General features: G+C 49.6%; 2 protein-coding genes across 2 annotated transcripts in view; one reads left to right on the top strand and one right to left on the bottom strand.

The window, feature by feature from the left end:
* Lgals9 (galectin 9) overlaps positions 1 to 8,713 on the top strand; it is a 22,795-nt gene extending 14,082 nt beyond the window's left edge. The window contains exons 5-10 of the mRNA XM_036197458.1: positions 1,056 to 1,091; positions 1,669 to 1,719; positions 2,274 to 2,315; positions 3,388 to 3,476; positions 3,627 to 3,789; positions 8,172 to 8,713. Of these exons, the coding sequence (XP_036053351.1) occupies positions 1,056 to 1,091; positions 1,669 to 1,719; positions 2,274 to 2,315; positions 3,388 to 3,476; positions 3,627 to 3,789; positions 8,172 to 8,318 (528 nt within the window). The 3' untranslated portion in view covers positions 8,319 to 8,713. The remainder of the gene's footprint in view (positions 1 to 1,055; positions 1,092 to 1,668; positions 1,720 to 2,273; positions 2,316 to 3,387; positions 3,477 to 3,626; positions 3,790 to 8,171) is intronic.
* A 2,067-nt stretch (positions 8,714 to 10,780) lies between these two features.
* Nos2 (nitric oxide synthase 2) lies at positions 10,781 to 48,550 on the bottom strand. Its single transcript, XM_036196514.1, has 26 exons — positions 48,436 to 48,550; positions 44,146 to 44,230; positions 43,240 to 43,362; positions 41,758 to 41,906; positions 37,379 to 37,541; positions 36,584 to 36,675; positions 35,118 to 35,259; positions 34,881 to 35,020; positions 32,084 to 32,258; positions 31,891 to 31,992; positions 27,374 to 27,568; positions 26,904 to 26,986; positions 26,432 to 26,576; positions 26,242 to 26,346; positions 24,848 to 24,897; positions 24,350 to 24,524; positions 23,514 to 23,646; positions 22,482 to 22,560; positions 21,609 to 21,790; positions 20,443 to 20,606; positions 18,530 to 18,737; positions 16,314 to 16,401; positions 15,788 to 15,909; positions 14,477 to 14,625; positions 13,490 to 13,684; positions 10,781 to 11,247 (listed from the first exon to the last, which is right to left on the bottom strand). Exons 1-26 carry the CDS (start codon positions 48,540 to 48,542, stop codon positions 11,149 to 11,151), a joined length of 3,450 nt encoding a protein of 1,149 aa, XP_036052407.1. The 5' UTR covers positions 48,543 to 48,550; the 3' UTR covers positions 10,781 to 11,148.
* Between the last annotated feature and the right edge of the window lie 22,333 nt (positions 48,551 to 70,883).

Raw genomic sequence — 70,883 nt, 5'->3', positions numbered from 1 at the left:
CTGTAGTTCTTTGTTTGAGTGGCACTCAAGAGTTCTCTCTGACCCACCCCGTGTCACTGTGGACGTCGTATCTGTTTGTGCTGGTCGGTCACAACATCCTTTGTTTGTCTGTCTGTCTGTCTGCGTCATGCCTTCCTCATGCCCAGGAGCCCTGACTGGCAGCATGGCTTGTTGGTTCATTAATGTGTTTCTAGCCCCTCACACAGTACTGGCATGCAGTGGGGCCTTTTGTTGTTGTTGTTTTGTGTTTTTGTTGTTGTTGTTGTTGTTTTGATTTGTTTTTTGTTTTTTTTGCATTGCCAAGGAGAATAGGAGGCAAAGGAGGGAAGGATCTGCTGGAGGGGTTAGGGGTGGGATGGGGGCAGGGAGGAAAGTCCACAGCTCTCTCTGTGGTTACTCAGGCAGTTGGGGTTAGGGGAAAGAGCGTCTCCTAGGTACTCGCCTCTCTGTGGGTCATGGTGGTCCGGGCAGGGACCCGTCTTCTGCCATACTAACTTTAGGCAGAGCACCTGGAGGCCATTGCAGGGCGGCCCAGTGTGGACCCTGGCCTGGGGAGAATACAGGATGTGGTGGATACAATATGACCCAGCTCGGGTCTGTTAGGAATCTTTTCACCTGCTTGCTACCTGGGCTAGCCTGGACAAGTTGCTTAACCTCTAAGAGCCTCAGGCCTCACCGGAGGGATGGGAGTCAGGGATGCTGCCCTCCGTGGAAAGCACTGAGGCTGTGTGCTGAGCGAGTACTAAATGCTCACTTTCACCTCTCAGGTGAAATGGGGAGCTGGGGGTGGTGCTCTTGTCTCTGGGGGCCCAGAGAAGCAACATGGTTGGCAGATTGATTCCTCAGGAAGCCAGGAGACAGTCTCTCTCCCTTAATCCTGACACCCCTGCGCACATGAGGGTGAGAATTTGGATGCAGCAGGCTCAGGAAGGCGGTGAGGTGTCTAGGAAGGTACAGCCGCCCTTAAGAAGCACACCTGGAGTTTGAAGTCACCTCTCACCCCATGTGACCCCTGAGATAACATCTCTCCTTTTTACCCCCTTGATCCTTCTCAGCCTCAGGGCATTCGGCCTTTCCACCAGCCGCCCATGGTAAGTCCCTTGATCTTTTTATGTTTTAGAACCTCTTCAGTAGGGCCCCTGTTGTGGGTTAAAAGGAGGAGCAGACTCAGCCTCCCCCATGAGGGCAGACAAAGCTACCCACACTCCCCACCCACCAGGCCTCAGCGATGTTGGTGGGAAGGGGTTGCAGGTGTGTTCAGCTGGCTCTAATCCAATAGAAAATGGGGCTGGGGGCTGAATTCTGTTGGTGGGGTGCTCCTCCATCCAGCGCTTGCAAAGGCCCAGCCTGATTCTCAGCATGCCACAAACAACGTGGTACACAGCCGTAATCCCAGCACAGGGTTTGTTTGCCCCAGAGGGAGCCACACATTCACCCCTCCCTCCTGCAAACCAAGGCTGGTGGGGTGGAACTCCACCATCTTCTCCAGTAGAGAAACGCCTCTCCCCAGCCCTAGTGTACATGGGTGTCTGGGGAGGGGTTCTGGTGAATGATGTCCCTAGTTCAAGGTTCAGGCTTAAGGGTGGGAATCATGTAGCGCCCTCTGGTGGCAGGTAGTAGTCTTCACAGTGGTGAGAGCGGGTTAAGACCCATTTCTTTTCCCCCCAGACTCAAACCGTCATCCATACAGTTCACAGTGCCTCTGGACAGATGTTTCGTGTAAGTCTAAACATTTTTGGTTATCTCACAGCACCACCACTTTCCTTTAAACAAAACCAGAGTTCCCCAGAGTCACAAAGGTGGAAGCAAAGTGCTTAGGAAAGAAGGTGGGGACAGCTGGGGACAGGCCCTGTGCTAGGAAGATGGCGCCTCTCAAACTCTCCTCCGGACAGCGGAGATTCAGAAACAGTCTTCAGAGGAGTGATGGATGGACACACTGGTCCTCCGGTTGCCCAGGCTGGAGCGTGGTGGCCCCAGCCTCTAGCTGGCTTACTAAGGTCAAGTCCGTGCCAAAGCACTACTGACCAGGCCAGTCTGATTCTCTTTCCCCAGAGCAGTGCGGGTGGGGGACCCCAAGATGGCGGGGCTGCAAGGGGCGTGCCTGAAGGGCAGGGGACCATAATGGGTCCAGGAAAACAGCAGGAAGTTTCAGAAATGCTGATGTGACAGAGAAGGGGAATGGGAGGTCTCAAGGGCTGGATATTGGGGTCTCCCTGACGTGTGGGCCACTATTTACCTTGTGTTTCTGTATGGAATCCTGATCTCTTTCGCAGACTCCTGGAATCCAGCCTGTGGTATACCCCAGCATGTCCTATGTAAGTGGTTTCCTGCAGAGGGCCTGAGCTTTAGCCAGTGTTAGGCAGGATGAGAGGTGAAAGGGCAGCTTTAGTGGGGGACAATCCTCTGACTTGCATGATCCTTGAAGGTTCCTGCATCCAGGCAAACAGTTAAAAATAGTCATGTAAATTAGCAGACAGTGGAATAGAGCTTTTAACTTTCAAATGGTGCCTTCAACATGAGCAAACTGTATACCTGCTTTAGTCACTTCTCTATTTTTTAACAATTTATTTATTCATTCATTCATTCATTCATTCATTCATTTATTTATTATGTACAGAAGAGGGTGCCAGATCTCATTACAGATGGTTGTGAGCCACCATGTGGTTGCTGGGAATTGAACTCATAACCTCTGGAAGAGCAGTCAGTGCTCTTAACCTCTGAGCCATCTCTCCAGCCCTGTCACTTCTCTATTGATGTGATAAACATCATAACCAAGGCAACTTGTAGGAGAAAGAGTTTAGTTTGGGGCTTAAGTGACCATGACCATCACGGCAGGAGCATGGCAGCAAACAGATAGATATAGTACTGGAGCTGGAGCTGGAAGCTTACATTTTGTAGGAGGGGAAGAGGGAGGGAGGGGGAGAGGGAGGGAGGGAAAGGGAGGAGAGAGAGAGAGAGAGAGAGAGAGAGAGAGAGAGAGAGAGAGAGACTGGGATTTGCACAGTCATTTGATTTCTCAAAGCGTATCCCCAGTGACACATTTTCTCCAACAAGGCCACACCTCCCAATCCTTCCCAAACAGTGCCACCAACTGGAGACCAAGCATTCAAACACATGAGCATCTGGGGGTGGGCATATTCTCATTCAAACCACACCACCCCAGCAAGCCGTTTGTGCCCCACCAGAGTGACTCCCATGATAGTTGAAATGTATTTTAGGAAACACTGGAAGGTTTTCTTTAGACATTTGATGAACCAAGTAAATAACCTGGGTCCCTTCCAGAAGATGCAGGACTCACAGGCATGACTTCAGAGTCCCCAGCCCCTTGTGCTGAGTCCCCACTACAGCTGTCTAGCTGCTGATGAGCTGTTTTCATCCCTCCAACAGCCTATGCCTTTGTTCACCTCCATCCCACATGGGCTTTACCCATCCAAGTCCATCATCATATCAGGCACGGTCCTGCCTGATGCTAAGAGGTAAGACAGGCCTCCAGGGCTCTTGGGAGACCAGAGGCTCCCAGTGTGGTTCTGGCCAGCCTCTGGCTCTGAGCCACCTGGGGCTGATGGGTAGGAAGTGGGCCCAGAGCTCAGTGGTCAGACAGGGTCTTTGTGAACTGCCTATTCCAGGTTCCACATCAACCTTCGTTCTGGGATGGACATCGCTTTTCACCTGAATCCCCGTTTTAATGAGAAGACTGTAGTCCGAAACACCCAGATTAACAACTCCTGGGGGCCTGAGGAGCGAAATCTGCCTGGGAATATGCCCTTCACTCGTGGCCAGAGCTTCTCAGTAAGATGCTGGGGTGCAAGAGGAGGGAGGGTGCACGGGTATGTGATGGGATGGGGGCAGATGTTTGGGATATGAGGGCTGCACCCCAAAGAAGGGAGAACGTTCTACAAATTGGTGTTTCATGACTACTGTCTCTGCTGAAGTAAGGGCTTGTATCTGTCAGGCCCCCTTCCCCCTGTTCTGGGACTGATCTACAGTCTTATGCATGCTAGGCAAGTACAATACCACTGAGCTGCATCTCCAGCCCTCCATTCTGTTTTGTTGTTTTGTTTTAGGAAGGGACTCACTTTAGCCCAGGCTTACCTACAACTCACTCTGTAGGATGACTGGCCTAGAGCTCAGGGGATCCATCTACCTCAGCTGGCCAAGAGCTGAGATTGCAGGCCTGAGCCGCCACATCCATTTCCCAGCCCTCCTTTAATTTCTTTGCCCTTCCTTCCTTCCTTCCTTCCTTCCTTCCTTCCTTCCTTCCTTCCTTCCTTCCTTCCCTCTCTCCACCCCTCCCTTCCCTCCCTCCCCCCTCCTTTCTTCTTTCCTTCTTTTCTTTCTTTCTGCTATTTTGAGACAGGGTCTTGAACCCAGCCAGGCCTCAAACTTCCAATGCTGCCTCAGCTCCTGAATAAGTCCGAGTACAGCCCCACACTCTGGGGCCTTGTTCTTCCTGCTTTCCACAGTAGGGCAAATAAACTCACAAGGATGGGTCACTTGCATGAGGTCACACCAGCCAGTTGGCACCAATCAAACCCAGGAGGGACATGCCATTCACTCATTTGCCTATGCCATTCTATCTCACCAAGGAGGGAGCACTCTGAGAGGAGGGAGCACTCTGGGAGGAGGGAGTACTCTGAGGGCTGTGTCAGTGCTGCAGCTGGAAGCTTGATACCCTGAGCAGGCCTTATCCACCCTGATTATGACGTCAAATCCCCCCCATGAGCTTAAAGAAGAAAAATCAACGCCTGGGCACATCCCAGGGCAATGTGCAGCCATCATTTGAAAATGTGATGGCAATATTCTCTGCCACAGGCTGAGAGTATAGGGCTCTGTGGGTTGAGAAAGGAGCTTGCATTTTGTTACTGTTGTTGAGACATGTAACCTAGGCTAGCCTCACGCTTGCTATGTTATCACTGTCTGGGGGTCCAACCTCGAACAGTACAGGGCTCAAAGGGAATCCACAGAGCTGGCATACTCCGTTTTGTTTTATATATATATATCTGAGGGGGTAAAGTGCTCATACTCTCTCCTGATGGTCTCCTTCTTCCTCTGAATTCTGACTGCATATTTTTCCTGGTAATTTCCTTCTCCTATTCTTGATGTTTTCCTTCTCCTCCTTTTAATGCTATCTTTATTCTTGATGTTTTCCTTCTAACTCATATTTTTTCCCTGACAGCTTGTATACCCCAGAAAAATCTTTCAAGCAGTATAAAAATTACACTGCAGTTACAATCTATTTTTCAAGTGAAGGATTACAATGAATACAAGTAAAAAAAACCAGCATGCTTCCCACATCCCTAACATGATTAAACATTTTACGTATTACAGATGAAAACAAATCCCAAGAACCCATGTACATTCATACCCAACCAACTTGTTATAGATTAACAGTGTAAGCAAGCATGGTATTCTTTTACTGGCAGGCTGCATTTTGCAGTTACAAAGAAAGGACCCATCCCTTTGTTACTTATCTTGAAAGGTAATCTTATAAGGAATCTTAAAGGAATCTCAAATCTAAACTTTTATGCATGAAAAACAGTCAGCTCTACTTTAAATCTTTAGGGTGTATACCTACTTGTTATTAGCTGTTTTATTACTCTTTACTCTTTTTGGGGCCCACCACCCAGCTTCCAAATAAATCACACATGGAGGCTTATTATTAATTATAAATGCCTGGCCTTAGCTTGAATTGTTTCTTGCCAGCTTTTCTTAACTTAAATATCCCATCTACCTTCTGCCTCTGGGCCTTGGGGGGGGGTTTCGAGACAGGGTTTCTCTGTGTAGTTTTGCGCCTTTCCTGGAACTCACTTGGTAGCCCAGGCTGTCCTCAAACTCACAGAGATCCGCCTGACTCTGCCTCCCGAGTGCTGGGATTAAAGGCGTGCACCACCACCACCACCCGGCTTTAAAAGGTTTATGTGTTATGTATATAGCATGTATGACTGCAAGCCAGAGGAGGGCACCAGATCTCATTACAGATCTGTGGTTGCTGGGAATTGAACTCAGGACCTCTGGAAGAATAGTCAGTGCTCTTAACCTCTAAGCCATCTCTCCAGCTCACTGCCTCTGGGCTTTTATCTTTCTCTATTTCTGTCTACCTTTCTTTTTTACTCTGACTTTGTGGCTGGCTGTGCAGCTGGGTGGCTGGCCCCCCAATGTCTTCCTCTCCTCCTCCTCTTGTTCCTTGACCCTCTCCTTCCCAGATTTCTCCTATCATGTATTCTCTCTGCCTGCCAGCCCTGCCTTTCCTCTCCTGCCAAGTTATTGGCCATTCAGCTCTTTATTAGCCCAATCAGATGTTTTAGACAGGGACAGTAACACAGGTTCACTGGGCGGTGGTGGCGCACACTTTTAATCCCAGCACCCAGGAGGCAGAGCCGGGCAGATCTCTGTGAGTTCAAGGCCAGCCTGGTCTACAGAGCGAGATCCGGGACAGGCACCAAAACTACACAGAGAAACCCTGTCTTGAAAAACAAACAAACAAACAAACAAACAAACAAAAATTAACATAGGTTTACAGAGTTAAACAAATGCAACATGAAAGAATGCAACATATCTTTGCATCATTAAACAAATGTTCTACAGCATAAACAAATGTAGCACGTCTTAAAATAATATTCTACAACATCCACTCATCAATAGTTTTGTCATACCAGGAGACTGAGGGCAGAAATGGGTATAAGGAATTAATCATCACCTTTGGTCATCAACCAATCCTAGCAAGAAAGGCACATCAGCAAATAATAATTGGGCTTCTTTGTTCTTGTTCCCTGACCTTAAAGTTTCTCACTCAACTATGTGCTTTTCTAAAACTTTGGATTGTCTTCTTGGGTTTTTCACCTCAAAGCTATTTGACAAAAACATCTTAGTCTAACTTTAAGTTATTTTCAGAGCTTTGTTTCAGCTGTAGGCACTCTGAAACCTGTGAACACCTCTCCCAACATTAAGATGAAAAGAATTTAAACTAGCTGGGCTACTGGGACTCAATTGTTTTCCTTAATCATTAACCTAAGCCCCAGTCTGTACAGCTCCTCAGTAGAAACTCTTGTGTTCTAGCTGTGTGACACTTCCTCAAATTTATTCAAATCTCTATTTAAACTAACATTATTATTATCATCAGTTAGACAGTACAGCTTAGGAAGAAATCATCTTCATAATAATCCACAGGTAAAAATGCCCAATAGAATGGGATTTTTCTTGAACTCCCAATTCTCCTGCCTCTCAAATGCTGGAATTAATTGCAGACATGCAGCAAGCCTGGCCTTTTTTGACTGCTAAGGTTATAGGCATGAGCTGCCATACCCTGCTGAGTTTTTGTGAGGTCTTTTGTTTGTTTTTAATGCATATGAATGTTTTTCTGTATGGATATATGTGCACCACGTGCACGCATGCCTGAGGCCCTCAGAAGTCAGAAGAAGGTATCAGATCCCTTGGAACTGGAATTTACAGACAGTTGTGAGCTTCCGTGTGGGAGCTGGGAAGTGAACCCAGTGCTCTTAACTGCTGAGCCATCTCTCCAACCCTTTGAGCTTGGTTTTTAACTTAGTGAGAACAAAGACCTAACAAGACTGAATCTCATAGAGCAGAAAGGATGGGACAGGCGAAGTCTGAAGCATACTCTGGATAGTGCCCACATACAGTGTGACATGAGTATTAGCCTGTTCCTTATACAATTCGGTATGAGTGTTAGCAGTGGCCATGGGTCACATGATCCTTTAACATTTGTGTCAATTGTCTCATTGAAAATGACTTAGAGGAGACCGGGCATGGAACACTGGAGACTCAGATAGCCTTAAGCAGCATTCCTGTTGCTAGTGGCTTAGGGTTCAGCTGGAGAGTGAGCATGGGGGTGAGGGATACGGTCTAGGTAGACAGTTGGCTGCAATAGGTGGGTTCAGGAGGTGAGAGGGGCATGGAAGCTCATTGCAAGAGATGGACCAGCACTTGTCCCTGTATGGAAGGTGTGGTGGGTGAGAATAGCATTCTAGGCTTGGGAACAGCCTACACTAATGTAGTAGGCAAAGAGAACACTCATGTTTGGTGAAAGGCAAACCATTCACATTGGCCAAGGGCCAGGTTTTAGGCTTGCTCCTGAGGAAGGGGAGGTGGGGGAGGGAGACACCAGCCTGGGTTCCCAAGCGCCCTGCAAATGTTGTGGTATCTCTCCCCAGTTGTGGATCCTATGTGAAGTTCAAAGCTTCAAGGTAGCCGTGAACGGGCAACACCTGTGTGAATACCACCACCGTCTGAAGAACTTGCCAGGCATCAACGGTCTAGAAGTGGCAGGTGACATCCTGCTGACTCACGTGCAGACATAGGCAAGGTCCCTGGCTAGAGATAAGGGCTGGGGCACCTTGTCTGTGTCTTGTCACTTCTTCTCTGTCTCAGCCCTGGCCTCCCCAAACCCACCATCAGAAGAGCACCTCTGACTGGAGTTCTGGGAAGGGGCAACTCCCAAGTTCACTGCCCTCTACAAAGGGGGTGCCCTGGTCTATGTGGCATCTCAGCCACAGTCCCATTGTTCTCAAGTGAGTTATACACTGAGAGACGTGACCTCCGTGGGTCTGCCCCTTTCTCTGATCTTTAACCTCTCGGGTCCTTTCCTTTACCCCACCTTCCCTTCATCCCTCCGCAGGAAGGCCACCCTGATGGCATCCCACTGGCTTCCAACTGACCAGAATGCCCTCATCGGTTCTTCCCCACTCTTTCCCAGTGCCCATAAAATAAAGAATAATACTTGTTTACACACCTATGTGAGACGCCTCCATTATTGAATGGGCCTAGAGACATTCTGGAACCTATTCAAGGGAGTGGGAGGAGACAGGCTGGTGCCCATATCTGCTCACAGGGGGGTTCCCCTCCCAAATCCTACAAGGTGTTGGAGTAAGTGGGCGGGGGCTGGGACCCAGGGTCTCTGACAGGAATGCTGGCCTCTGTGTAAACAACCTCAAACCCCTAGGTGGGGAGGGGCTGGGCAGAGGCTGTGCGAGTGTGGTAGCTTGTGCTGGGTGGGAGGGGAGGTAATGGGCTCAGAAGCTGATCTGCTGTGGGCTTCTCAGCAGAGGGGTTTGGCGGGGAGACCTGCCGTATGAGGGATCCCCCGCACCCTGCTAACTCATCAAGGTCCCCATCACTTTTGAGACCTCAGGTCAGCAACACCAGCAACAGCTGGGAGCTACTCACTTGGTAGGCTGAGGCAAGACCAGCTTGGGCTACATAGTGTGACCGTGTCTCACATAAAGACAAATGGAAGAAAAGAAAAAGCAGAGCCAGGCAGCGGTGGTGCACGCCTTTAATCCCAGCACTCATGAGGCAGAGGCAGGAGGAACTCTGTGAGTTCGAGGCCAGCCTGGTCTATAAGGCAAGTTCCAGGACAGGCACCAAAACTACACAAAGAAGCCCTGTCTCGAAACCCGCCCCCCCCAAAAAAAAAAAAAAAAGAAAGAAAGTAAAAAAGAAAAAAAGAAAAGAAAAAGAAAAAGCAGCATCGAGTCCTTCCCAGACCTACTGATACTGTGTGTGTGTGTGTGTGTGTGTGTGTGTGTGTGTGTGTGTGTGTGTGTGTGTGTTTCCATGTGCCTATGTGCATGCAAATGAGAATGTGTCTGCATGTGTATAGAGGCCCAGAGGCCAATTCTGAGTTTCTTCTCCTTCCTCCTCCTCCTCCTCCTCCTCCTCCTCCTCCTCCTCCTCCTTCTTCTTCTTCAAGAATGGGTTTCTCTTTGTAGACCTGGCTGCCCTGGAGCTCACTCTGTAGCCCAGGCTGGCCTTAAACTCACAGAGATCCGCCTGCCTCTGCCTCTCGAGTTCTGGGATTAAAGGTGTGCACCATCATGCCTGGCCTTAGTGTCTTCCTTAATCTCTGTCCACCTTATCTTATGAGACCAGGTCTCTCGCTGAACCCAAAATGCACTGATTATCTAGGCCTGTGGCCAGTGAGCTCCAGGGGTCTGCCTGTCTCTACTTTCCCAGGAGTGGGATGACAGGACCACACCTAGCTTAGTTTATGTGGGTGCTGGGGATCCAAACATATACCAAGTATTTTACCAACTGAGCCATCTCCCCATCCCCCAGTCTCCAGTCTGGAGCTCCCCAGTCTCCCGGGCAGGTGAGGATGGTGGTACCCTTCACATCGAGGCTTCACATGCAGAGAATTTCACCTGTCTTGGCAGGTGCTGGATCATGGCTGGCTAAACTCTCGTTAAATAGGTCATAGAGCACAACAAACACACTCTCTCATTCCTTTAGATGGTCTCAAAAACTTACAATCCTCCTGCCTCCACCTCCTAAGTGCTGGGGTTACAAGCGTGTGCCAAACCGCCCAAGGTTATCTGATAGTGGGGATCAAACCCACAGCTTTGTGTATGCTAGGTAAGCACTCTGCCAACTGAGCTACATCTACAGTCCCCAAGCACATCATTTTCTAAGATAGGGTGAAGGTCGTCAGGGTCTTCAGGAACTCCCCGCCGTTCTGAAGAGCCCCAGGGCTCACCATACCCTGCAGAAGGTACCTTGTGTGTGAAGCCCAGCTCCAGGCCCTGATCTCTGCTGCCTTGCCCTGACCAGAGAATTTCAGACAAGCACAAGCTTCATCTGCTGTCCCCGGGGCATCATTGTCCCGGCTGTGGTGTCTACCAAGCCTAACCCATGTATTACTTGAGAACACTTTCACTACAAAACTCAATCGAACACACAGGGTGATTAAAATACAATGCATTTCATATCAATATTTTCATCAAGAAATTATACAGGAAAGGCCCAAGAAGTCCTTGGGAGTAGACAAAGGTATTTGTTTTCTTAAATACAAAGTATAAATAACTGTACACAAAGCAGCTAAATAGTAGAGTGACGGCATGGCGCCTCCTGGTGGTCACCCAAAGAGCTTCCATCAGGAGAGTCATTTTTTTGCTGTTCTCAGCTTCAAGGTTCCAGGGAAGTATGTGAGGGGAAGAAAGGGAGGGGAGAAGAGGGAGGGAAGAAGAGGAAGAGATTCAAGTAGTCCACAACGCTACTTGGTAGTGCGTGGGGTGCGGGGTATGATGTGAGGGATTTGGAGAAAATCGCATTTCTGTCTCTCCAGGTCCCTGACCAGCCGGGGAGTTGAGTCCATCACTGAATTCTGGACCAGAAGCTCTAACTTCTGGGCTGTCAGAGCCTTGTACTTCTGGGCTGCTCCAGGGCACTGCGCTTTTTCGCCCCATAGGAGAAGACTGCACCGAAGATATCTTCATGATAACGTTTCTGGCTCTACAGAGGGAAGCAGAGGCCAAGGTATCAGCTCTGCTGGACCAGCCACCTCAGTTCCCATGTCTGGGCTGATAGAACCCTGGGGCTGCAGCAGCTTCCTGGTGACTCGGGCACTTCTAGCCCCGTGCCTTCCTGCTTGCTTGGCTTGCTGCCATCACACCTAGGTTCGGCTTCTCCTCGGCACTGCGAGTGGCCCACCTCAGCCTCCTCCCAAGCTTCACTATCTGTCTAGTGTTCATCCCACATGGCGCCGGCGGATGGGAGCTCTGAGATCAGCACGTGTGGGGCAGGCTGGGCGAGCCTTCCTTTCCCCAGGTCCTGAAGTCAGAGCACACAGCAGCAGGCTGAGAGCTCTGAGAAATCTTACAGTGAAGCCACCTGTTGGTGTTGCTCTTGGTGGACCTGGACACGTGTTCCAAACGATCTGACCTTGGAGGTTTTTTTTTCCCTTGGTGTTAGAGATCAAGTCTGGGGCCTCTCATGTACTAGGCAAGGACTGAGCTACACCTCCAGCTCTTGTTTTCTCTTTATTAATAAATAAATAAACAAATAAAAAATAAAAATAAAAACAAACAAACAAACAAACAAATAAATAAATAAATATTTCCTGCCTCTATTTCCTGAGTGCTGGAATTAAAGGTGTACATGTGCCACCATGTCTGACTACAATTGTGTGTGTGTGTGTGTGTGTGTGTGTGTGTGTGTGTGTGTGTGTGTGTGTGTGTGTGTGTGTGTGTGTGTGTGTGTGTGTACATGTATATGAGTGCCGTCAGAGGCCAGAAGAGGGTATCATATCCCCTGGAGCTGAAGTTACAGGCAGGTCATCCTCTCCAAGAACAGTATATGCTTTTAACTGCTGAGTCATCTCTGCAGCCCTAGATATCCCATACTGACTTACACTTATTCTCCTGCCTCAGCTTCCCCAAAGCCTTAGGATTTACAGGTATGCAGTGCCTCTGCCCGGCCTGCTTCTTATAACCCTTTTGATGACAAAAATCCATGAACACATCTGACACGCACACTAAATACATTTGGGGAAGTATCCATGATGTCCTTACTGGTCATCACACATGTCAAAATAATCTGTACCCCAGGACCTTTGTACATGCTGCTCCCCCCACACAGAATAGTCTAGACCTCTGTCCTGAGTATGCACAAGGCTTCTTCCTTACCTTCTTCAGGTATTTTTTCTCAAATGTCACCTCCCAGTAAACCCCTTCTGCAAATATCATCATTAAAATGATGCACACACCCCTCACACTCTGAGCTGCTGTTCTGCTTAATTCTCACCTGAACCAAAACACATTCTACGTGTTTTATTTCATCAACCCTGCCTGAGTGTAAGCTCCATTTAGGCTGGCTTTTTGCTTTTTTTTTTTTTTGTTGTTGTTGTTGTTGTTTTTGAGACAGGATCTCATGTAGCCCAGGCTGGCCTTGAACTGACTATGTAACCAAGGGATAATCTTGAACTCTGGATCCTCCTGACTCTGTTTCCCTAGTGCTGGGATTACAGGTGTGCACTATCATGCCCTAGGTCAATTTTTTTTTTAAATCTGTTTTGTTAACTGCTTTGCAGTCTCTTACACATAGTAGATACTTAATATAAACGTGGAGCATAAGTGTAAGCCTTAAGAACAGGACTGGGAAGCAGAGAGAAGGAAAGGGAGAGAGAGGCCATGTACCTGGGCTCTCACGTTCTGTAGTACCAGGACCCCTTCCCTCTACAAAATGGGCCAACAGTCACTCTTCCCTCATAACGCCCTTAGAAGGGCAGAAGGAAATGTCACAGTGTGGTCCTTGGTGAGCACCTGGAGCAAGGCAAGCCCTGCTACCAAGAGTCCTTCCTGAGAGACACGAGGGCAGCCAGCCAGCAGCCTGCTGTAATAACTATGTATGTTTCCCATGGCCACTAGGGGACAGGCCTCTCAGCTCTGGTGTCCACAACCCTGCTCTGCCCCATGAGTACTTTCTGCAGGGGTGTGGGGAGCAGAGCCGGCCACTCGGATTCCACAGCTGGAAAAAAGGAACACATTGACTGGACTTCTCAAGTAGCTGGCAGCCGGTGTGGAATGGGAAGCCCTACCTCCAGCAGTCCAGCCAGACAGGCCACCTCAGGTTTCTGCAGTGGTGCAGAGGGTCTCAGGGCACCCCCCACCCCCCGTTATGCTGTTCTGGTCTTGATTCCAATGGCATGTGACCCTCCCCTACACCCTTTTCTAGGGTCCCACCCCAACTTCCATACCTTGAGCTGGAAGAAATAGTCCTCAACCTGCTCCTCGCTCAAGTTCAGCTCGGTGGCCACCAGCTTCTTCAAGGTGGTAGCCACATCCCGAGCCATGCGCACATCTCCACACACATAGAGGTGGCCCTGCTCCCTATGGAGCACGCAGAGTACCTCGCTGGCCAGCTGCTTCTGCAGGATGTCTTGAACATAGACCTAAAAGCAAAGGACATGGTGGGACCATCCTTGGATGCTGAGGTCCCCGTGGTCAGGCACACATATGGTCAGGCCATGGGGAGGGGAGGAGGACCATTGAGGGCTTTAATCAGGACCTCAGCTCAGGATACACGAATCTCCTGTCCAATCCTGACCAACAGAACCCACAGATCTTCCCTGAGTTCACTTCAGAGATGCCCCATCAAGCTAATGGCTCTGCCCAGAGCTCTGAGATCCACCTGCCTATACCCCAGAAAGGGGCTTCCTAGCATGTATCAGTCCCAGCTCTGATTTAGGACTGGGGTGTAGGCTCCCAGGCTCCCCATTTATAAAGGAGGGCCCGGAGTTGGTCAGGAATCTGTCTTTTCCATATACGATGGCCAATGGTCCAGCAATTGGATCCAAGGGGATCCTCAGGGAACAAGGTTCCGAGCTGAGTCTATACTGACTGCTCATGCTCCCGGAGCACAGTGCCCATTTGAGGGCCCTGGTGGGATCAGCTCCACATTCCAGTCTCGCAGAGCTGAGCATAAAGCCAACCTACAGGACATCTCCCTGCACGGCCCTGCATCCCAGGGTCGCTGGGCTGCGTTGTGGAGATTGAGCTATAGTGTGATTTTCAAATCATTCTGGGCTTGGTCTTCTCATTATAGTGTTCTTCACATCACTTGAGGCTGTGCAACTGTCTCCACTTTGGAGAAGAGGAGACAAAGGCTCAGAGAGGGAGGGCTGTGTAGCCCGGGCAGTGGCCATCATGCACACTCTGTGGGCTTGCTGGGTGGCTGCACTTACCTTGGGCTTGCCTGGCAGCCGGGAGTAGGCTGTATGCACCTGGTGCAGCACTCCTTTGTGGGCCATCTCCTGCATCTCTTCCCGATAGAGGTGGTCCTCCTCTGGGTGCCGGCACCCAAACACCAAGGTCATGCGGCCTCCTTTGAGCCCTTTAGGACCCAGAAAGTTGCAGTTACCACAAATGGCCACCAGAGGGCAAACTATGACCACCAGGTGCCCAACATGGAAGTTTCTTATTTGGTATTATCCCATTTTCTAGTTAATGGAGGCACTCTTGAAGAACAAGGTTCAGTATCCGTTATGATTATGTCAACAGATCGATCTTTCTTTTGTTTGCCATATTGCATTTTAATTTTACTTTTTCCTTTAAAAATATCATTATGGCCAGTACTTGGGAGGCAGGGGCAGGAGGATTGCTTCAAATTCAAGGCCAACCTTGTCCATGCAGGGAGTTTTCAGTTCAGCCAGGGATATACTACCAAATCCTGTCTCAAATATATGTATATATTCGAATATATATATACAAGTAAATATATATTCATATATATGTAAATGTGTGCATGTGTGTGTGTGTGTGTGTGCGCGCGCGTGCACGCTAAGAGCATTCTTTTAATGAAATATCAGACATTCTGTGACTTCTTTTGTGAAAACCATCACTCCTGACACAGCTGCTACATCAAATGCACGTGGTGAGCCTCGGGTGTCCAGGACATCCCAAACAACCTCTTGATTGCTCTTGACCGTGCTGGACTTCACGTTCATGGTCTTAAATGCCAAACATTGCTAAAAGTTCTACAAAAGCCCCCTTCAGAGGATGCCAGGCACAGAGACGTCCTTTCCTTCAGGCTATTTCTCAGATGAAAGGACAACGTCTTTATCAAGGTCTATTGCTTTCATCTTAGCTTTGAGGACCTCTTCACAGGTTCACTCTATGGCTTACTCCATCGATGGCGCCAAAGACAGGGCCAAGCATTAAACAAACGAAAAATAACGAACCCAGCAAAACAGGCCAGTGAGATGGCTCAGCAGGGAGAGGACCTTGCCATTAAGCCTGACAAATTGAGTTTGACTCCTGGGACCTACATGGTGGGAGAAGAGAAGCAAGTTGACCTCTGACCTCTACGTGTGCATCTGGACACATGCACCCCTCAAAATACATTTAAAAAAGAATAAGGAAACATGGAGGAGACGTGAAGTGGGCAGGGCACAAATCCTCCAAATCTGTGTACCTACTCACGGGGTCCAGTGTAATACTTTGATGTGCACGTGTAATAATTGGATCATGGTGACTAGCATGCTCCCCTCCTGTACCTCTGTGCTGGGAGTCATGGAGCCGCTGTTGCCAGAAACTACGGAAGGGGGCGATGCCTGTGCCAGGCCCAATGAGGATGCAGGGCAGGGAGGGGTCCTCAGGGAGCTGGAAGCCACTGACACTACAAGGAGACAGAAATGGGGAGACCTTGGTCTTCAGACACCCCCAGCCAGAAGCACATGCACCGTAGAGCTGGGAGGTAAGTACCTGGTAGTACTGTCAGGGATGGAGAGAAACATTGATTCCCAAGCCCAGTGCAAAGCTTTATCCCCCTGCCCAGGCACGGCACCCCCCACACTCGAGTCTTTTCGTAAAAGGGACTCTGGACCCCACCACGATCATCACCATTGTCTTCCCCATTGACTCCACTACACCTTGTGGGCAGATGGTAAAATGAAGGGACCCAGAATTACCACCCTCCCAAAACCTTTATGGGCCAAGGGGAGCACTCAGTCCTAAATCCTTCCCTTGTAGTGCAGAATCCCCAAGTCCAGGGGTTCCAAAGGGCCCTGAGTGGGTGCTTACCTTCGCACAAAGCAGGGCACTGGGTCCTGGGGTTTCAGGCTACTGATCCAAGTGCTGCAGACACCGTGGTGCAGGGGACCCTGACCATCTGCAAGGACGGCACAGATCTAACCAACAATCCCCGTGGCCATCACGCAACCCAGCTGGGTGCTCTTCCTACACTGCCAGGCCCCCTTGGGTGCCTAGTTCCTGAATGATGAGTTATCTTCTCTCCCAGCTCTCCACACAGAGCAGGAAGGCTGCAAGGGACCTGAGCAATTGCCTCCTTTGCCATTGCAGACATGGGGTCCCAGAGCAGAAAAAGGAGCAGGTGACTAAAGTCCTAATGGACTCAGATCCCTCACTCTTAATCCAGAGCAGTAGTTCTCAACCTTGGGTTGTGATCCCTTCAAGGGTCAAATGACCCTTTCATAGGGGTTGCATATCAGATATTAACATTAAGATTCACAACAGCAGCAAAGTTACAGTTATGGAGTAACAGTGAAAATTATTTTGTGGTTGGGGGGGGGGTCATCACAACACGAGGAACTGTATTAAAGGGTCACAGCATTAGGAAGGTTGAGGACCATTGCTATAGAGTATCTCCCAAGTGTTTGTCTGTGGACCCTCTAGCACCCCCTGCCAAGGCTCTGCCTACAGCAGCCTGAAGTGATTCCCCAGGGCTGGCCACTGGAGTATCCTCATGAAGGAGGCCTTTGTCAGTAGGAGCCCTGGGTGAGGGATGTCTTCCACCCCAACCCCTGAGCCTCATCTCTTCTGGCATCTCAGTCTTCCCCGGCAGCCTTTCCTGGGCTTGCAGGTACCCCAGTTTCCTCGGGGTTACATTCACTTCCCCATGACCACACACGAAGGAGGCCTCCAGCAACTTGAGTCATCCTTTGGTTCTGTTCTGCGTATGTTGGCCTTCACAGGGCTCACATGCATCTCCTCTCTCACCCAGTGATGGGATCTGGTCAGTCTACATTCAGGCTCTGCCTAATATTTAGAAACTGTGCTCTTTGCCAAGAAGGGAGAGCTCTGAGGTGCAGCCCCTGCCCAGCCCTTGCAGCTCAGACAGAGCCCAGTTACAAATGTTAGAACAGGGAGCCAGTCCATCTAGCACAGGATCCAAGGCTGAGAGGACAGAACACAGGCCCTCCAAGTCTACCGTAGCCTCGCACACACCCCACTCCCTCCCTCAAGATACCCGTGGCTTATGGGCACCCCCTGCAGCCATATCTTTAAATATTGCTGTGCCTGAGCTCTTTACTGACTTTATGGCTACTCTGTGAGGGCAGGGTCTGCTGGCAGAGTTTCCACACCCAGTGTGGCCCCCAGCACGGAGGTGGGACATAGCCATCACAGAATGAGAGCATCGGGAGAGAGAACAATCCATACAAAATTTCCCCACACTGGGCTGCCTCATTAGGATGGCCAGGAAAAACTGGGTTCTCCGGTGTTCAAGGCCCTTCACATTTGAACCTATTCAGTAGTCAGAGGCTCTAACAAGGGTCCAGTACTTAGCTTCAGCACTTAAACTCCCTGTCTCTGCGTCTTCAGTTGTTAACAGGGTGACTTGGAACAAGTGGGCTGGCCACTCCTGCTTCTCTTTCCTCCCTTGTAAAATGCGCATGGGAGTCAGATCCTCCAGTAATGGATGGTAAACAAAGGGGTGAGCTTCATGCCTGCCTCACGACAATGTGCCCTACACAGCTGCTCACATTACTGATAACTCTGGCAGATGACCACCACTGCATTGTGTAGCCGATAGAGACCAAAGTGCCATTGAGGTGTTGAACTGCTGCCAGGGCAGTTAATCTTGGCCATCAACTTGACACACCCAGTAGGAGGGATTGCCAGTTGAAGAATTGCCAGACCTGGCCCATGGGCAGGACCGTGGGCCGTTTTCTTGACTGTTAATTGATTGGGGAAGAGTCTAGCCCACGGTGGGCAGTGCTGCCCCCGAATGGGTGGTCCTGAGTTGTATAAGGAAGGTAGTTGAGCGAGCCAGATGGAACAAGCCAGTAAGCAACATTCCTCCATGCTTCCTGCTTCAAGCTCCTGCCTTGGTTTCCCTCGATGGTAGACAGTAACCTGTAAGCTAAACAAACGCTTTCTTCTTCTAAACAGTAGTGGAGGTGGCCATGGTGTCTGTCTGTCACAGCTACAGAAAGCAATCTAGTACCGCTGCCCTAGAAGTAACAAGTGAAGATGACAGCAGATTCTGCCTGCCTCACCTCGGGTCCGGTAGGTGACCACGGCCACAGTGAGGTGGATCTCTGAGGGGGTGTGGTCCTGGGAGGAGCTGATAGAGTAGTAGCGGGGCTTCAGAAGGGGGAGCTGAGAGAGCAGGAAGGCAGCAGGCACACGCAGCGATGGGAACTCTTCCAGCACCTCCAGGAATGTGGGGCTGTTGCTGATCTTCCAATCATTGTACTCTGAGGGCTAAAAGCCAAGGGTAATGTGAGGGACTGGGGGGCTACCATGTGTGAGGAAGGAGCTGTCCCACCCAGTATTATCCATTCACTCCACAAACACAGGCAAGGACTGGTGCTGTCCAGGGTGCTGAGGCCAACTGTCTTGGAGGGGCAGTAAGGAGCAGGGGCAGCGGGTAGCATTTCTCGGTTGTGCCTAGAAATGCATTATGGGTAGGATTAAGGTGGCGGTGAGGCGGTATTGCAACCCCAGCTAGTCAGAAGGCTGAGGCAGGAGGGTTCCAAGTTCAAGGCCAGCAGGTTCTACAGACCAAATTGAAGACGAGCCTGGCTAACTTAGTGAGACCTTGCCTCAGAATAAAAAATAGTAGGAAAGACAAGAGTTTGTCTCAGCGGTAGAGCACCTGCCTGGCATGTGTGAGGGCCTGAGGGTAATCCCTAGGACCCACAAAACAAGGACAAAACCAAAACCAAGAGCAAGCAATAAAAATCAAAACATAAAACCCTCCCCTAATATTAACACCTCATGGGCAAGGCTCAATGCCCTTTCTTTGGGGAGGGGAGTGGAGACAGGATCTTGTTATATAACCCAGATTGGCCCTGAACTCTTTTGTTGGCTGAGGCTTGTCTCTAACTCACTATCCTCCTGCCTCAGCCTCCTGAGTGCTGGGAACACAAGCATGTACCACCATGCTCAGCTGGGCTCACTTTCTCTTTCTTTCTTTCTTTCTTTCTTTCTTTCTTTCTTTCTTTCTTTCTTTCTTTCTTTCTTTCTTTCTTCTCTCTCTCTCTCTCTCTCTCTCTCTCTCTCTCTCTCTCTCTCTTTCTTTTTCTGGAGCTGAGGACCGAACCCAGGGCCTTACCACTGAGCTAAATCCCTAACCCTCACTTTCTTATTATACTATAATTTGGAACCAGTTGGATCTGGGTTCAAATCGTGGCTAGATGTCCTTCCTAGCTTAGCCTTAGTCCTTGTGGAGTGAGGCAGATAGAGCTTTTCACACAGGGAGCTTGAGGAGGTGGTAGTGTGTCCAGCACCCTTTACAAAGACAACTCTACCACTAACTCATTACCCCAGTCCCCACCTGCCATTACATCCAGTCACCCTCCACTGAGTTTGAGCCACCTATGGGAAGACAAAGGCCATCCAAGGAGGCTGCCCCTCCATGGGCACACTGGAGGAAGTGTACTTTGGCTATGTGATGACTACTCTTTGCTGTGATCCTACTGGATTTAGGATCACCATGGAAACACACCTCTGTGCCGGTGTTTCTAGAGGTTTAACCGTGGAGGACCCACCCTGGATTCCCATGGGTTGAGGTTCCAGACTAAACAAAAAGAAGAAAGTGAGCGGAACATCCGCATCCACCTTTCTCGGCTGCCTCACCCCGGAAGTGAAGTGACCGGCCACCCATACTCCTGCTGTCATGACTCCGCCTTGACCGACTGGACCCTCCTTTCCTTCCGTCATGTATTTTGTCACAGAAACTGGGCAAGTCATGAATACAGGCACATCATACCAACTCTCAGAGAAATTCCTTTACTCAGTACTGCTGTGTACTAAAGATAGGGCAGCAAAGGATGCCCAGCCCCCACCAGACACAGACAAGTTAACACCTAAGGGACTCGGGCGGATGGTCTCCGAGGTCGAACTCAGCTCTGGACTTTGGTTCTCTCTACTCTGTGAAATGCTCCTGCCTCACCCACCACCTCACCTGACACAGGGCCTCCAGCCTCTGCCTTTCAGCCTCATCTGTGGCCAGGTGGGCCAGCTTGTGGAGCTGCAGCTGGGTGGGAGGGGTAGTGATGTCCAGGAAGTAGGTGAGGGCTTGGCTGATTGAGCATGGGGGCAGCCTCTTGTCCTTGACCCAGTAGCCACCTGAATGGAAGGAAGGGAGGCGTCAGGATAGGGAAAGGCCCAATGGGGTCTCTCAGAAGACTCCTACCCTCTAGCTATGAGGAAGGGAAGACTGTATCTTGGCCCCAGACAGAGCAAAGATCAGGCATTGGTGCTGAGGCAGGGCTGCCAGGGCAGGCTGACTGTTCGCTCCCACATGGGCACCCATATTGTCATTGTCCTGACAAATTAACCATATCCTTCTGTGACCCCTGCATGTGTCTGATACCTTCAAGTGAATCACAAACTCATAGTGACTGAGTCCACTGGAGATTGATGTACATCCCAGGGGCTAGTCACTCATTTAGAGAAAGATTTGTGGCTGTAGTCCCCTGGGATACTAAGTCAAGAGGCTCCAGGTGGACAGAACAGTATAAATTGAGGTGGCCAGGCTTCAGGGGTCCCACAAGACAGCATTCAGAAAAGTCACAGAACGATCTGGGGCCAGCAGACCCAGGTTCAAACTGGCTCCTCACTTCCCAGTTGAGTGTCTGGACCCTGTGGCTTCTAGCTGCTTCCTTGAGTAACGGATGAGATAACACAGGCTGGTCTGGCACCGGCAATGAGGAAAACTACATTTGGGAAGTGGTTGGCACAGTGCCTGGTCCACAGGTGTTTACTACATGTCAGCACATTTCTTTTATTACTCTCCCCTCCCCTTCCCTTCCTTCCTTCCTTCTAGAGAAAAGGGTTGTATTATCAATGGCATCTCATCTGGACCACTTCTGTATCCTTACAGCCCCAAGGATGCCTTAAGCCCCTTGTCTCTGAGGTTCAGGCTGACTCGTTTTCTCCCTGGTGGTGGTAGACACTGCCAGGTTTTGCTTTTCTGATGCCTCCTCTGAGGCTGGAGGACACACTCATGGAGTCATCACTACGAGTTTCTCCCATGAGCTGGGACTGGAGCACACCAGGACAGACACAGCCCCAGTCCTCAGGGATGGGGGTGAGGGGAGTAGGTTTTTCTGGGGGCCCAGGGCTTACCACTTTCATCCAGCACCTCCAGGCACATGGTTTGGTGGGGCGAAGGACAATCCACAACTCGCTCCAAGATTCCCTGGACCAGGGCTGTCTGGTTGCCTGGGAAAATCCCCAGGTGTTCCCCAGGCAGGTAGCTGGGACCTCGGCTGCCCTCAGAGAAGAGTTGGACAAGGAGGGTGGTACGGCTAGAGAAGGAAAAGGGGGTCCTGGGTAACTGCCGGCCTCCCTAGCATAAGCTCTCCTACCACCTTCCTACAGCTCCCTCCAGCCTTGGCCATCAAAGTGTGTAGCAGGACCTCCCTTCAGCTGGGGACCCTCAGAGCTCCACAGTTTTCCAGAGGAGTTTGGCCACAGCTCTCCCTAGCAGGGCACAGAGCCCCAGAGGACTTGGCCACAACTCTGCCACAAGAAGCATCTTCCCAGGGTGTGTGGGCACTGGAAGTAGTTTTCCTGTCTCCAGAACCAATTCTGTTCTATTGGGACCGAGGTGAGTTTCCTCGGTGGAGAGGGGTACTGAAGAGGAAAGATGACACAGATTCAGTCTACAGGTCACCCATGACCCTCGACTCCCTGGCTGGGAGATTTCCATCCTTATCAAAGAGTCTCACAAATGTCTGAAGACTCAGATGGTCTGAGTATCCCCCGGTCACAGCTTTTAGCGAGAATTCAGAGAGGAGGAAGAGCCTGTGAAGCAGACACCTGATTCCCAAATTGGGCAAAGGCAAGGGTGCCAAGGACTAGCAGAGGAGCTGGTCCTGAAGGTGGCATCCTCGGCAGGCATGTCTCCCCTCCCCATGGACAGACTGACTTGCTCTGGTCATTTGTTCATCCCAGAGCAGTCTTGGAACACCGGCCAGGCATCCCTGCCGTCCTTACCTGGACTTCTCACTCTGCAGATTCTGCTGGGATTTCAGCCTCATGGTGAACACATTCTTGGCGTGCATACTGCTGAGGGCTGAGGGAACAGAGGCTGAGATGGCACAGGGGCTCCTGGGCTGCTGTGGGGGAGCCCCTGTGCTGAGGTGGGGGAAACCCCATATGCTGAGTTGATTATCCCTGCAGGCTGTCCTCGCTCTTGCTGTTCTGAGGCAGGATCGGTTAGGTTTTCCTCCCCCACTATTTGTGAGTCACAAGTAAAGAAAGACCCTGGGCCTGACTGGATGTGGTGACCCAAGTCTGTAATGCCAGCACTTGGAGGTGGAGGGAGGAAGATTAGGAGTTCGAGGCCATTCTTGACCATTTAGCGAGTTTGCCACCAGTCTAGGCCACAGGAGACCCTGTCTCAGCTACCTGCCTCCACATACACACAGAGGGGAAAAGCCGTAACTAAAACTAGACAAGCAAAAAGATCCTGATGGACAGTGGCTTTGCGGTTGGGAAGTACCAGGAGATTCAGAGTGGACGTTAAAGCACCCGGAGTCTCCGGACACCTATGTGACTTAGGGATTTGGGACTCACAGAGCACAGCAGAGATACAGCGAGGCACATCCTAATGTGCAGACACCTTTGTGACATCTGGACTCAGGGAACCAAGTGTGTCACCCAGGATGGGCAGAGCTGAGCCACTGACTGCTGCCCTGAATTGTCCAGAAGCCTTCTTCATGGCCTGTGGCTCCCTTTGGAAGACTGACTCCAACCCCCTTTCCCCCCACATGCTACCACTCACTTCCTTTCCTTGAGCTGTAACTTCCTGCTCTCACTACCTCTCTCTCAGGGCTTCCTTCTGACATGCTTTTCCTCTGAGCCTGAAGCCCTGTACCACAAGCCCTGTAACCAGGGAGATAGATACCTGGCCATCCCAGCTGACTGCACTTAGAAGAACATGGTAGTTTCCTTGAGTACTGGTTCAGGGCTCAGATAGCCTCAACCCAGGCAGGAAAGACCAGTAGGGTGCGGAGGGGCTGGTACCTTTGTTGAGGTCTAAAGGCTCTGGGCTCTGGGTGAGCCTGTATTGGTGTGGCTCCCATATTGCGTTGGAAATGTAGCGTTTCGGGATCTGGATGTGATGTTTGCTTCGAACATCAAACGTCTCACAGGCCGCCTGGAAAGTTAGGCAGAGTGGCATTGAGTATCACCATCACCACCCTTCATCATGGGTCAAATACTGAATGGATGCATCCCCAAACTCGTAGGTGTGTCATCTGATAGGGACTGAAGGGGCTCAGAAAAGCCCAGGCATGGTACACAGTGGCCATTGATATTATATGTAATGAATATTAAAGCTGCCATCATATACTTATCCTCTCCCCACATAGTGAGGGAGGGCTGGGGCTTCCCCATCCTAATAGAAAACCTCATGGAGGAGGCCCGAGTCTTGGGACCAAGTCTGCTGGGCTTTCACTTCAGAGACATGTGCCCTCCACCAGCAGGGCAGAATCCAAAAAGTAAAGATTTGAGGAGAAAACAGCCAGGTCATAAGAGGTCAGCAGTGTGGTCCCTGTCCCCACCTCTGTAGAGCTGGGAGACTGAAGCTAGGCGCCACTGTTATGAGGTAGCCAAGGCTACCCATAGGAAAGGCCTTAAGCCCTGTTCAGGACAGGGAGCTGATCAGCCACCTCCTCCCACTCACAGCAATACACCTGAGGGACACTCTTCTTGGGGTGGGAGTTGGGGAGAGCTGCTTTGACCTGAGACATCAGGCCCATAGCCCTGGCTTACACCTGGCGGAGGTCATGAGCCCCGGGACACTAGGCTCAAATGTGTTTGATATGAACACATTATATGCTGGCTGGCTGGGAACTAACCCGGAAGGTTTGCACAGCCCAGCTGCGGAAGGCGTCCTCTTGACCGCTGAGTTCGTCCCCTTCTCCTGTCAGGGCAAGCTGAGAGGCTCCCAGGTGGGAGAGTTTCTGGTCGATGTCATGAGCAAAGGCACAGAACTGAGGGTACATGCTGGAGCCAAGGCCAAACACGGCATACCTGCCCAGGAGGAAGACACACTCAGAGACTTCAGGACGCACGGCAGCAGTAGCCACGGTCTGCAGGGACAGCCCTGCTCTCGCGTGCTCACTGCGTCACGTCACAATCTGGCCTTCCTGAGTCATGCGACCAATGCACTCTTGGCACGCAGACCTGCAAGAGGAACTTGGTTTCTGTGTCTTGATCCTCAACCCAGTTAGAAGACAAACCTCAGACCAGGGACTCTGCCCTTGGACGTCTCTAAGAAGACGTCCTGTGTACATCCAGTACCATGGTCTGATCCCAAACTGCCCAGGAGGCAGGACTGTGGGAAGGTGCCTCACCTGAAGGTGTTGGTGAGTTCTCTCAGCATGAACAGAGCTTTCTTCAGAGTCTACAAAGACAAGGAACCAGAGTTCTCAGGCCCAGATCCACAAAACTGCTGCTTACCTTTCCCACTGTGGTTCATTTAAACCTTGGCCACACCGAGCAGGCCAAGAATCCAGATCCGTGGGACAAGCCACTGGACAAGTCCAGCTGAACCAGCTCACCTGGGCCCTGCCCCTCAGTGAGAGACCCAGAAGTCCGTGGTATCCATCCTCATTTAGTCCTGGAAGAACACAGGCTCCCTCAAAAAGAATATGAACCTCGCTTCTTGCTTGGAACTCGGTAGGGACAACATATTCTCTAAAATAACTTTGATTTTCCAGGGAACTGTTTTAGGCAACATTTTAGGAACCCATCATATTGTGGGGAGCTATGACTTCTGTAATCTTTTCTCATGCGGTTTCTTTTCATCCCTCCAAGCACTGGAGAGACAAGCTGAAATTGGTGCTAAACAAGCCTTCACATCTCGCTCATCCTTGCCTCTACTCAAAACACAAGGGCAAGCAGGCCTGGGTGAGGCCGGCTAGACAAAATTCATACTTCTGGCCCATTTTCCCTTTGTGAGAATGAAACATTTTCTTTGAATAGGAATTCTTTTTTAAGAAAGATTTGCATCTGAGAGTATGTCTGTGTATGTGAGTGAGGGTGCCCAGGGGGGCCAGAAGTCAGCTCTGGGTCCCCTGGAGCTGAAGTCACAGGAGGTAGTGAGCCACCAGATGTGAGTGCTGGGAATGAAGTATGGACCTTTGGACAGGCAGTAAGTGCTCTGAACTGCTGAGCCATCTCTCCAGCCCCTAACTATGAATTCTTGTTGAAGGGGAACTTGAGACAGGATTTCCTATAAAGTCCAAGCTGGGCCCAAATTTGTGATTCTCCTGCCTCTGCCTCCCAAGTACTGGGATTATAAGTATGCATCACTGTGCCCACTTAAATAAGAACTTTTGAATTTTAAAAGAAGGTGGGTTGTGGCTGCTGAGATAGCTCAGCAGATAAAAGTGGCCCGAGGGACACACAGCGTGGAAGCTGAGAACTGCCTCCCACAAGTCCCTCCATATGTGAGCTGTGGCACTTGCACATGTACACGTGTGTGTACACACAAACAAACAATGAAAGAAAGAAATGTAATGAAGATTATCCCCTCAGATAATCTAAAAATAGAAATAAAGGCTGGCCAGTTCACGAGAAGGCATCGTGTGCCATTGGGAAAGTGACAGAGGAGGACTCAGAGTGGCCTGAGCACTCACTTCCAATGCCAATGCCCTTTTCAGGTCATTCTGTGTCCCCTGGACCCTTCTCTTGATCCCCCCCAAGTCCCACTTCCCCCTGATGACCAGGACGCTGGGCCACCCACCTGCCCATTGCTGGGGCAGTCTCCATTCCCAAATGTGCTTGTCACCACCAGAAGTAACTGCTCCTCTTCCAAGGTGCTTGCCTTGTACTGGTTCATGCAGACAACCTGCGTGGCACACAGGCGATGTCAGCCCTCAGCTCCCAGGAGGCCCTCTGCACTCACCCCAGATGCCGGCCATCTAAGTGTGTACCTTGGTGTTGAAGGCATGGCTGAACAAGGCTGCCAGGTCCTGGGCTAGCGCTTCAGACTTCCCTGTCTCAGTAGCAAAGAGGACTGTGGCTCTGACTCGGGAAGCCATGGCCTTTCGCATCAACATGGAAGCAAAGAACACCACTCTGTGGGGACGGACGGACAGACAGACAGACAGATGCTGTGCTGAGTCAGCTTCCAGAAGGGAATAGAGAAGGACAGCATCAGGGATGGTACGAGGAAGCACCCTCCACTTCTCATTGACTGGTGGCTCCTGTACATCCTGACTCAGGCCCTTTGGGAAGTTTGGGATGCCAGAAGTGAATGAGTCTCAGAACTGGTGTCTAGAGTTTTAGGAGCCAACACCATAAAGAACATCCTCCATTATGCTCTGCCCTTCATGGCGGGCACAGGGAGGCTGCCTCTGTGAAAGGGACACCATGTGGGCAGCAATCCTGTCCCCTTCCACGTACTTCACCAAGACTCTGAACCGGATCTCTCTCCTCCTGGGCCTCAGCTTCCCATCCTGCCATATGTGAGTCTTCCAGGGCTCGATCTGCAGGAAAGAAAGGAGATGTGATGGTGGAGGATGGCTGGACTCAGGCTGGGGGGATGCTAGAGAGGCAAAGGACCCTCGATAGAACTCATGGAAGCCCACCACACCCACATCACCAAACCTCAGCAAAGTGGCCCCTTCCAGGCCCCACATGGAGCCACACAGCAGTGGGCACTTGGGATTCTTTGTTAATGTCCCAGAAGGTAGAGGCCCAGCTGCTTTTTATCCTCCCTTTATTGGGTACACTAGATAATGTATAACCTAATCTGGGGACCTTGGAGAGGACAAGGTGGCCCTCAGCTGGCATGTGCTACCCTAGGCAGTCACACACATAGTCCCTGCAGCTGAGCTGCTGCAAGGTGGGGAAGATGGGGAGGTTCTCCTGACCTGATAGTAGTAGAATGGGGATAGGACGTAGTTCAGCATCTCCTGGTGGAACACAGGAGTGATGCTCCCGGACATTGGAGGGACCAGCCAAATCCAGTCTGCAGGGCAGCCTCCTCGGGCCCGGTACTCATTCTTCATGTGCTTCATGAAGGACTCTGAGGCTGTGTGGTGATCCATGATGGTCACATTCTGCTTCTGATGGAGAAGAAGATGGAGTGGGCTGAGATAAGGGCAGGAGAGGAGAGTGGGCAAGCGGCTGCACCGGAAGGTGGGGGATCTATGCAGTGGCTCTGCCTCTGTTCCTGGTCCTCTGCTGATTGCTGCAGAAATACACACAGGTCCAAGTCCACAGACTTAGAGACCTAGGCTGTCATCACAGTACTCACATGGCTGCCAGCCCTCAGTCACATGATAGCTTTCCCTCAGACCCTCTAGGAGCATCTAGAAACTCATATGCACAGGTCTCCACGCATCACCAGCAAACAGCAAGCCTCAGATGTGGGCCACTCACACAGCACCACCTTATTTCAGGTAAAGAAGAGATGAACTCAAAAGCAGCTCACTTGATGGAGTGCTTGCCTGGCATGCATGAGGCCCTAGGTGTCTGTAATCTCAGCATGGGTGGTACAGGCAGAGGCTCAGGAATTCAAGGTCATCCGCAGCTACATAGGGAGTTCCAGGCCAGCCTGGGCTACCAGAGATTCTGTCTCCAAAACAAGCAAACACAAAACCATACTAGTCACCTGTGGGGCCAGGGAGGACCAGTGTGTAGGGGAAACAAGCCATGACATCTTAAAATTAGAGGACATGAAGTCTGAACTAGCCTGGAATGATCCAGTATAAGCAGCTGCACCCCCAAAGTCTGGAGATCCATTCAACCAAGAGAAATTTGTACACGGCTGAGGAGATGGCTAAGTGGGTAAGGATGTTTGTCACCAAGTCCTGAGTTCCTTCCCAGGAACCCACACAGCAGAAGGAGAGAACCAACCCCTGAAAGTTGTTCTCCAACCTTCTCACTAAGTAAAGAAATGTTTAAAAAAATTTTTTTTCATAGAGATGTTATGTTTAACATGGTGGTCAAAACTCTGTCCCCTCGTTAGCCATGTGACTTTGAGCTACGAGTTCCTTAACCTTGACAAGCCTCAGTTTACTCATCTGTAAAATGGAAGGCAGCGGTTCCTGTATGAGTTCCTACACCATGAGGTTGAAGCATCCTATGCTCTCTGTGGGTTTTATCTGCTCCCGTCCATCTGCCAAGGACTGTGAAAGGCCTCAGGCAAAGGAGAGATGGCGCAGATCTCCACACACTGCCAGCAAACAGCCAGCCTCTCCAGGAAGCTGAAGGACGTCAGCCATCTTCATCAGGCCCGGTAGGATTTGTGAGGGAGGCGAACAAAGACTTCTTGGGAGCGATAGCGGAGAAAGCCTAATGTCAAGGATAGACCAGGGGAGACATGGGAGTCTCTTGAGAGAAATGAGTTCAAGTTGGCCAAGGGAGGAGCATTCCTGGGGGGGGATGCTGTGGGAGCCAAGGTTGGCAGGTATCAACTGATACTCGGCTCTTGAGTCTAGCCACACTTAAAACTCACATACAGCTGCTGCTAGACTCGTGGTAGGGCTCCATGCTGGTGGGGCCGTCATAAGATGAAAATATCCTCAGTCAAGAAAACACAGAATTAGCCGGGCAGTGGTGGCATGCGCCTTTAATCCCAGCACTCCAGAGGCAGAGACAAGTGGATCTCTGTGAGTTCGAGGCCAGCCTGGGTTACAGAGCGAGTTCCAGGACAGGCTCCAAAGCTACACAGAGAAAAAAAAAAAAAAAGAATACACAGAATGGGCACTGGGGTGTAGCTCAGCTGCAGGGTGCCGGCCTAGCATGCACCTAAGCCCCGGGTTCAATCCCTAGTACCACATTAAAAACAACTCAGATGTGGCAGCTCACACCTGTAATCCCAGCATTCTGGGGGTAGATGCAAGGATCAGAAGTTACATGGTGAGTTTCAGGCCAGCCTGGGGTGCATGAGACTCCATCTCAAATCTTTTTTAAAAAGCACCTTGTCTTCCAACCATCTTAGTTTAACTACCCAGCACACTATAGTGTCAGCTGCTAGCCCTTGCAGCTGCCACAGATGGTTGAAGTGTGACTTGCTTCTGCTGCCCAGCTTCAAAACAGTACCCAGCCACCACCATTCGTTAGTCTAGGGAAAACCAAAATTCAAAATTCTTATACAGTTATCTGTACATGCCTGTAAACACAGATAACCTGGAGGCTGATGCAAGTTCAAAGCCTGCCTAGACAAGAGTGATTCGAGGCTAGCCTGGGTAACCTTGTCTCAGAATAAAAACTAAAAACGGGGCTGGAGAGAAGTCAAGATCCCAGTACTGCAAAATCAAACAACAACAGACCCAATAGGGGGCTGGAGAGGTGCCTCTGAGGTTAAGAGCACTGGCTACTCTTCCAGACTACCCGGGTTCGATTCTCAGCACCCACATGGCAGCTTACAACTAGCTGGGACTCCAGCCCCAGAGGATCTGATGCCCTCTTCTGGCCAGGCACTGCACAACCGTGTATACACGCAGGCAAAACACCCATACACATAAAATAAAATGAAAAAAGATACATATGATAGTAAAAGATTAAAAAAAGATTTTTGAAAACCCCAAGTAAAGTTGCTCTGGATTCTCAGTGCCTTCACACCCTTGTAAAGTGAAAAGTCTCCCCAAGTAGAGCCATAGTGAGCCAGGGACCATCTGTGCACATATACAGTGCCTTCGGATGTCTGAACAGGTCCCATGGAGCAGTTGATGGCTCTGACAAGCATAGACACACCACCCAGGTATGCCGAGTGCCCTCTGGGGGCCAAGAGAGCTGTCAAATGTGTCTTATAAATTGTCAGTTAATTTAGCAAGGATTTGGAGAGGGGAATACTATCCCTACTTTTTGCTTTGTTTTGTTTTGCTCTTTGAGAAATAACTCATGGAGTTGCCCAGGCTGGCCTTGAACTCACCATCCCTCTGCATCATCCTCCTGAATGCTGGACTTACAGGCATGTTCTATCAGCTCACAAGAAGCATGAGTAGCCGCTGCTCATGTGGATGGGGGCTCACCTCCATCCCTCCAGCCACTCCATAACTTCCCATCCTCTGCCATGGGCTAGACTAGCGGTGTAGCTGTGGGCTCAGTCAAGATCCCAGCCCCATGGAGCACCCAGCAGCTGACATTTCCAGCGGAGGAAAGAAACATCCAAGAAAGATAGAGGTTGACCTGTGACCTGATGCCGGAAACTACCCCAACAAAACTACGTTAAAGGAAGTAGAAGGAAAAGTGGAGGAAGGGCTGCAGGGGGGAGCAGTGTCCAAGGAGGGGGCTCTTCAAGGAAACGGGTGGCTGAAACCTAGAAGCAGGGGAGGAGCTGGCCATGGGATGATTTATAGGAAGAAGGAAAAGCAAGGAAGCCATCGAGATGGCTCAGGGGACAGAGGTGCCTCCTGCCAAGCTGAGTTCGAATCCTAGGACCCATAGAGTGAAAATAGAAAACAGATGCCTATTAGTTCTTCTCTGACCTTCACACACACCATGGCATGGACTTGGAAGTGCTACGGTCCTGTGGGAGGATCCTTTTTTTGCTGAGTGTTTAAATCCTGCAAGGATTTCAGATGATGCAGAGAGACAGAAGCCAGGCTGGAGTGGCTGAGGAAGAGGCAGTATGAAGAGATGGGACTGGTTGGCTGTAACAGGAGCAGGAGAAGGAGAGGGATTCCAGGGGCTGGTAGGAACTGTTGGCTAACTGTTCATTTCTGTCCTGCAGCGCACAGCTGAAACAGACTATTTGTGCTCTGTGGGACTGATGGGGCAGGGAGGGAGGCCGCCAGGAGGGACAGTCGCTAAGTGACATCCTTGAACAATGGAAGCAGAGCCACATACAGTGCTCAAGGGCAGGGACAGGCTGGCTTGGGAGGAAGGGAGTTGCCAGTGCTAGAGCCACACAAATGCAGGATGCTGTGGGATGTCTTTCTGTATGCTGTGAATATGTGTGGCTCTGATTGGTTGATAAATAAAGCTGCATTGGCCTATGGCAGGGCAGGATAAAGTTAGGCAGTACATTCAAACTAAAGACGAGAGGAAGAAGGGAGGAGTCAGAAGAGACGCCAGCCTGCCACCCAAGGAGCAACATGCCAGCAGACTGGTAACGCCATGGCCACGTAGCAATACATAGATTAATAGAAATAGGTTCATTTAAGATGAAAGAGCTAGCGAGCAAGAAGCCTGCCATAGGCCATACAGTTTGTAAATAATATTAAGCTCCTGAATGATTATTTTATAAGTGGCTGCAAGACTGCAGGGCCCAGCAGGATGGGAGAAACGTACCACTACAGCAAAAAGCATGAATGCATGCATGCATGCATGTGTGAATGAACGATGCTGTAAGGGGATAGCAAGAACCAGATAAGTAGCTGGATCAAGCCACCTTCTTACCAAAGCCTCTACCCACCCACAAGATGCCTGCCTGGTGTACCTGGAAACTATGGAGCACAGCCAAGTTGATCTCCGTGATGGCTCGGTCTTTCCAGAGGGAGGCCAGTGTGTGGGTCTCCAGGCCCATCCTTCTGCCCACTTCCTACAGAAGCCGAGTGACAAGAGTGAGGCCGTTGTGGGGACCCGCCTACCAGCCTGCTCCTCTAGCTGGCCCAACTGGGTAGCCTTGTCACCTCCAGGATGTTGTAGCGCTGTGTGTCACAGAAGTCTCGAACTCCAATCTCCGTGCCCATGTACCAACCATTGAAGGGGCAGGCTGGGAATTCAAGGCCACCCACCTCCAGCAGCATGTTGGCTACGGCAGGTAGGGCATACCACTTCAGCCCAAGCTCCTGGAACCACTCGTACCTGGCCAAGGGGAGGGGAGAGCCAGCTGCCGTTAGGGTCTTCTTTGCCTGCTCCCCTCAATCAAAACAATAATTACCTTCAGTGAAAGAGTCAACCCAAGAAATTCCTTCTCTCTCTTTGTTTTTTTTTTGAGACACGGTCTCATATCCCTGGCCTTGATTTTATGTAGCTAAGGGTGGCCTTGAACTTGTGATTCTCCTGACTCCTATCTCCCAGATGTTGGAATTACAGGCATGTATCATCAAACTCATGCAGGGTTTGGGGATCAAAGCTCGGGCTTTGAGCAGGCTAAGCAAGCATGGTCAACTGAGCCATATTCCCAGTACTAGAAAAGTCCTCTTTAAGAGTTGATCTCAGTCACCCAACTGGGAGAGATAACAGGGCACACTAGGGGTCATTCATTAAATAAGACATCTCTTTATTCAGTCATTCATGCAAATGCATCAGGTATATGCCAGACTAAACGCTGAGACTCCAACAGAAGGCAGTGACTGGCTAAGGACTCTGGCATCAGACAGCTGGGGCTCTAATTCTGCCTCTGCACTGACTAGGGTGCTTTTAGCCTCTTTGAGCCTTGGTATCTCCATCATTAACATAAAGTCAATAGCATCAAATTCATGGGATTATTACAAACATAGTATCCTTCATTGGATAGTTAGTCATTCCATAAATATCTATAACTAAGCACCTGCTATATGCCTTGCGCCTTGTAGACAGTGGGGATATACTGATGAAAGCAAGATTCTAGTCTCAAAGAAGTTATAGCCCAGTGTCTAGACTATAGACCACAAAGAGGTATACTAGAACACCAGTAAGAACATGAGAAACAAAGTGTGATGTTAAATTAAAGGTGGGCGGTCAGGAAAAGCTTCTCAGGGGCCGTGTTGACGTCACAGGGAACACCTTTGGGTGAGAAGACTTGAGCCTTGCAAATTTCCGAGGAAAGGGCATATCAGGTAGAGGAAGCAGTGCAGAGGTCCTGAGGCAGGCCGAGTTCAGGGTATTCAAAGGTGAAGACAGTTAGCCCAGGGCCAGCTGTTAGTAAGTCTCCATATATGGAGGTACTTTGCAGAGGTTCAATCAGTTATGCTCTTAAGGGCCGTGTGGCCCTACACTTCCTCTATCTGGGAGGTGTGTCCTCTTCTAAGAAAGCTGGGAGGCCGCTGAGATGGCTCAGCAGGAAAGGCCACTAGCCACCAAACCTGATGAGCTGACTTCAATTCCCAGGACCCATATGGTAGGAGAGAATCAGCCGACTCCTGCAATTGACCTCTGACCACACACACGACATACACAAAACAACATAAACACACACATACACACCACATAGACCACATATACTATACACTCAGTACACATATCACATATACAACACACACACTATACACAACCACACATATATCACACAACAAATATGCAAGCACATCACGCCACACATACACACATAAAACATAAACACATACCACATACACCACATGTACCACACACACCTTACACGCACACCCATACACACAAACAACATACACACATAAATATAAACACACCACACATACCACACACACACAAACATATCACACACACAAAGCACACATACAATCACACACACCACACACTACACATACAAACATACACACATACACCATATACAATCACACACTCACACACACTCACATACACACCTCTTCACATGCACTAAATAGATGTAAGAAATTTTTTTTAAAGTGGTGAGAGAGCCAGGCGGTGGTGGCACACTCCTTTAATCCCAGCACTTGGGAGGCAGAGGCAGGAGAATCTCTCTGAGTTCGAGGCCAGCCTGGTCTACAGCAAGAGTTCCAGGACAGGCTCCAAAGCTACACAGAGAAACCCTGTCTCAAAAAAGATAGATAGATAGATAGATAGATAGATAGATAATAGATGATAGATAGATAGACAATAGATGATAGATAGATAATAGATGATAGATAGATGATAGATAGATAGAATGATGATTGATAGATAGATAGAAAGATAGATAATAGATGATAGATAGATGATAGATAGATAGATAATATATGATAGATAGATAATAGATGATAGATAGATGATAGATAGATAGAATGATGATTGATAGATAGATAGAAAGATAGATAATAGATGATAGATAGATAATAGATGATAGATAGATAGATAATAGATGATAGATAGATAGATAATAGATGATAGATAGATAGATAATAGATGATAGATAGATAGATAATAGATGATAGATAGATAGATAATAGATGATAGATGATAGATAGATAATAGATGATAGATAGATGATAGATAGATAGATAGATGATAGATAGATAGATGATAGATAAAAATAAAGTGTTGAGAAGAGTACCAAAGACCCGGCTGCTCAGACAGAAGCTGAAGAACGTTCCCGAAGGCACTGCCTCCTAGGCTCCCAGGACCTTGCCAGCTAGGCGGCCGCTCCCCTCAGTCATTCCTCATAAAGCTGAGGCTGGAGAGGAAAGGGCACAGTGGCTGCCGAGGGCAAACTGGCCTTGCAACACGGAGGACTAAGCTGGGCTTTGGAGGAGGATAAGCATCTCCCTGAGGAAGGATGCATACACATAACCTGTGCCCTTGGTGGCTTACTTGGGATGCTCCATGGTCACCTCCAACACCAGGTCAGGAGGGATTTCAAAGACCTCTGGATCTTGGCCATCAGCCTGCAGGATCAGAGGCAGCACATCGAAGCGGCCGTAGCGTGGCTTCCAGCCCAGGTCGATGCACAACTAGGGGAGAGAAAGGCCCATGAAGTCTGCAGCTCCGGGGCACTGTATCTGTTCTGGGTTCCTGCCCAGTGGGACCCATCAAAGGCTAGACAGGTACCTGGGTGAACTCCAAGCTGGCAGGGTCCCCTCTGATGGTGCCATCGGGCATCTGGTAGCCAGCATACCTGATGAGCTGCGAATTCCAGATCCGGAAGTCATGCTTCCCATCGCTCCGCTGGGGGAACACAGTGATGGCCGACCTTCCCCAGGACAGAGATATTGCAATTTATCAACTGTCCCTAGCTGGGAGGTGGGGTGGGGCAGGGGCTCCCAGACAGCCTCCTCCACTCTTCCCACTGTACAGTGCCTGCACCCCCATCAGACTGAGATTACCCTCTGACAGCATCCTCTCCTGCCGGTCCCTCCCTATCCTTCAGGACCTACAAGGGAACCACCGCTCTAGGGCGTCTTCTGTCCCTTCCACACCCCGGCTTCCACTGCTTCTCTTCTCACAGTGGGTGGCTGTTCAGCTGTCATGGGTTTGCAGTTGTCTGGAGTTGCATTCTGGGGTCTCAGTCTCCTCTGCATCTCACCCTCCCATCTCCTTTTCCCTGACCCCTGGTTTAGTCCTCTGCTGAGTCCCCATGAGGTGTGCACCAAATGTTTGTTAGACAGAAAACTGAATGAATGACAGATTGAGTGCACTGTTCAGTCCTATCAGTGGTGTGTGTGTGTGTGTGTGTGTGTGAGTGAGAGAGAGAGAGAGAGAGAGAGAGAGAGAGAGAGAGAGAGAAGGAATATACAGTGTCAAGCAGTGACTCTCACATCTAAAAAAAATACCACAGCAAAGACACAGCCAGAAAATCAGTGTCTCCTTCCCAAACAGAGCAGAAGGATCTTTTATTTTGTTAGTTTTGTTTTCGAGACTATGTAGCCCTGGCTGCCCTGGAACTTACTATGTAGACTAGACTAGCCTGAACTCACAGAGATTCCCGCTGCCTCTGCCTCCTGAGTGGGCTTTTTTAAAAAAAAGACAAGGTCTGTCTATGTGGCCCATACTGGTCTGGAACTCATAGCAATCCTCCTGCCTCAGCCTACCCACTGCTGAGATTATAGATATGTATCACCATGCCTTGCTAAGAAGTTTTTTTGTTTTGTTTTGTTTCTGAGGCAGGAGCACACAGAGCCTAGGCTAGCCTTGAGCATGCCATGTAGCTAAGGATGTCTTTGAACTCTTGATCCTCCTGCCTCCACTTTTCCAAGTGCTTGGGTAACAGGCATGTGTCACCATGGCCTGTTAGAAGTGGCTTAGGCACAAAGTTACACAGAGAAACCCTGTCTCGGAAAAAAAAAAAAAAAAAAAAAGTAACTGCCTCGTGGTTCTAAGTTAGAGGGGAAAAAATAGCTGGACCTATGACAGAGGCTAATGGTGAAGAGGCCACTGTCACTGTTCCAGGGCTAAGCCTTGCTCTTTTGTCTTTACCTAGTTCCTCCTGGAGCCAGAGGCCCCTCCCCTAAGCCCTCTAGCCTCTTCTGCCTGAGGCTGGCAGGGTGGGCCCAGCCCAACCGGGAAACTCGCCTCACCTGATGTTGCCGTTGTTGGTGGCATACAGCACATGTCTGCAAATATGCTGGAACATGTCCTGGGCAGTGCTACAGCTCCGGGCATCGAAGACCTGTGTACAGTCCACCAAGACCACACCATAGAAGACTCTGAGCCTTGGGGCTGGTTCAAAGTCCCCAGGGAAAGAGGGCAGCCTGCACGCCACTGCCCAGCAAACAGACCATCACATCCTCGCCTCTGCATCGGCAGTGCCCATCTCTAAGCTGCCCTACACGCCACTGCTCTTGAGATGGGGCACAGAGACTCCCACTCAGAAGGCCCCAGCAAAACCAAATCCCCAAGAGTGTCTCTCTTTAAGACACCAAAGGTCCCCACAGCCCCACCCAGGATCTTTGCCGTGGGAGTCTGTTTGAGTCTCCTGGATTTTTCTCAATCCAAGTGCACTCAAAGGGACCCAACAAAAAATGACCCTCCAAGGAGATGATTGGCCTGGGAGGCTAGGATAAATAAAGTGTTCTCTAGAAGCCAAGAACGTAAACACTGGGGGCAAACACTTGCGGTGCCAAGGCCTTGGGAATAAGACATCCAAGGTTGCTATTTGTTTCAGAGTGGCATGAGGTCTCCCAAGGTTAACATGAGAGTGGGTCCTCTAGAGACCCTGGTGCTAAAATAAGATCCCAGGCTTCTGGATGGGGGGGGGGACCTGAGATACCCTGTCTTAGGGTTCAGATGCAGTCTCCAGAGCCCTGGCCACTTGCTCCATCTCAGGACCTGCCCGTCCTGTTTCCTTCTTCTGTTCTGCCCATAAGACTCACCTGCAGGTTGGCCCACTGGATCCTGCCGATGCATCGAGGGGCATTCCGCCAGGCCTGCTTGGTGGCAAAGATGAGCTCATCCTGTGTCAGCTGGTAGGTTCCTGTTGTTTCTATGTCTTTTGTTACGGCTTCCACCCTGGCCAGATGTTCCTCTATTTTTGCCCTGGGGGACAGGAAGCCGTCAGGAAGATCGACAATAGCAGGACCTTACTACATAGGGATTAATTCAATCCCCAGAGATCAGGAACTGAATTCAGACACCAGAAGAGCCAACTGTCCCCCTTGGGACACTGTCCCCTGTATGGCTGGCTTTGTGATCCACAGTTAGCCTACTAGGGGCCAGTTTTTAATACTCTGCCACGTTGAAGTTCTGTTGGAACAAAATCACACTTCCACTTCTACACTGGACCCTGCAAGTTGTCATCACCATCCTCATCATCACCATCAACTCATCATCACCATCATTATTATCACCACCACCATCATCATCATCACCATCACCATCACCTTGAGACAAAGTCTTGTTATGTAGCCCAGGCCAGCCTAGAACTTGTGATTCTCTTTCCTCTACTTCCCAAATACCTGGGATTGCAGATGCATGCCACCACAAGCAAGTTAGTAGCAACTGCAGTGTTTACTTTGCAATCAAAAGTCTTAAAGCTGTGGAGTGGGAAGTGCTAGGCCCAAGAACACAAGCATGGTAACAGAGAAATGAGGACGCAGACCCAGGCGGTCTCGCTGCCAACGCCAGGCTCCTAACTGTCTGTGGTGGACAGGACCTTCTACTTTCTACCCATGGGAAAACGCAGCCTTGAGTGTTCCTCAGAGAACCAGACAGGCCCAGACAAGACCTGAGGTCTGGACTCAGCCTGAAGGACCCTAGAGCCCACCCAAAGGAACCACACTCAGTGATTTAAGCGTACTTCAAAATTATGCCAAGGGAGAGGAACTTGGTCACAACAACTTAGAAACACACGCACACCACAGCAACCTTGAGATCTCTGACAGACACCACCAAAGGCTTTCAAAATGGCAACAAACAAAATTATTTAAAGAATGAGCTTGTGATGGAGGGCAGCGGAGGACTTGGAATGAAGCAGCCTTTGGGGCAGGTGGAGGGTCTTGGCGACTCCTTTCTGATTACAGAAGAAAGACTCAGAGACTCACTGACGTTTGTCCTCAGTGATCCCTGTATGGGGGAACTTCTGGGTGAGGTCAGTGTCCCTCCTCATCAGAGGAAGATTCTAGAAATACCCCTACTCTGTACCCATGGTATGGCGATACTGTGTAGAAGGAGAAAGTGAACTCTTGGTGGTGTTTATCCAAGAGTGGGCCTGGTTCCTTTGGAAGAGTTTTGGCCTCTTCTATCTGTAATCTTAGGAGAGGCCAGGTCCTGAGCAAAGCCATTCTCTCCATGTAATGAAGAGTGTAGCAACTCTGCTGGCAAGAAGGAATGGGGAGCCTTTGTCTACATCAACCTTTTACAGGACTCTCAAGAGAGACAATTGTTTTCTGGCCTTCCTGACTCAGAACAGCTCATGAAACCACAGTCAGATTTTTATCCCTCTATACCCACGTGTAACTTCTAGAATATTTTGTGCCTGAAAGGGAAGGCATGGCTCTCACACAATTATAAATGATCTCAAAGTACATTGTTAACTCCATTACAGGGTGGATGAAAGTTTGACTTGTAAAGGCAGACTGAAAAACCCACTCCCACACACAGTAACACCGAAGCTTCCAACATCCATGAGACTATAGCACGTGGGAACACAGAAGAAAGATGACTTTTAAAAGAATATTTTAAACTTACTTTTTGTGTGTGTTTTTTAAGGTGGATTTTTGTTTTTGTTTGAGTCAGGGACTCACTCTTAAAATTATTTTTCATGTTTTCTCCCAATTCCCTCAGATTTTTTCATGGTTTTGAGACCGAGTCTCACTAGGTAACCATGTCTGGCTTAGAGTTTACTATATAGAACAGGGTGGCCTCAAACTCACAGGGATCCTCTTGCCTCTGTCTTTTGAGTGCTGGGATTAAAGACATGTATCACCATACCTAGTGAATTTTATTTTTAGCATTTCTTTTTACCACTTTTTCCCCTCTGTTCTTTCTTGAGTGTGGCACCAGGGTCTGAACCTAACCAAACTAGGCTTATTCTACCCCTGACCTACATCCTCAGCCCCTGCACTTATTTTTTTAACCTTTTATTTTGAGACAGGTTCTCACTACATCTATCACCTAGGCAGTCCTTGAACTTGGAATCCTCCTGCAAGGACCTCAGTCTCCAGGGTAACTGGAATTACAGGCCTGCATCACCAGGCCCACATTACACATTGTGCGGTTTCTCATGGCCATATTTCAGTCACCAGGAACGCTGTGGTGTCTCTTACTTCTGAAAAGGATTGGATGGTTACTCTCAGGAAGTCAGGAGCTGAAAAAGTCATGACATCCTGCGTGTACAGATGTCTAGTCTACTCTGCTGGAAGCCTTCAGCTGCTGCTGTCCCTGCACCCTGGGGACAGGCTCTTGTTCATCACTCCTGGGGACCAAGATATGGACTTGTGACTGTCAAAAATGAGAAGTAAAGGCATTTGCCCAGGCACTGAGCTGAGCCCTGTAGCCTCCCTGGGCTTCCTAAGACCCAACCCACTGTGTTTGGAATGCCAGCTGGGTATCCCAGCTCCAAAAGGATTCAGGATACTGAACGGCCAAAGGGCTACATGCTAGGGTGCTGAGACTAACAGCCAGGATCCCAGCACAAGCATCCCAGGCTCCTAATGTGCATCTTCAAGCAAGTCCTACCCCCTCCCCAGACTGCTGCCCTTCGTCCAGGGGGCCAGGCATCTGGGTTGGGAAGCATTGCTACAGAAGATGGGGGCCTCTTGTCAAGCACTCTCCCAGCTCTAGCACTCAACAGACAGGTGAAGCAGGTATCCCCAAGAACAGCAATTTCTGCTCTGGGTCCCAGATATCCTTCTGTGTCTCATGTGCCCAGGTGGAACTGCTATGTGTGGCTGGACCACAAAATGACACTGCCACACTGTATCCAGCTGCAGAGCAGACATTCATTATCTTGGTCAGTCATTCTTACAACAACTTTGTGCATTTTGGTTAGAACGTTTTAGAGAGGCTTAATTACTTAGTTATATCGGGACAATAACAATGCTCTGTATTCAGGCATTAGCATTCCGACCTGTCATCCCAGCACTCAAAACAATCATGGGCAGAAGCCAACCTCCACTATTTCATGAGATGCTGTCTCAAAAACACACATCGAGGGACCAGAGAGATGTCTCAGTGGGTAAAGACACTTGTCACTATGCCTGATTATCTCAGTTCAAACCCAGGAATCCACATTGTGGAAGGAGATGCCCGGCTCTCACAGGCCATTCTCTGACTTTCATACACTTGCTATGGCTCAGGTTGCCTGTTCTCCAACAAATAAACAAATGCTTAAAGATTAAATATGTGCATACAATGATAACTAAGACTTCAGTTGCATTCATTACAGATCAGCACAGTCCTTAGCTCTCTATAGCCTCTAATTCATTTAACCTTCCTACAAACTCCTACAAGGTGTGCATATTATATTAGATATTTTCAGGTAAGAAAAATGGGCACACAGAGAGGAAGAAACTCGCCTACGTTTGAACCTGGGTAGGTGGCCGATTGGACCCCAACTCTTAATCATGTCACAGGCTTCTCCTTGATCACAATTGTATGTATTGACAACAAAATTGGCAACTGTCAATGAAAAAATGTTTGTATTCCAGGCTAGACCATGCTATACAAACTCTATATAAACACGTGTTTGGTTATATAGTGACTGACTGACTTAAGAATGATGGAGGCTGGGCCCTGGACTCATTGAAGCCTCGTGGGTAAGAAGATGAAAACACTCCAGGGATACAGCACCCCACCAAGTCAGGCATCCTGGACTCTAGCTTGACTAGAATGATGTCAGGGGTGTCTCTGGGACTCTTGCTCACATCTGTAGGAGGAGAGGCCTGACCACATAGTCTCTAAGCTTCCTACTACTTGAGGATAAAACATCCATTCTGAGTCACTGTTCCACAGTCCCTAGGCTAGGACACTGTTCTAAACTTGCACAAATCTCATGGCTGTCTAATAGGCCATTTTACAGATAAGGAAGTTGAGGCCCAGTGAATTTCTCCAGGACTCAGGAGTGGCTGTGGTGGAGCCAGAACCCCCTGTCAGACATTATTGCAGTGCCTAAGCCTCCTCCAGGGTCTGCTCTAGGCCTAGGACTGTGGCAAGTCTGGAAATTGCAGAGTTCAGGGGTCAGCATGGGACAGTTGGAGACAGGACAGCCCCAGGGAGGAGGGGGAAATGTCACTCTGACAAAAGCCAGACTTACTCTGTGAAGGAGCCATAATACTGGTTGATGAACTCAATGGCTTGAGGCAGAAGCTCCTCCAGAGAGGTGGGCTTGTCTCTGGGTCCTCTGGTCAAATTCTTGGGGTTCATGATGGACCCCATGCAAGATTTGGACCTACAGGTAAACTCCTAGAAAGAGAGACAGGGGGTGAGTAGGCCTCCCAGTCCCCTCCTCCTCCCCCTCCCCCAAACCAGTTGCCTGGCCTTCCTTTGACTGCTATGCTCACAGTGACTCCATGTAGGCACCCTCTCCTTGGGGTCTACCAAGATTTCTCCTAGCCTAGCTCCCCTTTCCTTTCCTGAGACCCAGTGGGTATGAGCTGGTTCTCTCTGTCCCTGCTCTCTAGTCAGCTAAAGACCCAGCACCAGCCTCAGAGAAAACCCCACAGCTTGCTTGTAGGGGACTTCTTGTCTGTTTTCCTTTCTAAAGAGCCCCAGCTGGCTCCTGTGGGAACACGGGTCCAGTGTCAGCCTAGAGAAAATGGATGAGCAGCTGAACATTCCAAAGTCAGGGAGGCATGGGAAGAAATGCCAGAAAAATGGGTGCCCAGATGTTAACTGTGGCTTTTCTCTGTTTTGCTTTGTTTTGGGGAGTTTGGTATTGTTTTTGAGACAAGATCTTACATGGCCCAGGATGACCTCAAACTCACTACATAGCAGGTCACCTTGAACTCTGAATCCCCCTGCCTCTGTCTCCCAAGTGCTGAGATTACAGACGCAGTTCCTGAGGGGCTCAGGAAATCATCCTGCCTTCATAAGCTTTTCGGTTCTTTCCCACTTTATAATCACAGCATGAATTATTTCTTTTTCCTCTCTCTCTCTCTCTTGTTTGTTGTTGTTTTTTCTTTCTCTCTCTTTTGTTTTGTTGTTGTTGTTTTGAGACAGGGTCTCACTGTGTAGCTCTGGCTGTCCCAGAACTCACTATGTAGACCTGGCTGGCCTTGAACTCACAGACTTCTGCTTGCTTCTTCCAAGTGCCGGAATAAAAGGCATGCGCCCCCACACTTGGCCTCATAGCCTGAATTCTGGAGTCAGAGTAAGGAACCTTAAAAGACAATCAGTTCCCGTCCACTGGCTGTTTGGGCCACTGTTACCTTCCTATCAAGCAGCGCTTGAATCCTTCCAGTCACAGGAAACCCATTGCTTCCTCCATCGGTTCAGTCCCGCTTTGGACAATTCTAATAGGAAACTCTCAGATACTTCTGAAATCTAAGAAAATATGAACTGACCCCTATAGCCTCTTCTGATGCCCTAGGTCTATCTGCTGCCCAATCAGGTGGTTGACAGGAAACTGGATTGATTTACTGCCGACTATAATTTATGAAAACTGAGTTCCCTGCATCTTTTGTCTGAGAAGATGGCTGTCTACTAAGTCCAGGGGATATGTGGTGGACCCACAAAGGGCCCTTATGGTACTCTAGCTAGGACAAAGGTGGTCCTCCCCAGTCCCCAGATTTCTCACCGACATGGCCTTGTGGTGAAGGGTGTCTTGCAAAATCTCCCCACTGCCCCAGTTCTTGATCTTCACGTGCTGTGGGCAGGTTGATTGAGGCACAGGCAGCTTGTCCAGGGATTCCGGACCATGCTAAGATAGGTAAACATCCAGGGTTTTCCAAATGCCTGAAACCCCAGCAACCCATACAAGTGTCCCCTGTACCTCTATACTCTGCTTTTGTGAGGGATGGAGCTTTGTTGGACACACAAGGCCGGGCACACACACACAGGGCCATGCCAGTCCTCCACCCTTCCCAGAAGTTGAGCCAGAGCCAGCTGAGCACTGCAGGTGGCTGGGCCAGAGCCATGCTTCTGTCCTTACCAAGGCCCAGGCAGTGCTGGCTCATAAGGGGAATTCACGTTAGATGGGAAGGCCGCTGCTGTAGCTGGGCTTGCCAAGGACAGAGCTGGGAGCTGCGAAGTTAACAGATACTCACTCCACTGTCTTGCTTCCCCAGAGATACCTTTCCCCTTCTCCACCTCTCTACAGTCCTTAGGATGGAAAAGGCTTCAGGAAGATGAGATCCATGACCAGCCAGGGATTGAGTCTAAAGGCTAAGTCTGAGATCACTCTAGAATGTCCCACCCATAATCCGGGAATGGTCTTAAATTGAGGACATCTATACTATCAACCACCAAGCAAATTATCTGGGTGCCAGTGCACCCTGGGGACCTCCTTTTTCGGTCATCAAGACTGTCCTATTATTCAGCGCCTCCTTGGCTCCCTCTGTACCCCAGGCCTAGGTGGCTCCACTTGCTCCCCAGACCTTGGCTTCCTGTGCTTTCCTTCCCAGCCTCCAAAGGGCTGTGCAGCCTGGATCTCCAAAGGAGAAGGAAAAAGGACCTTCCTATACACCATGACCAAACCACTGACCTGCATTGTCCCATCGAGGGGCTGGGGGGAACCATTTTGGTGCTTGGCAGGTCCGTGAGCCTTAGGGTCATCCTGTGTTGTTGGGCTGTGAAGAGAAGGTTATGGTGAGATGGAATCTGGGAGTGGAGAGGGTCTTGGGAGGAGGCCTCTGTGAATCCCTATCTGGCAGATGGGGCACTGGGGGCTAGAGGTGGGAATGACCTGTCGCTGGCTTCCCATCAAGGAAGGGAGCCCGTCTCGGAGAATCTTGTCACCACCTTCTCGCTTCATCTTTACTTTGACCACCCAAAGCTAAGATGATAGAAGGGGAGCAAGCCAAAGCTGTTCAGACAGGAACACACAGAAGCTCTGGGGAAATGCCCTTCTCAGAAAGCCAAGTGCAAATGTCCCGACAGTCCAGTCCTCCCAGGCCTTAGTTTAAGCTGGGCATGGTAGCATATGACTGGAATCCCAGCCTCTGGAAGGTGGTGGCAGAAGGATCAGGGGTCAATGCCAGCCTCAACTACACAGAAAGTTCAAAGCTAGTCCAGGCTATATGAGAACCTATCTACAAAGCACATAAACAACCTCATAACACTCAATTTGACTTATTTACTCTGTATATCACACTGGCTTCCAACTCATGGCAATCCATCTGTGAACCTCCTGAGTGCTGTGATTACAGGTACAAGCCACAGTGCCTGGTACTCCAAGTATTTATCTTGTGAAAAGCAAAAGGAACAAAAGCCAGGCATGGATGGCACACACTTGTGATCCCAATACTTAGAAAGTAGAGGCAGGAGGATCAGGAGGTCAAGGTCATCCTCAGCTACATAGGGAATTCAAAGTTAGCCTGTATGACATGATGCTTATTTTAAACAATAAGATAAAAATAAAATAAAAATAGGCTAGGCAGTGGTGGCGGACACCTTTAATCCCAGCACTTGGGAGGCAGAAGCAAGAGGATTCTTGTGAGTTCAAGGCCAGCCTGGTCTACAGAGTGAGTTCCAGGACAGACACCAAAACTACACGGAGAAACCCTGTCTTGAAAAACCAAAACCAACCAACCAAACAAACAAACAAACAAATAAATAAATAAAATAAGAATAACTAGTTGGAAAAAAATGTAAAGAAAAAAAGAAAGAAAGAAAGAAAGAAAGAAAGAAAGAAAGAAAGAAAGAAAGAAAGAAAAAGAAAGAGCCAGACATGTACATGTAGAGCACACCTTCAATCCCAGCACTCAGTAGGCAGGCCTCGGAGTTCGAGGCCAACCTGGTGCACAAAGTTAGTTCTAGGACAGCCATGGCTACACAGAGAAACCCTGTCTGGAAAAACATAAATAAATAATTAAAGAAAAAAGGAAGGGAGGGAGGGAGGGAGGGAGGGAGGGAGGGAGGGAGGGAGGATGGAGAAGCCACACGTCTGCTGGTGAAGAAGTTGCACCACATTTCTAGCAGAGTTGAAGATGAACTCCTGGCACCAGAAAAGAAAAAAAATGAAACAAACAAACAAATAAATAAACAAAGAACCAAACAACTATTGATATAGTCACTGCCTCAACTATGCACACCCCATAATTTTTACTACAGTGCACTGTTATAATGGTTCTGTGTTTTTTGTAGCTATTGTTGGGAATATCCTACTTTACCCAACTTGTATTTTAAACTCCATCATTGGTAAGTATGGGTAGGACAGAAAGTGTACATGCAGGATTCATTACTGTTGTGGCTTCAGACGTCCCCTGTGGTCCTAGAGTGTGCAAAGCACAGCTGCAGGCATCACAAAGCAATTTACATCTGAACCAAGTTATACACCAACCTGAGAAGTGTCCTGGAGATGAGCCATAAAAAAGATTGGCTTGGTAACACCTTGACCTAGGCCCATTTGTGTGCAGCCTTGTAAAGTCCAGATTTAGCTGAGTGTGGTAGCACATACCTGTGATCCCAGAACCAAGGAGGCAGAGGGATTTTCCATGAGTTTCAAGCCAGGCTGGGCTACATAGTAAGACCCTGTCTCAAAAACAAACAAAATCGGGGGTCTGAGAGATGGCTCGGTGTTTACAAGCACTTTTTTCTCTTGCAGAAGACCTAAGGTTTGATTTCCAGCACCCACAAGGTGGCTCACAACCATCTCTAACTTTAGTTCCAGGAGATCTGAAACCCTCTTCTGACATACATGAGTACCAGGTGTGTATGTGGTACACAAACATACCTGCAGGCAAAACATCCATACACATAAAACAAATAAATCTAAAGTAAAATGAAGCAAAAACCCCAAACTCCAGTTTTAGTTTCCTTCCTGCTTAGTCATTTAGTAATAACTCACTCCCTGGTCCCTCATCCCTGAGCGAGCTGTCACTGTCCAGGTCTACCTTCCGCAGGAATCTGGTTGGGTCAGTTCAGCGAGAATCTGCTTATCTTTGGCTGCAACTTGCCCTTGCTCTGCTGTGTTTGTGTGGACCCCGTCTCTCCCTCCCCGTCAAGATTGCTGTGGTCCCTGAACCCACCTGAGCGACTGTCTTCAGTAAAGTCTTCCTTGTCATGAGTCAGCAAGTATCACTAAAATGGAGCATGCTGACTGGTGTCCGGAAGAACCCCAGCACTCAAGGTGAGGTGGGAGCATTGTTTAGCCTGAGCTATATAGTGAGAGGCTATCTCAACAACCTCCTCTACCTCCCCACCCCACCCCCCAAAAATAATAACCCAAACAAACAAAATCATGGAGCATTTCTTGCTTGCTTGCTTGTGAGACAGGGTTTCATGTATCTACGGCTACCCTTGAACTCACTATTTAGCTGATGACGTCCTTGAACTCTCGCCTCTACCTCCTGAGTGCTGGGATTGCAGGCATGTGATGCCACACCCAGCTGGATAATTTTTCTTTAATCTGCTCCTCTGGTCTGGACTGGTATGCTTCACCAGAAAGAAAAAAAGGAAGCCAAGATTTGTGTTCTCACCATCCTCTTGACCCATCCTTCACATCTAGGATGTAGGGAATAGAATTAGATCAGAAACATCCCCTAGGCTACAGTAATAGACTTAAAGACAATGTCACTGTCTACTGAAGTGCTTCTCCTAAACATCAAACTGTTTTAAATGCTATCTGAAATCCACTGTTGAGATGAGCCACAGTTAGCCTGGCCCCAGGGTCCACAGCTGCATGCTCAGGTTGTGCCTATTGCCTCAGACTGGATACCTGCTGATCCTCTCGGTGACAGCCTGAGTGCATGCATACAGTGTGTGTGTGTGTGTGTGTGTGTGTGTGTGTGTGTGTGTGTGTGTGTGAATGAATGCCAGCTCCAGCCGGCCTGAAAGCACCCGGGGGAAATGCCAGTAAAGGTTCACAATGATTAGCATAATTGATAAGTCATGAGCTATTTAAACATCATTCTTTCTTTTTCACTTTATGCCTTTTGAAGATATATATATATAATGGGATTTTTATAATTTTTCAAGTACTTTCATTGTTAGGATTAAGGAGGGAAAAAAAAATTAACAGTGACTAAACAGAGCTTTGCTCCAGCTACTATGTCCTGCCACCAGTTAGCAAATTTCTTCAGGCCACCCTCTAAAGGAGACCGAGGACCAGGTAGGTGTTAGATGAGCGCTTTAAGACTCAGGACCCTTGGTTCCAAATCACTGCGCTGTGTAGGTCGAGCCCGCAGACACTCCCAACCCCACAGCCTGGTAGGAATGAGGGGTCATTAAGGACTTTCAGGCAAAAGGAACCAAGGGAGCTTGCTTGGGGCCCCATCTTCAGCCATGGTGTGGCAGAAGTAGGTGCCTGCCGAGGAGGGAGTACTGAGTCCACAGCAGGCGGGGTCTGGACTGCTCCCATTCAGCCCACCTGTCTTGTGAGAGGGAGAAAGTGTTATTGTAAAAGAAGATCACTTTGCCCTCTTCACCATATTTGTCTAGAACGCAGTAAGGAGGGGAGGGCAACAAGGTGGTGTGTGTGTGTGTGTGTGTGTGTGTGTGTGTGTGTGTGTGTGTAAGAGCACTCGTTTAAATGCAGTTCAATTCCCAGTACCGCAAAAACAAACAAACAAAACAAAACAAAAACACATTAAACAGTGGCACACGCCTATAATCCCAGCATTTAGGAAGCCGAGGCAGGAAGATTTCCAGGTTTGATGCTGACCTATTGACAAAGCCAGAACCCGTCTCAAAGCGACGCAGCTCAGAAGTTCCTTGGTGCAAAAGCACCCACTGGGTGGCACGCGTGGGCGCTCAGCCCGACCTCTCTCGCGTCCCAGCGGGATCACCCGGGTGCCCAACGCCCTCGCTGCTCCCCAGGCCCGGTGCGCTGTACCTGGCTGGGCCCACGCGGCGGGCGACCTTCGGGCCGAAGATCCTGCGCAGGAATCGGCAGAGCCGTGGCCGGGCGGCGTCGCACGCGCTGCTCAGCCCGTCGCGCATGGCTGGGCCACCGCCGCTCGCTGACGCTGTCCCTTTTACGCTGTCCCTTTATCTCCGCGGAACCCCTCAGCGTCCGCCCCCACCTCCCACCCCACCCCCTCGCCTCGCAGCGCCCGCCTCCTCCAGCGATCTAGGCTTGGCCCCTAGTGGCCCAGAACAACCAGCCGGACGGCGCGCGAATTGCTCTCGGTGTGTGTGTTCCCTTAGCAATGACAATAAGGATCGCGACCTAGACTCCCCGCTGCACCGGCACCTGCCACGTCTATTATTTTCTCTCCCCCATAACAAAACCTACCCAAGAAGGCAATTCTTTATTAAATACCTCCGTTTGGTGGAAGCAGAAGCTGAGGGACCAGAGAAAGAGGGGTCCTGCTCAAGGCTGCACAACAAACCCCCAGGGAGGCTTCTGCCCCTGCTTCACCAAAACTCTCCCAGGAAACATTCTGTCCTTTCTCCCTGTCCTTGATGATTCCAGAAAGGAAAAGAAAGATTAAGACTGAGGGTGACTTCTAGTGGGGAAAGTGGGGGCCCATCAGAGCATCCTTAGGTCCCCTCAAGCCTCTGGATCCTGCTACGTAGAAGGTACAGGACCAAAGCATTTTGTTCTGTTAGTAGGTTGTAATTTGGGGTCGGGGCAGCTGATAGGACCCAGGTAGAGTAGGAATGCAGCCCTCAGGGACCCTCAGGGACCCTCGGGGACCCTCCGGGCCAATGAAACTCAAGTCCAAGTTAGAGTTTCTTTTTAGCACCCTGTAACCCAAGCACTAAGGCTTAGCTTCACTTTGCTCTGAACTCGCTGTGGTTCACCTAGATGAGCTCACATTTACCCTTTGTCTCTAAAACACGCGCGCGTGCACATGCAAGGACACACCCTGCACACTTCTGAATCACTTGTTTACACAATGTTGAAGGCCACCAGGAACGGGCTCTTGGTTTGCAGGGATTTGAAAAGTATGTTTTAAAATAAAAACAAATAACCAGCTCCCGCTGCTTTCAGACTAAAACCCCCTTTGTAAGCTGCTTCCTTTTCCAGGAACATCCTCTGGCCACCTTTCCTGGGCAGTCCCATTTCAGCTGGGCTCCCTCCTCCAGAAAGCCACCTGCCACCCATTGGCCCCTCCTGACCCCACGGGGGGGGGGGGCATACTCTTAGAAGGCTCAAGTGCATATTCTCCTATTCCCCCTCCCTTACCTGACCCCTCCCCCACACATAAAGCTCCCTAACTTCTTGCTTTGCCAGGACTGCCCCAAACTAGGGAGGAAGCCATTGCTTCCCCCTTCCCTCCCTGACTGTGGCAATGGATCTGTTTTTTCTCATTCTGAGTGCAGCACGCAGTAGGTCCTCAGGGAAAGAGCACATTGGACTAGGCTCAGATCTCAGCTCCTCCACTTTCTAGAAACTGGCCTTGTTAGACAAGATAAAAACAGTTCCTGCCTGCCTGTTGAGCGTCCTACAGACACTGTAAATATCTGTGACTGCATATGCAATTAATAAATGGCTCCGTTGATCCATCGATTAACCAGGAGCGCCGTGTTGGCATGTTAACTGGCAGCACAGTGCCAGGTGAGCAAGCATCAAGTGTAATTGTAAACGGGATAAAACTCACCCAGGGCCCACGGTGTGGCAACCAGGATAGTGACCATAAGCCAGACTGTCCAATTCGAACCTTGGCCTTGCCATTTGCCAACTATGGGATGTTAAGATGACTTGAGCACCCTGGGCTTTTGTGTCCTCTTTCTTAAAGTGGGAGGATAATATGCCCCTTCTGGATTGTCAGAGGAGATGCCCTCTGCCTGGGCAGGGTCAAGCCTCAGTGTGGTGACAGGCAGTGGCCGCTACCAAACACTTCAGAGCAGGGGCATGCCTTGTATGAAGAGTCGGAGGGAAAGAGGGTGGGGGCAGCTATCGGACTCTGGAGGACAGAAGGCAGAGGCCGCAGAGACCAGATAAAGAGAAGGAAGGGAATGAAGTATTTTGAAACAGAAGTGCTGTCAGGTTGACCAACGCTGCGCATGGGCACCTGAGCCCCAGTGTTCCTGACAACCTTGGTACAGTCGCCTCCAGTTCACTCTGCCTTCCATGCCTGGGTCGTCTGCCTCCTTTAATCCCTACCGTGATTACTCTCTTCCTACAAGTGAGGAAGTGGAGGTTTGGGGGCTAAGGGACTTGACAAAAGCCACGGGGTTATGAAGTGGCAAAGCTAGTCCTTTCTGCCTAAGTGCCCTTTCTAAGTCTGGCTGCACAGGGACTGGACAGTTTGCCCTGCATACTACCTCCAGGGGGCGCTGCCCACTGTAGTCCTGCAGATACCTGAGCCAGCTACAGACTGAGGCTTGGATGTGATCCTGTATCATGACATTGCAGAGAAAGTCACCTTTTGGCTTGTGTTAGCGTCAAGTCCCAGGCTACGGCTGTGGATTCCTAGCATTCTCTAGAATTCTCCCAGTCTGTCCATATACACTATTGGAGGACTAGTTCAGTGCTAAGATGCACCAGACCAGCCTCAGATTTCACCTCTGTCCATAGCAGTCATGCAACCCAGCCTTTCCTCTCCCGAGCCTCATTTGCAGAATGAATGAGTCCGTAGCGAAGGAACCCATGGAGGTCAAGTTCAAAGTGTATAGGTGCATGCACTGTGTAGTCCTGGTGATAAAGAAGACAAACCCTTCTGTTTATCAAGTGCCTGTGACATGCAGAAATACTTCAATGTGCCTTATGTATACCTTATTTCGTCCCTAGCATGCTATCAGGTAGATCACACTGCAGACCTGCCTGAGATTCAAATAGGTTGACTTGCTCAAAGTCACACAGTCACTGAGGACAGCACAGGGCCGTATTGACACCCTTCAGTTGTCTAATAGTCAAAATATCTAACAACTGATGGGGGCACATGCCCTGGACAATCAGCGCATCATCTGAGCTAACCACTAGACTCTCCAGCCTCCATTCTCACGTATCCTTCCCTTCTTCCTCTAGAGAATCCAAACTCCCATGGGAGCAGCACCAGGCCCTAGGCCTCCCTTCTGCACACCCTAACTGCACCAGAGTGCCAAGCAGTGCCTTGGAGACCAGGCTTTCTTAGGAGGCCGGGAGCAGAGAGAGGCAGCAGGTACATGGAACCGCCCCCCCCCCCGAAACAAGCTGCAGGTGGGAGCAGAGACCACTTACCTGGGGACGACACTTGGGGCTTTCCCCACATTGTTGTTAATGTCCTTTCCCTCCTTCGAGTCACCTTGGTGGGATTTGACTCTGAACAGAAACTTCCAGGGGCAGGCCATGTCTGCGACTTTGCACTCCTGTTTCGGCTCTGAGATGTTCTCTGTGGGGGCTGAGGAAGGGGAGGGAGACCGTGAGGCGAGGCTGAAGAAGCCCCTCACAGAACAGTCTTCTCACAGGTGCCAATGTCCCAGAGAACGGAGACAAAGTCCAGCTAAGGCTTGCAGGCTGCTCTCCCCGTGCTTGCACTCTGGGTTCTTATTGGGGGTTGGGGTTGAAATCCTGTGGGACAGACTCCTGTTCTGCCAAGACACATAACAAAGGAACAACACTGGACGCCTCATAGCCACCTACCGAAAACCAAGGAAGCGTCCGCCACCCTCCTTAGGAGAACTCAGTGGCTCAGGGCAGGGCTATCCTTGGCCTCAAGCCAGGTGGACAGGAGCTGGGGATACTGAAGCAAAGTGTATATATACGCTTGCCTGACCCTTCTTGCTACCTGTTGATGGGAAGAGCCAACAGCTGTCAGTAGTAACCTCCCTGTTAGATCTGCTCTTGGGGCTGGCTCTCCAGTCCTGGCCACCTTTCCTTTGATTTGGGAGTCATTGTTCATTGTAAGCCAAGGACGCTATGTATACCACTTGTTCCCTTTTTGTTATGCCAGGAGAAATCAAAGATTTGTGGAAAAGGGAATTAAATTCTCAGCGCTTGAGGTCGTCCCCTTTAAGAAAAAGATAAGAAATGGAGAGAGGCAGAGCCTGGGGGTGTCTGGGCTTCCCCATGGCCAGTGCCCTCCCCTCCCTGGGGAAAGACATCTTCGAATAGCAGTGGGAATCTCAGAGCCTGATGACCTGGATCCTAACCTGAAGTATTCTAGTTATTGATCTAAATCAAGTCCGTTAGCAGAAACTCATTCTTCATTCCTAAAATGGGATTAGTAACCCCTACCTTATCAGATTGGGGGTGAGGAAGGGGTATATTTTATAAGACTAGCTAAGATATGCTATATACTACAAAAATTTCCAGAAGGTGCCCCCCCATTCTGAACTTTCTAGAAAGCTTTTCTTTGTAGTATTATCACCACAGCATACGTTTGCAGAGAAGAAATCTGACCCAGACGCCTGTTGGACAGCCACGAACTCCTGGGCTGTTCTCCCTAGACCTTCCATCAGCTTCAGTCCTTCCACCAAAAGGGGGGGGGGGCTGATTTTCTGACCTCCCCCAAACAGGAAGATGCTTCTAAGAGCGGTTACCCCCAACACAAGACTCACCTTGCAGCTGACTAGGCTGCTCCGTGCAGTGAACAACACCCAAGCCTCAGGAACCTCGGAAGAGTCTTGAACTGCCAGTCCTCTCACCAAGGTGGCTGAGAGGCTTCAAACCAGAGACACTGTATCCTCTGAGGCCAGAGTCTCAGTCTTCAACTCCCTGTAAGCTGTGGCCCGGGCAGCAGCCCCTCAGGTATTTATACCCCATCCCTGCTCTCCAGGGCTATTTTGCATACAGTCTCTGGTCCCAAAGGGAGAGTCGCCAGTTGGGCGTGCAGTTAGCTCATTTACGATGGGCACTCCCTAGTCTGTGGGCAGTATTACATCACTCTGTGTGGTGCATCCCCAGCAAGGCCACCTCTTCCTGGTCTCCGGTCCAAGGCAGTGACCACTGGGCAGCAGGTGACCACTTCAATGATGGATCACTAGGGAGGGCGGCTTTTCTTGGCTAAGCCACACAGCCTGGCTTGCAGGTTCCAGGGGGATTTTGTTCTGGGCATGGAGCTGTCCTGTTCATTTCTGTCTGTTTTCTTATTTTCAATTTGCAGAGGGAGTCCAGGAGCTGGGAAATACTGATGGTATGGAACGTGCTGGAAAAAAGGTCCAAGTTCCAGAAGGCCAGTGATGCTGGAGGATGCCAATATTCCAACAGGCTCCTGAAACACTCATCAGTTCATCAGGAGTTTTTGTTTTTTGTTTTGTTTTGTTTTGTTTTGTTTTGTTTTGTTTGTTTTGTTTTTGTTTTGGGTTTTTTTTTGTGTTTTGTTTGTTTGTTTGTTTTTGTTTTTGTTTTTGTTTTTGTTTTAAGAAAAGATGGAAGGCAGGCCATGGGCACAGGGAAGCCTCTGAGATACTGATTTAGTTGGCATTCTCCCACCAGTAGTAAGTTAGCTTGGGCAGCATGGTGGGTAGGGCTATGGTGGGAAAAGTCTCCTTTTCACAATGGACATTATAGTGTGACTTCTTACATGCAAAATTATAATTTTCTACCTGGGCATGCTGGCACAAGCCTTGAACCCCAGCACTTGGGAGGCAGCAAGAAGCAGATCGATCCCTGAGTTTGGGCCAGCCTGATCTACAGAGAGAGTTCCAGGATAGCCAGGGCTACACAAAGAAACCCTGTTTTGAAAAACCTAAATAAATAAATTGTAATTTACTATAATGCTTCAAATAAAGCATTCCTACATGGCATGGAATTTTCCACTATGAAAGTGAATAGCGATGGTATTAGGGGGACGGGATAGACAGAGAGGGAAAAATTCCCCTGGGTCATACTGCCCTGACACATCCTGCCAATGACCACTCATCTTCACAAGTTTCCCAAGTCCAGACCAGTCTCAAGGTTTGCTTTTGTCTAAGATACACAAACCAAGAGTCACCCCAAAGCTGCATGCTCTCAAAAAGTTGAGAGAATAAATAAATCGTTGAGTGAATAAATGAATTAGAAATCGGGTAGTTGGGCTGGGGAAATAGCCCCATTGGTAGAGTGCATGCCTTGCACGCACACGGACCTAAGTTCAACTTATATAAAGGTGCAGGGCGTGGGTTGGTGAGACAGCTCAGCGGGTTAAGGGACTTCCTAGCAAGCCTGGTGATCTGAGCTGGATTCCTGGAACCCACATGGTGGAAGGAGAGAACTAACTCCCGTAAATTGGTCTCTGACCTCAACATGTATGCGGCTGTGCAGGCACACACTGAAACCAGCCAATCAATCAATGATAAAATACTGGGTGTGGTGGCGCTTACTTGTAATATCAGATCTGGGGAGGCAAAGACAAGAATATCCCTGGGTTTGCTGGCTAGCCTAGCCCACCAGGCAAGCTCCAGGCTGGTGACAGACAGTGGATGTCACCTGGGAAACAAGAGCTGAGACTGTATTGTAGCCTCCATGTATTCCTGTACATCACACACACACACACACACACACACACACACACACACACACACACACACAGAGCTTATGGGTTTGAGTACATCAAAGCCAACCTCCTTTCAGGGTTCAGCCAGGTGAGCCCCCCAAAAAGCAATACTTGGGAAAGACTGAGCCCCTAGTGGGAGCACAAAGTCTAGTGGGGGAAATGGATGATTAAAGTTCAGAGTGATGGAGGTGGCCCAAAGGAGCCAGAGCCACATTGCTCAGGGGACACATACAGGAGCAAGTCCATGAGGACAGGATTCAGAAGTTTCCCACAATGGAACCCCTAACCCCTGCACTAGAGCTTCCCATCTATAGAATCTTCCAGAGTCCCCCCACCCTACTTTGCATCTGAATACTTGGCCAAATTCTGTTACTTCATGTCAAAAAGAAATCTGTTACTGTGACAGAAGAGATTTGGGTACATGAGCAGCGACGCTCCAGAGTGTGTATGAAGTATCCGAGTCTCAGCACTCTGCCGCTGACCCTCTTGGACACTCACGTCTCAGGTAAAGACTCTTCCAAGCGCCATCTCTGGGGAATCTCCCTAGCCTTTGCTGTCAGTATCCCTCCACCCAGAGCTTTGGTGTGCACAGAACCCATGACCTACAGCACAGTGCTTAGAGCTGCCTTCCTGTGCCGATGAGCCCATGGACCTCTGACTATTCTCTGGAGGTGTGAGACCCACGGCCTGCAGTGGAGGTGAATCTGTGCTGTCAGCTGAATGAGGGGAGGGTGAATGGCCAGTCAGGGCCTCTGAAGTGCTGGCTCAGGGGTATTTCTCCACCATTGTTCTTTTGCATTCTGTTCAAGTACCAGCCTGGCCGTTCTGGTGACCATGTCCCCTCCGGTGCTATTCCAATCCATGGTCTACCAACTGCCATGTTTGGTGCAGGAGACAGGACTTGGGTCAGTGGTGACTGTGCCCCCTGAGCACCAGGCTTTGAGGACAAGGCTCGATAAACCTGTAAGGTCCTGGGTTCTAATGACAGTTCCACCACAGATCAACTGTGGAGGCTCAGAAAAGCCACCTGTCCTTGCTACACGGGACCCTCTCCGCAACAGATGACAGCAATAAAGGGGAGATGTGAACGTAAGAGAATGCTCTGAGCTCCAGGGCTGTGGGTCAGAATAATAATTTACCTTCTGACAAATCTGCCTCCCTCAGGGGGCGTCAGCAGCCACCCCCCCACACACACACTCTTTTTATGGTGGTACTGGGAATTGAACCCAGGGCCTTCTGCATGCTCAGTGAGCACTCTGTCACTGAGGTATATCCCTAGACCATTTTTGTCCCTTTTGTTTTCTGTCCTCTTTATACCCAGGTAAGACTCGAGCTTCCCATTCTCCTGTCCCAGCCTCCCGAGTAACTGAGACCACAGGCCAGTGTAGTCACTATGTAGCCAAGGATGACCTTGAGCCTTTTGTCCCCCTGACTCCCCTCCTGACGGCTGAGTGTGCCCAAGGGGACTGAACCTAGGGCTTTACTCCCAAGTACTTTACATCATTTCTAGATGGTTTTTAATACCAAATCCAGACTAAATGGCATGTATAGTCGCCATACCATGTTGTTTAGGACTTAATGTCTCTATGTGTTCACTAGAGATATAATTTAAATATTTCTCTTTTCGGTCCACAGTTGGTAGATTCTGAGAATGGGAAACCCACGGAGGCAGAGGACTTGCTGTGTTCAGGATGTTGTATGGACATCTCCAGGGTTCTGCTGTCGTAACTATTGAACAGGAAGAGGAAAAGGAGAGTACAAATAGCCATAAGGACAATGGTGGCACAGAGAGGTTGAGAGACTCACTGCAGTCACACAGCAGTCAGCCTCTGAGCCAGAACATACCATAAGCTTCTGCTGCACCCCACATGCTTCTGTCAGCAGATCCAGAGCTGATGCAGGCTGCCACAGGTCCTCCTCTCCCATTTGCCCACAGCTTCGGGGCCTGAAAGCCACCTTCCCCTTGGCGCTGCTCACCTAACAGACAGCATTCCTGGGCTCCTTCTGTTGATGGACGTGGCAGGTGAACTCTGCAGGGGTGAAATCAAAGTGTACTTGGAAGGGCAGGTGGAGAAAGGTAGGCCCCTTGGGGGTGGCAGTGGAAACCCCAAGGTAGACAGCCAGGGAGAAATGCCCTCCTCCCCCACTACCCAGGCATCTCAGGCACTAGTACCCAAACTGTGGAGTTCCTCAGCCTCCATCCTAGGATGGGTGTCCATCAAACAAAATAGACCTGTCCCTGACAGGATCTGAAGGTGATGAACACTAGCTGGCCCTCTGTGATCAACAGCTTCAAAGGTCTTTCCGCAAAAAAAAACAGTGGCCAGAGGGCTGGTGGGACTACTCAGCAGTTGAGTACAGGCTTGCTCTTCTAGAGGACCTGAGTTCAATTCCCAACATTCTCACAAGATGACTCATAGCCACCTGGAACTCCAGCTCCAGGAGACCTGACACCTGTAGCTTCTTCAGACACTTGCGCTCATGTGCATATATCCACGCCCCCCCCAAACATAACTTAAACAAAACAGTGACTTAGTAGCTAAGGCTTAGTAGCTAAGCGTGTGGGGGTGCAGGCTGAGCAGGGCACTTAAATGTTCCTGTCGTTTAATCCACACGGCCATCCTTTGAGATGGCTGCTGTCACTTTATAGATGTGGAGGATCACGGAAGTCAGGTCCCAGCTCATAGCTAGTGTCTTCCCTTCTCCCCCTCCAACCCCTCAAAATTGTTCTGAGAGACGGAATCAGGGCAAGACCTGAAGGTAGTTTGGCTCCAAAGCCTGCATTCTGGCACCACCCAGCAGCCTTTCTTGCCATAGTGCCCTCCTCTGGCATAGTAATAATTTTCAACCATTAGACTACTCAGAGTGAATATAACCAGGCCTGACTTTCAGCTCATTGACTGAACCCTCCAACCAAGGGTGCAGCTATTGCCCCGATTTCATGAACAACACAACTGATACTGAAAAGTGTGTCACCAGCCCAATGTTCTCAGTCTAGAGGTGATAGAGCTGAGGCTAAACTCAGATCTGAGGGCTGGGATCTTTGCTGGCCCCCAAAGGACTCCCTACCTCCTGTGTCTACTTCACTGCCCGAGGGCACACAGTAGAGGGACTGAGACCGTGGTAACAGCTGAGTGGGTCTGCTCAGTGTGCCCCCCATTGGTGGCAGGCTTTGGTGGCAGCTCTATGTGACATGGTGGAAAGAGGGGCAGGCAGGCAGAGTCCCTGCAGGGGTAGGGGACAAAGGAGCTGTCTCCCAGAGTACTACCCTAGGGTATTTCCCCCAGTGGGAGAGAGCTTCCTGGTTCAGTCTCAGCTCTGAAGACAAAACGCACTACCCTTACCTCCAATTTGCAGAGAGATCTGCAGCCCAGGGACATGAGGACTGAGTCCACCAGGGATGAAGGAGTAGAGCCAGGATTTGAACCTATGTGTGTACTTACGAGAAGCCTGTTCGGACTCACTCAGCATGACACTGTGCAAAGGTGTCCGAAGTCAGCTCCCAGAATCTTCATGGTGATACCATCTGCCTGCACTACCCAGGCTTCGACAGGAGAGGCGTCTGCCACGCTCACCCTGTGTTCCTGGGGATCTAGCAGTGTTCAGCATGGACAACAACCAGGATCAACCCACTGCTATGAGCATGGCATGATACCCATTCTCAGGGCAACCTGTAAGGTCATGTCATTGTCCCATTATGCAGGAGGGAGAGACACTGAGGCTGGGCAGGTGGGGTGTCCTGTTGGCTCACAGACCATAAATGGAAACTCACAGATCCAAAGTTCAGGGCACTCCTAGGTGGCCCTCCCTGAGACACTGCACTCCTTCCTGTGGCCCTTGAGCACAGGCTATGCTGCTCAGATGCCAATGTTTCCAGGTCCTTGGGAACAGCAACAAGCAGAAAGCTGAACTCTTTTTTGGTTTGTTTGCTTGGTAAGTCAGTTTCTTGAGACTAGGTCTTATGTAGCCCAGACTGCCTGGAACTCACTATGTAACCAAGGATGATCTTGAGCAATCTCAGCCCCTGGGAGTCAGAGGTATAGGCAGAAAGATTGCTGTGAGTTCGAGGCCAGCCTGAGCTATATAGAAAAACCCTGTCTTAAAAAAAAAAAAAAAAAAAAAAAGCAAGTTTGTGAAGCTCAGGGTTGTCACCTGGCTTCCAGAGTATCCCCAGCTCAGGCCGGCCACAGCACGCAGTGGGACAGCAGCTAGCTGCCTTGCATTTCTGTAAGTACTGCCATTTGGCTCATTCTCTGTGCAGATGGGTTGAGAGGCCAGTGTGGTCTGTGTTCCACCCCACAGGTGAACTTGGCCAAGGCCCTCAGTCCCAGCCCAGCCTCAGTTTCTCTAACTGCAAAAGCTTCTGTGCAGGCCCTTCTGGGGACTAAATGAGGTGAGGGCTGCAAGGTCCCAGACACTCGGTAGATCCTGGCTTCCTTGCCAGGCTCCCCCCGCCCCCCAAACACACTCCTTTTCAAAGTGGTCTTTGGCCACTCTCAGCCTCCTGGTGACCTGTGCCACACCAGTAACCTGTGGCACTACCATCTCTTTTGATGGTATATAGCTGCCTATCTATGTCTTTGGCCCTCATATATGGTAGGCACTCAATAAATTCCCTCACTGATGATATAAATTGCAAAGTCAATATCTGAGACTCCTGAGTCTCTTTGTGGTCAAATAACAGATTCCTCACGGAATGATCAGTGTACCTAAAGCAATACAAAGAGGACTTAGGAGGCACACAAAATATTAATTTCTGACCATTGAAACATCTCTTGATGTGATCAGGTCTGTGGCAATGGACGCCAGGCTCTCCAGTTATGGGAAAGGACCAAGTTTGACCCAGGTGTGGTGGTGCACACCTGTAATCCCAGCACTAGGATCATGTCACGGTCACCTTCAACCTTCAAGTGGCTGCTGCATCCTTGGCTCCCCTTAGGTGGCTGTGCCTCTTTGGTTGGGTTGCATGAGCCCTCTGAGCCTCCTTTTCTCCAGTTAAGTCCCTCTGAAGCCTTCCCAGCACAGGCTAAATGTCTCAAAAACCAAAGGACAAATGCTTTTTAGATACATATTTACTTCAGGGGTTGACAAGATGGCTCAAGAAGCTAAGGTACTTGCTGCCAGGTCTGAGGCGTCCTTTCATCTATCTACACACACACACACACACACACACACACACACACACACACACACACACGCTCGCACACCAACACATAAATAAGGAAATGCAAAAATTTTAATTATGAAGATAGGACACAATGAGAAGTAGATGAGAGGATGCATTCCCACACTTGTATGACCTTGGACATGTCACGTGTCCTACCTCAGCTTCATTCCACTCATCTGTCAAAAGAAAAAAGGCACAGAAGAGCCACTTTTCAAGGAGTTTCCTGACTGACTTAGAAGCACCTGCCCTCCCTCAGTGAGCCCTGGCCTCTGAGACCCACGTCATTTGTTGGATGACCAGTGGAGAGCCTGAGTCACACAAACTTTTGTAGTTAATCTCCCTTTTGTGTCATCTTAGATTACTTACAGTTGGTGGAAGAGGTGGGATTTTTGCTGGAAATGCCCAGGCAGTTGTCCTGGGGTCAGTCTGCTAACCCAGGGTGGACCAGAGATGTTCAGTTCTTGCGTGTCGAGTCCCTGGACTGTGGTGCATGCTGGTACAGTGGCAAAGGAGGACTGGCCATGGCAGGCAGCCTGCCAGCTAGTGGCAGGAGTTCAGCCAGGAATGCCTGTAAGGACCATTTTATTTTATTTTATTTTGGTGCTGTGATTGAACCCACAGATCTACACAGGTTGGATAAGTGCCCTGTCTGTAGCCAAGTGCTCAATTTCTTGTCAACATCCCCCAAATCAGTCTCTCCCTCCACTGCCCCTCGAGGTTGAAGACTAATACCCAGGGGATGTGTGAGGTGTGATGGCTCAAGGGCAGCTGCAGGTGGGTCATGGGGTGGGAAACAGGGTGGGAGCAGACAGCTGGAGGGGGAGTAAACATCCATCACGTGGTAGATGTGGTACAAACAGGCAGCTGGAGGGCAGCCTACAGGGGAAGGGTGCAGTGGTGCGGTGCAGAGGGCTGAGTGACCTAGAGGGTGTCACCAGCCTCTGTTCCCAACTGTTCTAGAGCGTCATAGAGCATCTCCTGTATCAGGAGAGGGTGACTCCTCAAGGCCTGCTATGGACGGATCCGCCTTCCTCCGTTCTGGAAAAGCCCTCCGGCCCGGAGCCACAGGTCGTGGGGGTGGACAAGGTAATGGAATTCAGGATGTGAACAGACACTGAAGTTATAGGCGGGCTAGGGCTAGACCAGATGGAAGAAAGCAATTGAGTGGTCGCAGATCGTAGTAGATGGGTTGTATGCTCCCAACTGTGTGGGTTCCTTCCGTCCTTCGAGTCCAAGGAGCCGTCTCTCTGTAGTTAGCACACTAGTGTGAAGAGTGTAACTTTTCACCTGCAGCCCCCCAGTGCAGCCTACCCCAGGTGCTGCTGCTGCTGCTGCTGCTTTATTGAGAACGCCTCCCGTTTGATGGTAGAAACAAAAGCAAATGAGACTGAAGGAGTGCAGCTCGGGGTACGAGAAAGCACCGCACTGGGAGTCTGGCAGCCTCACGGGGCTTCCGAGGGCCGAGAGCATGGCTGAGATCCCTAGGAAAGAGTGCCTCTGCCCGGCTTCGGCACTACGTTAGCCAGCAGCAGCTCTGGGGTCTGGAGCCCACCTGTCCCACACGGCATATACATTTCCTACCATGCAGTGAGGGAGGTTGCTACTCCTGAGACCTCACACTGCTGTTGCGATAACCGGCTGAAGGCCCAGGCAGGTGCCCACTCCCTGATCCATGCAGCAGATCTTTTTGCCTTTCTCTATCAAAGAGCACTATCTAGCACCAGGAGTGCAAAGACTCCCTGAGCCTGGGAGCCCCCATTGTCCAGAGTGGGATCCTGCCTCCCAGGACTCTGCTTAGAAGGAGGCACATTCCTACCTGGGCAGGGTAAGTGGGAGGGTGAAGAGGCTGGAGTCCCCCTGGGAGACAAAGGACTCTTCAGGACTTAATTAAAATGCACATCAAAGGCCAGCCAAGACAGGGGCTGTGGGATGAAATGAAACCAGTTGGAGTGAACATGTTCCAAGTCAATTTCATTCCAGGGGCACCCTGGGGTTCTCACACTAGAGAGGCGCAGTCCATCCCTGGTCCAGTCTCTTCTGACCCAGCAGGTGGGGGTGGGGCTTCTGAAGATGCCCAGTTCCTGTTTGAGTGGCGGGAGAGCTTGACTCTTGGACTCTCGAGGGAGTGGGCAAGAGACGCTGATCTACAAATGGTCCCCAGTTAAAGTGAATGGAAGAGGAGGCTGGAGACCCCTGTTTCACAGCACTAGATCACCTTAATGTTTGGGGGGAGCCCAAGCCTTGAGGCCTCTGCAGTTGCCTCTGTGGAAGAGCAACTTTTCCTTGAAGTGACCCACAACTCACCCCCCATCTTTGTTTATACCTCCTTGTTGAGGCCAACCCTGCCACCCCTATTTATTTTTATTTGCTTTTCTATTTGTTCACTCATTCATTCATTTCTTTTGCAGCAGCAGAAACAGAACCCAGGACTTAGCATATGCCAGGCAAGCGTGCTACCACTGAGCTACACCCTGGTCTCTCTGCCATCCTTACTTAAAACCCCGGCCCTTCTCCCCACCCCTGTTTTGGGCATCCTCGCCTGAGCTTCCCTCCCATCCTGGGTAATCTGATCACCTGTTCATTGTTTGTTCCTTCCCCAGACCCCTAGAATGGAAGCCCCAGGAGAAGGGATGTCTGACTGTCTTGAACACTGATGTAGATGCCACGCCTGGCTCAGTGCCTTCAGAAATACTTGTTGGGTGATTGTGTGATTTAATACGGCAGAGAAGAAATCATTCGTTAATTTCACTGGACCCTGAGGATATGCCTGGGTTGGAGGAGCCAAGAGATCTGCAGGTGTCTTATGTCCAGGTGGAGCCACTCCGAAGACTGATATTCAAGAGTGACACAATCATCCAGCTTTAAGACCAGCATCCCTCAGGTGCCCTCTGGCTTAGCCAAACCCCTTACACACACACACACACACACACACACACACACACACACTGCCCCTACTGTGGAATTGGTGAGAAATCACATGCACCCTCTGCCTCACCCTGGGTCCAAGAATGGCTGTCCCGTCCCTTACAGATGACAGAGTGGCTGCCTAGGCTCACGTACCAGCAAGAAGCCCCGGGGAGAGGTTGGGAAAGTCCTGAACACAAGACATCTGTCTGGAAAATGTGAGTTCTTGGTGTGATGTGTTTGGAACCTGAGCCCACACACTTTCTCTTTTCCTGACAAGAAATAAGCAGTGGCGGGGCTTGGAAATAGATGGGACGTTCCCAGTTGGCACCCCTGCCAGCACAAGCTGGCCCGAGTCTCTTGTGGGTGAGTTTCCCTCCCTGTGACCTGCACAGTAGGAGGAGTAATGGAACATGTTAATGTGGAGCTGCGATCCTTCTGTTTTTCACTTGCAGTTTCTTGGAAATCTCCAGCTTTTCCAGCCTCAGCACCAGAAAAAGAAAAACCAACCACTGAAACCGTTCTTGGGGAGGACGGTCTTTTCATTCAATGGCTCTAGAATGGTTAATTTCCAGATGGAATCTAATGACCTGTGAGCCTAACTCACACCAGACACAAAACTCCACGCCAGAGTGGTCACAGGTGCAGGGGTAAAGGTGAGGAAAGCTTTGTGAGGCAGACACAGGGAAATGTCTTCAGGACTCCAGAGCAGGCTAAGAAGGCTTAGACAGGATGTTCAGAGTACTGCCATAAAGAAAAGACCAATACGGTGAGCCTCGTCCTCGTCAGAAGATGTTATTAAGAGAATGATAGCTGGACATGGCAGCCATGCTTGTGATCCCAGAACTCAGGAGACAGAAGCCGAAGGATGGCTGCGAGCTGAAGACGGTTCTGATCTATGTGGCAAGTTCCAGTCCAGCCAGCCTACATAACGTGACCCTGTTAAGAAGGGAGGGGGGCTGGGGAGGAGGGAGAGGAGGAGAAGAGAGGAAAAAGGAGAGCTGTGGACTGGGGTATAGTTCAGTGGCAACCTGCTTGCCTAGCTAGCATGATGAGCCTCAGAGTTCCATCCTCATCACAGAAAGGAAGAAAGGAGGAGGAAAGAAACTGAGCTAGGTCACCAAGTATGGTGACAAAGGTCTATAATGCTAGGATTCAGGGGGCTGCGTCAGTAGTCCTTAGGGCAGTGGTCCTCAATCTTCCTAGTGCTGCGACCCTTTAATACAGTTCCTCATGTTGTGGTGACCCCCCCACCATAAATTTATTTTCACTGCTACTTTATAACTGTAATTTTGCTACTGTTATGAATTGCAATGTTAATATCTGATATGCAGGATATCTGATATGCAACCCCCGAGAAAAGGCAGTTAGACCCTTGAAGAGGTCACACCCCACAGCTTGAGAATCACAGCTTTAAAATGTAAGGCCAGTCTGGACTACATAGTGAGACTCCGTTGAAACAAGAAAGGAGGAGGGCATGGATGGAGGCCCCTTGAAAGGCAGAGACTTGCTTTTTCTTTGGCTTTTTTTTCAGGCAACATCCTGCATCCTTAGGCACACAGGACAGGTAAAGGTAAGATTTCTTCTGGAAGCTAGAGCACCAAAGAGAAGGATTCTGGCTGGCTTCTGTTTACTTTGCATATTAAGGCTCGGCCAAGGAAAGCTGTGGCATCCTGATGAGGCCGTCTCTCCTTCACAAATTTGCTTTATATTTTCTTTGTATTTTATATATTTTATTTTTATCCTGCTCAGTTACAATAGTAGAATGCGGCACACAGCCAATTATAATGAACAGCTTCCAAATGTGACTGAGGACGTGAAGCAATCTTCTGGTGGCATGGTCCACTTTGGGAAACTGGCGGTGCCAGCTAAGGCTGCATGTGCCCCTTCACGACCTAACACACACTCCTTCCACTCCACACAAGGAGCACACACATTCCTATTTGGCGTTGGCCCACACCAACACACAAGACCACCTTCCTCATTGAATCTCAGAAAGAACCCAAATGCCCTTCCCAGGAGAACAGACAACTAAATAGCAGTCATGGGTCCCTGAAAATGAGGCAATGCATAGCAGAGATCTTAGAGCCGTAACCACAGCCAAGCTGGAGCCTGGCGTGGGTTTGTATGTCACCTATTACTGCATTTGAAAATGGAAGCACAGACATATACTCCCTGGCCCTTTACAAAAATCTGCTGCCTCCACTATACAGCAAGTGAAAAGATGGTCTTCAGCTCATTCAAAAGCATGAAAGAGGGCCTGGCAAGATGGCCCAGAGGATAGGAGCACTTGCTGCTGAGTCTCGTGGCCTGAATTTAATCCCTGGAGCCCTTATGGTAGAAGAAGAGAACTGAAGCCTACAAGTTGTCCTCTGACAGCCACACCTGCTCTGTGGCACACGTGCACACTCTCTACATAAATAAATAAATAAGTAAATGTGTTTTTAAAATTTTAAGTATGGAGGAATTTTACATATAGTGTTGAGCAAGAGACGGCAAACAGCTTGGGACTGTGCACCTTTTTGGGAATGCTTTCCCCTCTTTGTTTTGGACATGATCTTACTCTGCAGACCTGGGCTGGACTTGAACTCACAGAGCTTGAACTCACCTCTGCCTCCTGAGTGCTGGGATTAAAAGTGTGTGCCACCATGCCCAGTTTATGAGTGCTTTCACTTTTTAAAAAGTTTTAAGTATAATTCATTTTTAAGAAGATTCATTTTTATGTTTAATTATTCATGTGTTTGTGAGGGGTATTTGCACAGGAGTGTGGGTATCCAGGGAGGGCAGAAGAGGGTGTTGGATCCCCGGAACTAGAGTTACTTGAGTGCTGGGAATAAAACTCCAGCCCTCTGCAAAAGCAGCACGGGTTCTTAACCCTTGAACCTTCTCTCCAGCCCTGCTTCCCCTTCAGGAATAAATAACAAGAACAGCTTCTATTACTGTGTTTATAAATGGCCAAACACAAGCACACATCTTGTTTCTTCCATTTATATAATGTTCATGTTGCCAGAAGTTAAAAGGGCAGCTACTTGGAGTTAATGGTTCCAGATGTGTAAATTATATTAAACTCCATCCAATTTAGATTTGTGCACCTGTCTGCCTGCAACTTCTTCATCCATCACTTTTTAAGAATTAAAGAGGATATTCACTATTTTATTACTCTGTGTGTGCTCACAGGACAAAGGACAAGATGCAGGGTTAGTTCTTTCCTATGTCCTTGTGAGTCCTAGGAACCCAACTCAGGTTGTCATTCTTGGCATCTAGTACCTTTACCCAATGAACCATCTCCATAGCCCCCAAAGGCCACTATAGAGAAGCCCAGGTATGAATACAGGACAAGAGAGTGTCTCCCAGACAAGTTCCTCCCTGATTCTAAAAGGTGGGCAAATGCTGGCCCTAAAGCAGTGCCTCCCAAAGGAGAGAGCATCTACACCCCAGTGATTGTACTCAGTGTGACTGGGGCCACACGTGGACTCTTACTCATCAAAGCGCCCCATAGCAGGGCCATTCCTACCCACTCGGCACTACATTTAATATCACTTGACCCCATCAACCTGCTCCAACCGATGATGCCAATGATATCCTTCTACATCTGGTCGTCCAACTTCAAAAATAAATCTCTTGGGAGCATGTTAGCAATACCCCATGCCTGTTGGTTTCTTTCTCTTTTAATTTTTGTATCTTTACTATTTATTTGTGTGTGTGTGTGTGTGTGTGTGTGTGTACACACACACACACACACACACACACACACGCGCGCGTGCGCGTGCGCACGCACACATGGATATGGACATGCCATGGCACACGGAGTAGAGGTCAGAGAACAGTTTGCTGGAGTGGATTCTCCTACTACCATACAGGTTCAAAGAATCCAACCTAGGTCCTCAAACCTGGTAGCAAAGCCTGTCCCTTTTGGGCCATCTCGTGGGCTCCAGGTCAGCTTCTCTGGCTTTCAAGATCGGGGGTGAGAGAGCAGAAAACCTCATCTCTCACAAGTCCTTTGGGTAGCTCTTGCAGATACACTTTGAGAGCAGAGAACCAGAGGAGGATGCAGTGGCAGAGGATTCGAGAGAGGTGAGGGTAGCAGGGAGGTGAGGTAGGTGCTGTGAAGCTGGGCCCTGTATAAGGTATGGGAACCTGAGCCAGGAAAGTCTGGGTGGAGCTGCTTTCCCTGATGAACAGGCTATGTGGATGTCACTCTGGAGCATGCTGGCATCTGAGCCTAGCTGTCACAGTGAGATAAGCAGACTGTCCTGGGAGGTCTTGTCACATCCCCATCTGGTTACCAGTCAGGAGAACGAAAGTTGGGGGTTCAAACATTCCCAGCACACCATCAGGTTTTCATCAGTGGTTCAAGTTCAGAGCTGCCCCATCTAGCTCCGGTGTGTGTATACCAGTGGATGTACAATGAGTACCAGTGCTGAGCCCTGTGGGCAAGGCTAGCCAAGCTGAATGATGGGATATGCCAGAAAAGGCTGAATGAGACAAAAGCATAGAAAATAAATCATCAGAGTCCTCTGCTAGTGCTGACAAAGAACAGCAAGATATGATAACCCCCCAAAAGGGACTTTTATAAGTCAGAGATGGGCTGGGGGTATAGCTCAGTTGATAAAATGCTTGCTAGCCTAGCATGCCTGAATCCCTGGGTTCAACCCCAGCACAGCATGGGTGGGGTGACAAGCCTGTACTTCCAGCATTCAGGAAATAGAGGCAGGGTGGTCAGGCGTTCAAGGTTATCCTCAGCTATACAGGGAGTTTCAGGTCAGCCTGGACTATATGAGATTCTGTCTAAAAAAAAAGGGAAAGAAAAGTGCATTGGAATCACAGGATTTATACAGAGAGGTATGTGACTGTACATGCAGGCTTTTTTCAGTTGTTAAGTAAACATGGTCTTGCTAGGTAGTGGTGGCACACACCTTTAATATCAGCACTTGGGAGGCAAAGCCAGGAGGATCTCTGTGAGTTCGAGGCCAGCCTGGGCTACAGAGCGAGATCCAGGACAGGCAACAAAACTACACAGAGAAACCCTGTCTTGAAAAACAAAAAAAAAAAAAAAAAAAAAAATTTAAGCTGGGTGGTGGTGGTACATGCCTTTAATCTTAGCACTTGGGAGGCAGAGGCAGGGCTACACAGAAAAACCTGTCTTGAAAAACAACAACCACCACCAAACAAAATTAGAAGTTAAGAAGAAAAGATGTGGAAAATGGAAGCAAGTGTCCGGCAAAGCATCCCCAGGTGGGCCTGATCTGGAGAGCAAGTTTTGCTCAGAGTAGGTATTAGCCCAGGCCTGGAGGCGGGGTGGGAGGTGGGGTGGGGGGAGGGGCTGGCTACAGTGATGCCAAATGTCCTGTGTGCTCCCTCCTCATCCGCTGTGTCCACAGTCTGTGGTAGGAACAAGTTGTCTTAAAGTCACACCACACCCAGGGTGGAAATGCCGTGGTGTGCCAATGTGGAATTTCCGAGCCTCTCCAGTGCAGCCCAAATGCCCAGAGACCATCGCCTTTGGGCTAAAGTAGCTGAGGCTGAAATGAATGAGCAGAGGCTTGAGGCATCCTCCCAGAGCATCCTGGTAACCAAGAAGCACAGGAAAACATAATGGGACAATGGGATGAGGTCCAGCCTTTACACTGGGCCCTCTGCCTTTGAACTCTGGCTCCTCCATGCTGGGGCTGAGTGGCTCTGAAGGTGAGGGGGAGCCCTGTTGCACGCAATGACAGAATTCACCACCTGGGATGCAGTGAGCATGATGTTGCAGATGGGAGGGATGCCGATGGGCCCAGCACAGGGGCACACAGCAGCTGTCTGCTAGTGTCTTACTTGGATTCTAATAATACCCTGTGGGAGGATTTGATACACCAAAGCTTAGGTAAACAGAGTCTGCAGTGGCCAGACAACAGAGCTCTGATTCAAGCCTACAGTTGGATTTGTTCTGTCAGGATTTTCCTAATTCTGTTCCAAGAAACACTGATTTTTCCCACCAAACTTTTTATAATTGCTCCTCTAAAATAAGAGTTTGTGACCAATGAGTTCTTTTTCTATAGTCCAGGTTCAAGTCTGCCTGGCTCAGCTGAGTTGTGTGTACTGGTGGATGAGCACATAAGTACCTGTGCTGGACCCAGGGGTGTTTAGTGAAATTAGGTCATTAACTGCAGGACTCCGCAGAACTTTTTCTTTTTTGGTTTTTCAAAACAAGACTTCTCTGTGTAACTGCTCTTGCTGTCCTGGAACTCACTCTGTAGACCAGACTGGCCTTGAACTCACAGAGATCCGCCTGCCTCTGCCTCCTGAGTGCTGAGAATAAAGGCGTGAGCCACCAACGCCCGGCCAGCCGAACCTTTTGAAAAATTATTTTTATCTTATGTGTATAAGTGTTTTGCATGCATACATGTAAGTGGACCTCATGCATGCCTGGTGCCTGCAGAGCATGGACATATATGCAGGCATCAGATCCCCTAGAACTGGAGTTACAGACAGTTGTGAGCTGCCATCTGGGTGCTGGGAGCCGAATCTGGGTCCTCTGGAAGAGCAGTCAGTGGTCTTAACTCTTGAGTTACTTTTCTAGCCTGCCCCACCCCCAGCAGAACCTTTAAAATACTGGTATTCGGGGCTGGAGAGATGGTTCAGCGGTTAAGAGTACATATTACTCTTGCAGAGGGTCTGGTTCAGTTCCCAGCATGAACAGAGTAGCTGATAACTATCCATAACTCTAGTCCCAGGAGAGCTGATGCCCTTTTCTGGGACCCTCAGACACCAGGCAAGCAGGTAGTACACAGACATATAAGCAAGCAAAACATTCACACACACAGAAATAAAATAAATAAATCTTAATAAATGCAATACTGATAAATCTATGACTCAAAGTGGAAGACCATTTTCCAAACCACTTGACAAAAATTTCCTTCTCGTGGAATGCTATGACACCATTGGAGGACTATTGGGGATGCAAGGACAAGAATCTAGAGATGCAAGGCTACACTGTAGGAAGACAGGCAGGATGAGAAGAATGCAGAACTATCTAACATCCGTTTCCAGGCCAGTCTTCCTCAAAGAGGACATCTTCAACCTGAGGGGCAGCACACTCTGGGGCAGGGTGGTTAAGGAGGAGGCAATGGGCTGTGGAAAGAATGAGTGCTGAGGAAAAGCAGGATCTGAATTCAGACTCTGAATCTCCCCCCCCCCCCCCCCCCCCCCCGACAGAGTCAAATGCTCACTCAGAACCACAGTCTCCTTGGTACTTAGCGTCTGCTCCATTTGGTTGACTGGAGATGCGCATGTCCGTGGGTCTGTTGCATGAACTTTCCCTAAGGTGACATGAACCACCCCATCTACTCACCCCAGAGAGGGCACCAATGACAAGCCAAAGTAATGATTGCACCAAAGTCCAGCATGGGACTCAACAAGTTTACTGGGCTTACTTACAGAAGCTAGGTCAGGGAGTGTGGGTGACCCCCAAAGCAACTACAAAGGAAGTGTCACTCCAGCATGGATGACAAACTCCCCACAGCCACATAGAGGCTGTCCCAGTTTCATTTATGATGTTGTGATAAAATACTCTGACAAAAAGCAACTTCGGGGAGAAAGAAGTTTATTTCAGTTTACAATTAAAGGTTACAGTCCATGTGGGGGTGCTAAGGCAGCACAGCTGGCCACACCACCTCCACAATCAAGGGCACAAAGAATGGCATCTCAGTTGGTTTTCATTGCTGTGAAGAGACACCATGACCACAGCAACTCTTGTAAAGGAAACATTGAATGGGGCGGTGTGCTTACCGTTTCAGAGGTTCGGTGCATTATCATCATGGCGGGGAGCATGGTGGCATGCAGGCAGATGTGGTGCTGGAGCTGACAGTCCTTACATTTTGACTT

Source organism: Onychomys torridus, chromosome 8 (assembly GCF_903995425.1).
Source record: "Onychomys torridus chromosome 8, mOncTor1.1, whole genome shotgun sequence".
Classification (NCBI taxonomy): Eukaryota; Metazoa; Chordata; class Mammalia; order Rodentia; family Cricetidae; genus Onychomys; species Onychomys torridus.
This window is presented reverse-complemented; position numbering and strand designations above follow the sequence as displayed.

Bases quoted from the DNA above. Each gene is read 5' to 3' on its own strand.
- Nos2 (XM_036196514.1), bottom strand. From the start codon at position 48,542: ATGCGCGACGGGCTGAGCAGCGCGTGCGACGCCGCCCGGCCACGGCTC. The intron at 44,231-48,435 runs GTACAGCGCACC...TTCTCTTCACAG, and splicing joins CGCCGCGTGGGCCCAGCCAG to CCCAACAACACAGGATGACC. The intron at 22,561-23,513 runs GTACCAGCCCCT...CTGTTCCCTCAG, and splicing joins GCCTTTAGACCTCAACAAAG to CCCTCAGCAGTATGCACGCC.